Source organism: Syngnathus typhle, linkage group LG19, assembly GCF_033458585.1.
Source record: "Syngnathus typhle isolate RoL2023-S1 ecotype Sweden linkage group LG19, RoL_Styp_1.0, whole genome shotgun sequence".
Lineage (NCBI taxonomy): Eukaryota > Metazoa > Chordata > Actinopteri > Syngnathiformes > Syngnathidae > Syngnathus > Syngnathus typhle.
This window is the reverse complement of record NC_083756.1, coordinates 3,616,861-3,678,125: the sequence shown is the minus strand read 5'-3', so window position 1 is coordinate 3,678,125 and position 61,265 is coordinate 3,616,861. Positions and strand designations below refer to the sequence as shown.

At 48.2% G+C, this 61,265-nt stretch overlaps 2 protein-coding genes across 6 annotated transcripts; one reads left to right on the top strand and one right to left on the bottom strand.

Annotated features, from left to right (window-relative positions):
* Positions 1-1,961: 1,961 nt before the first annotated feature.
* Positions 1,962-36,458, top strand: cdh7a (cadherin 7a). 2 transcript variants are annotated; one of them, XM_061265833.1, is made up of 11 exons: positions 1,962-2,201; positions 16,098-16,392; positions 18,115-18,234; positions 24,390-24,557; positions 27,305-27,492; positions 27,989-28,242; positions 29,183-29,319; positions 29,864-29,985; positions 33,882-33,999; positions 34,218-34,466; positions 35,562-36,458. In XM_061265833.1, exons 1-11 carry the CDS (start codon positions 1,962-1,964, stop codon positions 36,119-36,121), a joined length of 2,451 nt encoding a protein of 816 aa, XP_061121817.1. In that variant the 3' UTR covers positions 36,122-36,458. The 2 variants fall into 2 exon arrangements, with proteins under 2 accessions (XP_061121817.1, XP_061121816.1); XM_061265832.1 differs by having other exon boundaries at positions 33,882-34,104.
* A 7,471-nt stretch (positions 36,459-43,929) lies between these two features.
* Positions 43,930-55,760, bottom strand: cdh19 (cadherin 19, type 2). Of its 4 annotated transcripts, none has more exons than XM_061266183.1 (14): positions 55,601-55,760; positions 51,878-52,012; positions 51,454-51,709; positions 51,100-51,394; positions 50,158-50,277; positions 49,583-49,750; positions 48,835-49,025; positions 48,449-48,702; positions 47,321-47,457; positions 47,141-47,262; positions 46,922-47,039; positions 46,207-46,458; positions 44,490-44,995; positions 43,930-44,410 (listed from the first exon to the last, which is right to left on the bottom strand). In XM_061266183.1, the coding sequence occupies exons 3-13, from the start codon at positions 51,664-51,666 to the stop codon at positions 44,505-44,507; spliced, it is 2,361 nt and encodes a 786-aa protein (XP_061122167.1). In that variant the 5' UTR covers positions 51,667-51,709; positions 51,878-52,012; positions 55,601-55,760; the 3' UTR covers positions 43,930-44,410; positions 44,490-44,504. The 4 variants fall into 4 exon arrangements, 3 of the variants coding, with proteins under 3 accessions (XP_061122167.1, XP_061122168.1, XP_061122169.1); XM_061266184.1 differs by lacking the exon at positions 55,601-55,760 and adding an exon at positions 55,292-55,547; XM_061266185.1 differs by lacking the exon at positions 43,930-44,410 and adding an exon at positions 45,469-45,516 and having other exon boundaries at positions 44,854-44,995.
* Positions 55,761-61,265: the final 5,505 nt, after the last annotated feature.

The window sequence follows — 61,265 nt, the reverse complement described above, 5'->3', positions numbered from 1 at the left end:
TTGTCATTTATGGAAGAGGATAAAGAATATATGCCTTTGAGTGTAAGATCCTGCGCTTAGCCCTTCAGTGGTATTTTATACTGCGCGTTAGCATGAAGCTAGCGCATGTCAAAATCGTGTGTGCAGTCTATGAACGTTCCGTTACTTGCGTTACTTGGTTTGCCTCGGCTGAGCCGGTCGGCGTTAGCCATGGTCCACCTGCAGACTCCCGCCGCCCTGCACACACATCTGCTCCACTTTCGACTTCCCTCATTCAAATGTCATTCTGAGACCGCGCAGCATGGCAGGCAAGCACTCAGCAACTTCCACACCAGCACGCTCACAAGATTGACGATGTTGTGATATCATGCGCTCATGATGCAGCAGATGATAAAATATGATCACACTCGTGATGGCGCATAGTAGGAGGACATTATCATGATGATGTCACGATAGAATATTATCACGCTGTGCACGACTTATTATTTCGATATGAAATGATGTGATGTTCTCATGAGCAGGATATCAGCGAAAACTCAAGAGAGCGTTTTGGTGAGCCAAGCGTAACGTCGCGTGCGAGCTAAGCTCTCTCGACGTCTCCTCTCACATGACCTCCCGCCGTTTACGTGGCATTTGTTGGCCGTAAGGAGGCTGGAGGACGCGCACGTATCGCCTCGCGATTTATCCGCGGCTAACCGGCCGCCTTTGCGACAAGGCCGCTCGGTCCTGCTGAGATTCTTTCGTGTCAAGACACCATGACCTTCTTCACCTCCTCCTCCGCGTTTGAAGCATGCTGGGTAAACTGTCAGGCACGCGGCCCAGGCGTTAAGACAAAGGCCGGCGTGCCACCGAGCATCCGGCTTGAGGTCGCCTCCGATTTATTTTTAATCTGACCCACGTGACTTGTTAGCGTGTCTATGATGACCTTGCTAGGGTGCAGCCAGATAATTGGGAGTCAGCTGACCGGCCTTTGTTGTAGCGCTCGTTAGCATGGAGGCCTTTGACGATCCTTTGTGACGCCGGGTCAAGGGCAGGCCCGTGAGATGTTTCGTCTGCCAATGCGATGGCAGGCCACCGCATTCACTAGACAAGATGCGAGTAGACCTTTTGAAAAGCCAATAAAGTGTCCTTGAGGAGCAATTCTACTTGGCAACGTCCAAGTTTGGCCGACGTGTCAGCCTCGAGACAACGCCAATTGCTAGCAAACATGACACTAAATTGCAAATCATCCTAAGATTTCGTCTTTTGTTGTGGGCGGAGCTTGTTGGCAAGGCTGGATGTCTCGCCAAGTAACACAAAATTGTAACGGTTCCATCAAACGATCCTCTTTGTTGTTGCACCGTTTCGCAAATGCAGTGTGAAATCTCTGGTTACAGCGCCCCCTTGCTGTGACATCCTGCAAATGCATTTTCATGCGCACTCAAACTTTGTAAACGCAATTTACCATTTAAATGAAAAGTTGTTTTTGCACTCCAACTCGGCTTGGTGACCCAATTGCCTGTCTTTTGAGTTTCTATATGATTAGCGAGAGCATGTCATTACTGGTGCGCCAGTAATCACATTACAGGCGCGCCAGTAATCACATTACTTGCCGCGGTCACAGCGGCACTTTTGCTGACGTTTGCCGTTGTCTTTTTTGTCTTCTCTGCGCTCCGATAGGTGCCAATTATCGGACCCTGCCACCGAGAAGCTTCTGGGCCACCGCTGACCCCGTTAGCCGCCTTTAATGTCAACTCCCCGGCGCCCGAGTGGAAGGAATTACCTCGCTTTTAGTCTCCAATCGAGAAAAAAACAGCAGAATGCCGAGCTTGACCGCACCGCGGTGAAACAAGCTCGGTGCTGTGAGGATAAAAACCCAGAGGGGGTTTGACATTTTAGCTTTTCCTCCCCCTTCCTCATTTTATTTATTTATTTTGCTCCTCTTCTGGCCTGAGTGCGGTTTGGAGCAGCGCGGGGGGAGGAAGGCGGCAAGGGTGGCGCAGATGATGGCGCGGTGCTGCTCGGCCGTGCGCAGAGCCCCAGCTCTCCTGGCGCTCCTTGGCCTCCTGCTTTCCATCCAGGGAGCTTGCTCGGGGCCCGACGGGGGCGGCGGCTCAGGAGACCGGGACGAGTCAGGTGCAACCCCTCGGGGGGGCCCGCACAGACACAAACGCAGCTGGGTATGGAACCAGTTCTTCGTGCTGGAGGAGTTCATGGGAACCGAACCGCTCTATGTGGGAAAGGTGAGTGACCCGCTTGGCTTTTGTTTTTTTCGTTGGGTTTGCATTTGCCACCACAATTGGCCCGAATGTAGATGCCTTTGTTTCAGCAGTTTGTAGCACTCAGCTTTGAGTTGCTTGGGGCGGGCTCGCTCTTGAGCGCACGGTAACGCGACTAATGTCGCAGAAACGACATATGTTGAAGCTCTCGTTATAAAAGCTTGTCCTCAGGTAGCGGTGGCGCACGCAAGTGGAAGAAACTGCAAAGTGGAAGCAGCTGCGATGAATTCGGCCACATACTCCACACGCAAAAGCAAACTTCCAGAAGGTCCTTGTGTTGCCGTGGAGACAACCCGAACAACGCGCTAGCTCCTCAAAACAAAAAAAAAACAAAAAAAAAAGCAATATGGGAGCGTAATGAATGTAATGTCATAGCTCATGTGGCCAGGCCATGTTTGTTGTGAATTCTAAAAATAAGGCAGTAACCCACCAAGAAAATAGCAGTACCGGATTTTTACTATAGGTGTGGAATATTTTGAGTTTTATTGATGCTATTAGTTCTGCTGAAGCGATAAACACAAGATAAAAAAACTTGCCTGCCTTTGAAAGTATATTAAACCTCGACTGAAGTGCAAATGCGCAATTTCCTGTGTGTGCCGTTACATTTCTTTTCGGATTCGCTTAGAATTTGCAAAAACAAGATGGTCATCCTCTTTTTGCACCGTCATGGTCCGGATCTGAGCTCGACCCAAAAATAACCTTTCGTACTTTACATAGTTTGTCTTAGTAAGCAAATTCAGATCGTAAATGAGTCGTTTGGTCCACTGAATCAAAACAAGTAGGTCCAAACTAGGGAAAAAGTGCACTTTTTTAATAGTGACGCACCGTCGGATGATTGGCTTGCAGCACTGTTGCCCGTCGTTAGGACAAAACGGCCGTGCGCTGGCGCTCCAGATGGAGTCATCTCCGCGCCCCCCTGGAGTTGTCTGCTCTTTATGATCCAATTACCTTTCGCTCTTTCCGCTCATCTGCGGGCTGATTGGCGGCGCGCCGTCGCTGTTTTCTGGCAAAGCCATTCGGAACCGGATTAGCGGCTCCGATCCCGCGGGGAGCTAGGTGGCCGCTCGGTTGTCCTGTTCTTCTCCTCCGTCCTGCAACATCTAGTGGGAAGCCTTCTGCTTGGACTTGGCGCCGCGGAACCACGACACGCTAGTGACGCAGCACTCGAAGCGCTCGCTGGTAAACGTAACACGATTAGCCCGGTTTCTGCCGGCCGCTCGCTTGAAAGCATGCTTTGCCCGAGATTTAATGGCAGATCAGAAGGCTGCGCGACGTGACATCCTTTGTGTTTTAATTTTTTTTTTTTTTATTGTCAATAGCTTCTAAATTGCAGTAGTTAAATGCATGTTACTGGTTTGGTAAAAGTCCCACCTTGTACGCTGCCGCCGCCGCCACATGCTTACAAGGGCATTTGAAAATGACTTTTCTTTTCATATGACTAATAAAAAAAGAGGCTCATTGAAAAGCGAGGAAATTAAAAGGCTGCTCTGGCTCGTCCACTCTTTGAATGTCAGGAGAAAATAATTGGAGTGCACTAAACTGGAAAATTCGGCCGCGACGATGCAGATTTGTCAAAATTGGAGGCTGACAAAGGATGAAATTTTGTCGACGGCATCCAAAAAGTTGGAAAGGAGTTTTGTGCAGTCATTTTTTTGTTGCTTTACAAGAAATCAATAGTTTCCTCGGCCTGGTGAAGTTACCCGCGGTTGACATTTTCACATTCTTCCATTATGGCCCATGAGTGGTGTCTTTAAAGTTGAATTGTAAAAAGATGAGAGTTTCTGCTTTTTCATACATGACAGTTAGCGCTTGAATGTGACAAAGTGCAGCTCTGAGCCTCAGGCTGCGCTTCTTCATCTTTCTTTTCTGCCATCAACTGATGTATTATGTTAATTTCCCCGCCCATTGATCAAGGGAATGGATTTGAATGCGCATCCCTGGCGGGCGGGAGATTGCCGAACACAAATCGGAATAGCGAACAAACTCCTCTTAGCCGGAACACGCTTCTCAAGGGAACGCGGGCGGCGAGCATCTGTCCGCCGCCTCGGGGACAGACGCTTGTTCGCTCACACGTCTGCGACTGAAAGGTGGACTGAAAGGTCCCCTGCGGACGTCGACGACATGATCCCGAGCGGGAAACGCTCACACGGTGGATGCACGTGTTTCTCCGGCTATGCTTGACTGAAGCGCCTGAAGAGCGCACCTGCTACCTAATGTGGTCGCAAAGTTGCCATGTTGTAGTTGTTGTAGATATCCTCTGCCATTTGCCAAAAGGGGAGGAGGCTATGAAAACATTTTCCTTTACCGCTTCATCAATCATTTTTTTTACGACGGATGATTATATTTACGGGAAAGCCCATAAATAAGTTTACGACGGTGAGTCACGCGCACTTTGTCACCCGGCAGCCGGTGACGCGCGCGATGCTAATGCCGCTTTGTTCGGCGGTCCTCATTATCATCGCCGCGGTCGTCCGCTGTCTAAAAGGTCGGCAAGCGTGCGGCGTAGCGACAAAGGTCACTTGACATAGCGTGCGTTGCTGAGATGAGGGGAGGGAGGAGGAGGGCGATAATTCAGAAGGGTGGGAGGGGCGTGTTAGTCAAGGTGCTGCAGAGAGCCCGGAAGGGCCCAGAAGTCCGTTTCAATTCTGCCCAAATTTGTAGTAACACAAAATGGACCCGGCTCGAAGTTGAACAGGAAGTGACATTTGCCCCAAGCAGGAGGAGTCGCCTGTACGTGACGACACAGGTCATGTGACGTCATTCTGTTGCGGCTAGTTCCAAAGCGCAGGAAGCGTTTGGCGTGTGTGCGAGTCTTTTTAAAGTGATGAAATATGAAAAGAGGAAGAGGGTGTGCATGGAATAGATTGATTCCAACTTTAGCGCCTGCCTTCTTTTATGTGCCTTTTTTTCATCTTCATTTTTTGTGGGTGGGTGAGGAGGGTGGGGGGGAGGCCCGCTAGTGAACTGCTGATGTGTCGGATTTTCGTCATCCCCAACAGGTCTCGCTGCTGAATAATTCAAGAGCGGCCCGCTCGCCGCGGCAGCCCACCGTTATTGGTGTGCTGTGAATTCACGGAAAAAAAAAAAAGTTTGTACTTGTAACTGCCGTGGATGGGAGGGGCGAGGTAAATTTACAGCACTTTTGGCAAGGCTCCATTTTACGACGGCGAGTATTCCTGATTTGGCGGGCAGCGGACGTAGTGATATACGGCCGAGGTGACTTTTTTACGAAGCCGACGAGACCGATGAGCTAATTTCACATGCTTTTGTCTTTACAAGCCGGAGTCATATTCCATTTCATTCCCGCACAATCATCACCTCATCAAGCTTTGCACGTAAAATGGCCGCTTGATTGTGATCAATGCAAAGTGGGCGGCAAAGTCGTCACTGATGATTCGGTGATTGTTGGGGCTGAGCGAGCGCCGCCGAAGTATATTTGGTAGCATAAGTGGCTCCTTAAAGCACGCTAACAGCGGAATTGCAGAAAAAAAAAGACGTGATGGTTTGGAATGTTTGATAGCACCATGATGAGAAAATACAGCAACTCATTTTTCACATTTTTATTTAATTGGGTTCTTTCAAAACGGTTCAAAGCAAATTTGTCTTAAATATGTTCCGCGTATTTGCGTGAGATTAAACCATTAATTGCTGCATTCTTGAAAATGTTTAAGATAGCTCCAAGAATTTCAATTACTTTGTCGTAGTTTTAATGTTAATGGATTTAGTTTTTAACAAATACAAAAGTAAATGTTTTTGCATTACTAATGCATGATTAAAACATATTCATTAATACACAAAATGATTCCCATTTATTCCCATTCAGTGCTGCCTACTGTACTAATTGACCTGTAATTTATATTTTATGTAATTTCAAAAAGAGTTGTGTATATGTATATATATATATATATATATATAGATACTTATATATATATCTATATATATATATATATATATATAGATACTTATATATATATATATATATATATATATATAGATACTTATATATATATATATATATAGATATAGATATAGATATATACTTATATATATATAGATATATACTTATATATATATAGATATATACTTATATATACTTATATATACTACAGAAAGTTAAAGCTGAAGCTTCAAGCTGCTTTACTTTTTTATTTTTTGGTAGCATTTTTGCCTGGAAGATGCTGCGGGACGGTATCACCGAGTTAGATGAATTTCACATTCTAACCTGATTAGCCTGCCTAATCTGTTTTTAGGTCGGTGTGTAAACAAGTCCGAATTGCAGCTGTGCTTGAGTCACCTGGAGGCATGTCGTCCGGTGAAGGAGAGCCTAATATGCTCAAAGTGCGGAGGGGAGGGAGTTGGCTTGAGCCACCTCCTGCTGTAATTAAGTGTGGTCGTAATGAATGATGACCACTAATCCTAAAAGTGGGCGGGGCTCCATCTCCAAGGGGAGTGGGAATGACCTACATGTGCGAGCGCCGACTTTGAACGTGAAGAAGCGCTGCGGCCGTCTCATTTCCATCCCCTCAAACATTGATGGAGTTGCAATGCGGTCCTCCCAGCCAAATGGTCGAGCGGACCATCTCGTCGACCGACTTCCGTGTCTTGATTTTCCCAGATGTAAATGGGATTTGCAAATTCATTTTATACACCAGCGTGGACGTCATGCAAGTCTAATGATCCGCTGAGCTTGCCATTCATCACAAGCCTGCCCAAAGGAAAAAAAAAAATCGCATGATTTATTCGAATACTAATATTAATATTGAAAGCCCCCAGCAGCAATCAACAGGGCTTCGCGATGGCTTTTTCGTCATTCTTTTTTTTTTTGGTCATCCAACTTAAAAAAATAAATCATTTATACTACTATGCTTTCCCAACCGTTAGTAACGGAATCGAAATAAAAAGAATGGGAGTCCCACTTAGTCATTCAATTCTTGCTGTCTTTCTTGTGCTGGCCACCAGGGGCCAGTAGTGGTCTCACCTCTGAAAATCTCATCAGAGCTCAGCTCAGCGAGCAGCCAATATGGCCATTTTGCTTTTCTGGCCCTTCTTAATGACATCATTGCATTATTTTCTTGCGAGAAAATCGTTTTGCATCGACGCACTCGTTCATAATAGTAGCCACGCCCAGTTTTGTATGCAATGCGATCACCTTGGATTGTGTCAGCCAACAATGATGATGATGATTTCATGACGGGCTGGGAGACGTAGCAGCGTTTTATGATCTCTGGCGATAAAAAAAACCAAACATGCTTGTCGGCCCCATAAAGGGCTTTCCTGACGACGGGCGATTGCCAGATAAATGATCTTGCCGCTATTCAGCCTCCATCTCATTCCATTTGGACTCTTTCTGCACTTCCAATGACTTTGACACAGCCAGGATGCAGTCATAAATTTGCAACTCTCACTGGGAGGGGAAAAAAAAAAAAGCCGAGGGATTTCTGCAGAAATATCCTTGGGAGCGGGTCGATCGGCTTTCAATGGAGGAGATGAGTTCAGCGCGCGACGGTCCTGGCGGTTGGTTGACCAGCAAACTGCTCTAAATCAAATCCAGCACTGGAAGCATTGTGTACACATCTAAAGTCTCCAAAGGCATGTTCCTCTTTAATTAATAAGGCGTTTCATTGTTTGAAGTCGATGCTTGTAATCCCCTCGGATTTCACTTGATGCCGCGTTAAAAAAAAAGAAAGCCATCATGCTGCTGGTGTTTTTTTTGTGTGTTTTTTTTCTCTTTTTCTTTGAGCAGACTTGAGTAGTGCAAGGCTTTCAATCAAGCTGGAGAAGTAAAACACGGCTTGAGTGGCAGCTTTAAGGATTTGCGTGGAGAGGAAAAGGAAATAGATCAATTGAGAGATGCTGTTCGAGTCGATACATAGATTCAGTTTGTTTGGTGCCGGCAGAGTTTTGAGTCGAAGCCGCCGGCGTGGTCAAGTGGAAAGCAATTGAAGCAATTAAGGCGTTCGACGTGCGTTGCCGTTTAAGTAGGAAAACAAAAATGCCACATGTGATCAATAGTTACATGAGGACGACATGGAACAGCAAATGGGAGCAGCCCGACTCCAATTGTTTTTTTTTTTGTTTTTTTTTTTTATAAAATCCCGAGATGTAAAAGTGCCCATCGTAAAGTGACCTTGTGGCGACGCTCACCAAGTGGAAGAGGCTTGTGTCGTAAAGTCAGTCATCTGGCGCTTTGGGGGATTCGTCCAACTCCAGGGCCCTTTGTCAATTTTTAGCACCACGCTCCGTTTGGGAGTCCAGGTGGTCTCGCTCGGCGTGCTGCTGTCGTTGGCTCTCGCAGCTCATAAAGCTCAATTAGCGGCGGGGCCGTCAGCTTCCACTCCATGTCTGTAAGATACTAAAGCTGTCATGAAGATGTCACAATTTTTGGCTTCCAGTCGCGCTAAGCGGCCATTGTCCAAGTTCCTCGCCTGGTTCTGCCCGCGTCCACCAAATGTAATCAGAATCTCAGCTGACGAGGCAGCGCCACATTGATGTGTGAGAGGAGAATCTCGGGACGAGAAGGTTATCGCCGAGAAGACCGAGAAATCGCTCCGGCTGATAAAGTGGCCGCGTAGCCGCGACGCTCGCCTTCCTTATAATTAGCTGCTGGCGCTAATGCAGCTGGGTAAATAGTTTCAAGGGTCATTTGCGACTGTTTTATTTCCCGTGGCGGATGGGATCCACTTTACGTGGCAGTCAATCAATGCGAGTACATCAAATCAAGCGGCGTGCTCGCTTGCCAGGAGCTCCGAGGACACGCGCCCAGGCCAAACACGTGCGTGTACCCGATCCAATACGCTGTGGTTGTATTTTGTCAAATGCTGTTCAAAATTAGTCACCATAATGTGAGGAAAAATGTGACATTATGAAAACGATGTCACTTAAATCTAATAATGAAGTTTTTTGAAGAATTTTTTGTGTCCAACAGAATGCAACCAGAGAAACAAAATGTGCGAAATCGCCTCAAACAGGAACCTTCTGTTTTTAAAGCGAGCCATTGCACGGTGACGCCACTTAGCATAGACCAGCCCCGGGCTTGAATATTACATGCTAATTTCTCTTGGAATATATTCCTCATTCTTTTTTAAATATAATGCATATTAGCTTCATTTGCATAATTGTTTTCTTCCAAATCGCTGTAAAAGGCCATAAATGAAGCGTTGTGATGATGTCAGAATCCATTGTTGATTTGCAAAACACAGTGCACTGCTTGGCTGCCACCAGTAGAGGCGCTGTTGAGCTGTGACTCCAAGCCCGTCTGTAGAAGAAGAACAACATGACATCAGGTCACGCTGTTGAGAAAATTGTTTGCCTCATCCTAATCGCCTCATCTCAGCCCTTGGTTGCCACGGTTACAAAACGTGTTGAGCATGAGACAAGATGGCCTCCTCAAGCTGTCTCAGGTCTCCTTTTATGACCGCCCCCTCAAAACACTCTTTTGCCACAAGCAAGCGTGTCAAAATGGATCTGAAAAATGCCAAATAAGTTCTTGTTTGCATTTTTCTGACACAGGGCCCGTCCCGGCCACGGCAATTTGCAGCGACGGGGTGACGACAGACGCGTTATTTCACACCTGGGAGCGCTTTTCAAAAGTGCGAAATTGAAGACGTCTCCTTCCAAAGTCGTTGGGCCGCATCCGATATCTTCCCGGTTAAGCGTGATCCGAACCCGGTGAAAAGTCGCCGGATGTCATCGACGTCTATTTGCTGAAAAACGAGGCGCAAACGGAGTCGTCGGCATCTCCAATCCGAGCCGGCGCCGCTTTTGGATGCGATTGGAGTCGATGGGGCAGATGGATTGCGCTATTAAACGCTAGCGTCTGCCTGACCGGCTCACAGCAGCCACAAACATCAGCGCCCTCATCAGGAAACCACTTCACGCTTCGCCCAGGACTTTGACTAAAGGCCACTTTTGATAAATGTCAGGCTCCAAACATTTTTTTTTCCTTGCGCATCCTCTACACGGTGGCGTTCCCTTGCTCGTCCGCCGCGCGGTTTGGCTCAGGGAGCCGAGCAGTAAACACTGGGTTGCTTTTCCCGGCGGTCATGACAATATTTACACGCAGCGCCACGGAGACCTGCCCTTTCTGTCTGAGTCCCACTCCAAAAAAGAAAAACCTGCAAGGACAGGGAACTGAATTACCCACAGTTAGATTCTATAGCTCAAAAAGAGGCCGTTCTGTCTTTTGATCACTTAGCCGAGCTCCAAATGAAGCAAGTCCAAATGTAGTCGTCTCCCTGACCAGTCAATTGCCTAAAAAGATGCAGGAACAGGTTGACATACGGCGTCGTAAAATATTTCCCGGATACAAAGATTGGATAAAAACAACGTTGGGATTGGTTGTAAATCGTATTGATGCTAACGATAAATCTGCCGACGTGTATCCGACGCGTCCTAACGAGCCTAGCAGCGGGGCGTAAACCTCGCAGAATTCCTTCCGGCTCCCTAAGATGGCGGCCGTCCTCGGCTAACGTGTCGCTAATCATGCGTGGCCGTCACCCGCCGCCCCGTGTCCTTGTCGGCCATCTTAATCTGTGGCTTCAGGCGTTCCGGCAAGGAGATTAGCGATGTCGCTCTCGTTAAACGAGAGGCCGGCCATGTTTATGAATCCAAATGTGTGCAGAGAGCCTGAGAATGGTAAATAAGCAGACGCAATTATGCCAAGGAAATAGCAAAGACGCGTCTTTGCCTCTTTTGAGATGAAGAGGAAGAAAAGGATGAAGAAAGGTACTCAAGTGGCTGTTCCACTTCGACTCTTGAGACTGAGCTTTGTTCTCGACATCATACAGATGCATTAATGCAGTTCCCTGTTCATGTTTTTTTTTTTGGGCGAGCGCTCACCGTAACAGTTACGGACGTGGGCTTTTTTTTTTTTTTTATTGCAAACGTCGTGGCGCTCTGCTTTTAAGTTACACACGACAAAGACGAAGCTCATCAAAGAAGTCGCTTTCAAGCTCACTTGCGTAAGACCCGGCGCACTCGAGCGTGATTGCACCTGGAGGGTTCGGATGACTTGTGGCGCTTCAAGCTTGGCGCACCCCGGACGCCGCTGGGCTTTTATAGCTCGGCGTCGCACCCGCAGCTTTACGGGCTACTTTGCGGTGGGCTAATTAGACCGCCGGGGTCCATTCGAGTGGATTTTGGAGGTGTGCTTGTGCTTTGCGTTTGCTCTTAACAAGTGCAAGATGCTGATGTTGGCGGATGTGCGAAGTTTGAAAATTGATGAACAGGAAAAGATGGCCGACGCTGAATAAAACGTTGTCTTATCTCATCTCACTCGGAGATCGACTTGAAGTCGCGTCCATGGCCGGTTCTTTGCCGTTTTCGTTCTTCTTGCCTACCTGCCCGTCTTTCAAGCCAATTTCGCTTCCACCTCACTATGAGTGAAAGCCTTCAAATAATTCAAAGTGGCTCGGCTCTGATTAGCGTCTGCCAAGAACCCCCCCACCCACTTCCCGACTAAGCTGGAGAGGCTCGGGAGTTTAATTATGGGGATTCTAATTAGTGTTATGAGTGCGGCGCGACCCCCGTGCGATCTCATTGACCCCGAAGCATCTGAACGGGTGTCGCCGCCGTCGCCATTGTCTATCAAGCGGCACGTGTTACCCTGAGGCTGAAGTCTCACGTTGGATGAAAAGTAGCTTTGCACGCAGAGAGCAAGGCCAACTAATTAGGCGGCGATAGAAACACCATGATGGATGACGCTACGGCACAGAAAGGGAAATCTCCCTCATTCTACCTGCGCAGGAGCACTTTTAGGATATTTTATTGGGCTTTTGGCTTTTTTTTTTTTACAAGACAATGCAGAGTAGCTGGAAGATGGATGGAGAGCGGCCGCAAAGCAGCGCACACTTGCCAATTTTGACTTTTCGCCGCGGTTTGTGCAAATTGGACAGCAGAGCCAAAAAAAAAAAAAAAACTGTGAAGGGCTTTGTCACATTCCCCTCGAGATCAAGACAGGAAGGAAAAAGGAAAAAATGGAGCGGCGCCGGAGAAGCTCCCTTCGGCGGCGTAATGGCTCCTCGGCCGCGACGCTCGCTTTTTCATCATATGCCGGCAAAATGGGATTGAGCAAAGTGTTTTTCAGCAGCGGCGGGCTGGCTCACCTTGACGGCTCACCTTCACAATGCAACAAAGTTGTCGCTGGTAAAATCAGCTGCAAATCACCAGCCGTGTCATTAAGCCAGCGTTTCCCTCCGCCAGGCTCGCTTCTTCTTCCCCCTACTTTTTTTGCCCACGCTCACCTTTGGGAAACAATAGCAAGAAATCATTTGGAGTGCGTGTGAAGAAATTACATCTTAAAATCACACTTGGTATCATTAGTAGTAGTTTTTTTTCTATTGTTATTGTTTTCATCGTCATCATCTGCATCGTCATCATCCAGGAAGTGCAACTCCTAATGATGCCGACGGCAATGACGAAGCTACTTGTCAGCGTCTCAAATGACATTTTGTTGCGGTGCTTTTGTGGAGCGTGTTAGCAAGCGACAGTGCGCCTCGTACGTAAATTGTCGTTATTGTGCCCCAGCCGGAGGGGAAGATGTGTCAAATGCACACCTTGACCCCGTTGGAGCCCCTCTGACAAATCATATTATTCGCTAGCCGACGTGATAGTGGGAGACAGTGTGTGTGTGTTTGTGTGTGTGTGTGAATTCACAAGATTGTAACTCTTTTATGAGCTCCAATCGTAGGTGGAAATATCTGGCCAGGCCCTCGAAAGGCCGATATTTATAGTTGTACTTCTTGCTCGCCAAAAGAAAGAACGCAAGGTTTACACTGGCTGTTGCTTAAAATCAACACTTCACTTGTGTGCGAGTGTGTGTGTGTTGGGGGCCATTTGTAAATGTCGCAAATCATAGAGTAGCCTTAGAGCACTATCAAAGCTCCTCGCCTGCGGTTTTTGTCGGCTGTGACTCACAGTGAGTTTTAGCATGCACTTAGCCACCGACGGTAACATTCATTTCAGTTAGCTCCCGTCTACACGCTTGAAGTCCAAGAAGAACGCTGACCGGCTGGCCTGGGCCGGGCCGCATTTATCACCTGTGAAATCAATGACGAGCTGCTAGCATCTTGATAGCCAACAAACAACGTTCCCCTCGTGTGTTTCTGCAGGTGACACCAAGCCAAGCCGAAACGATACAACCGGCTTGTTATTGTTCACTTTTATTTCGATGTGTCCATCAGACGTTTGGCAGCCTCCTCTGCCGCTGCGCATCAGGGGCCGGTAAAAAAAGAAAAAAAAAAGCCCACAATGAAATAGCGGCTTTGCATCTGACTGGCCTTTTTTTTCTGACAAAGGGGCTTTGATTCCCTCCTCCAGAACCATTTGAAAGGGATACCTATTCCTGTCCCCCATTCATGTGCATCCCTGTGATGAGGGCGCACACACACACACACACACGCACGCATGAAATATCGGAATAAATACAAGAGCTTGCCCCGACTGCCACTTTGATTCAGTGTATTGATGTGGGAGCGGGCGAATGGTGGCCAATTGGAGGGACAATCAGTAGCTTTCTTCTCATCATCCAGCCACTTTATTAGGAACCCCCAAGGGGTCTCAACTCCCAGAACAAATGTCCACCATTCAATATCCGGCAACTTTGGCCGCCGCATTACGTCTCATTGTTTCCCCCGAGCGGCGACCTCTTTGAATCGTGGCAGCAGCGGTCGGTGGAAATGCAAACCAGCTCGCCGCATTTTTGTCCGTCTTTGGTTCACATCTGCCTTCTCGTTGGCCAATTTGTAATCAGAGGGGATTCAAGCGGCGGCCCGGTTCCTGGCAGGAATCGAGTCCAATCTGTCAACAGCCCCAAAATATCCATTCCAATTCCATCTTAATGGAAAATGATTGAGAATGGATCAATAGGAGTACACTTCATTCATAGTTACTCAACAACTTAATCAGCATTATAATCATAAATAATGAGACATAATGACACGAGGGATTTAAAAAAATAATAATAATCACACAAAATATAGCAATTGATTTAATTTTACCAATCAACCAGTTTGGGTTTTGATTATAGTGGGGAAAAAAAACGGTGTCCATGCCGCCCCCTTGTCGCATCTCCTGTGGCGACAAGTGGACAAGATGAATGGACGCAAAGCGCCGACGTCCGAGACAGCTGCTCACATGGATTCTTTGAGTGACATCTCTTTTTTGTCCCCCCCTTCTTCTTTTTTTGGTAGCGCCGTCACACATCTCCCTCTCATCTCGGCCTCCTTTTTAATGATTCACCACTCGAAATTAATGAATGATGCCCGGCGGATTGAAACGTCTGCTCGGTTATTGATTTGCAAAGTAGAAAAATGAAAAAAAAGGACCAATTAAATGAAGATGCAGACAGGAAATGATGTTTGGACTGAAATAGAAAGTGCAGAGCAGAATCAAATGGGGGGGAAGGAATGTCAAGTCTTAGCAAGGTGCCCAACCTCCCCTCGTCAAAATGAAATGTGGACTTTGTTAAACACACGAGCATGGAGCCACTCCAAAACGCCAAATGGCAATTCTGGCGCTTCCCAAACACGCCAGCTCTCGTCGCTGATGCATCGCGGTAATGGAAAACCTCTGGCGTCAAATCAAACTTGCAGCGGCGTCGCTTATTTCCCGTCATGTTGACATTCTTCCAATAGATTGACGAGGGCTTCCAACAATAATCCGGCGCTAATGCAAAGAAAATGTTGACACATGCAGCCTGTCGCCGCGCTACACGACAACACACACAAACTTAATTAGACGCCGCTGCTCACAATAATAGCAAAAAAGTCATTTGACTCAAGCCAATTATTCTTTTTCTCCGCCGTGATTGAAAAGCACAACAACCGAAAACATGATTTAGCTGTGATGCCTGATTCGCCAATACGATGATTGTCATTGCCTTTTCCAGGCTGAATGTTACGGTAGCGGCTCGGCGAGTTAAGTCGCATCTCGGGATGATGCGGCCTTGAGCGAGTGCTCAACTCGACTCATTTTACTTGGAAACAAAGCAACAGGCGCGTCACGGCACTTTTACATTGATGGACGCCATCTTTGTGTTGACAACGTATCGTCAGTTTCAAATAAAATCTTGCATGCTGCTTTGATGGCCACATTATTTTGAAGACTTCAATTTGTGTCATGCTAGCATTTTTATTTGCGGGGGCTGGAGGAGCGCTTTTCATGTTTTTGAATGGCCCGCAAATAAAAGCGAGCGGTGGGTCCAGATGACCTGAGCTGGCTTCCATTTTGAACGCTGTGAATGAGGAACTCGTAGCATCTTGAAGGCGCCATGTAAATGCATGCCACTTAATATATTCCGCCGCTCGACAAACCTAAATCAACCCCCCGCCCTCCCATTCTGTCCCATGAAATGGAAGGTGCTCCATCATGGTGTCTGCAGAAACATTTTTCTTAAAAGCCTCAACTCACCACTTGTGGCACTCTGTATTGCTGCTCATTAGAGCTTCAACAACACCGGACGTCACTCTGGGATTTTCAGATGCTTCTTCAGAATTTTTAAATAATAACAGGCCAGCTTTAGTCGACCCTTTTTCATCCGAGTTTTGCTGGGCGATATGAAATTTTTTTTTTTCTTTTCCGGTTTGATCATGGATTTGTCAACACGGCAATTTCATATGAAGCAATCAAAAGGGACTTATCTCACTGGGGAACACAACCTCCGCACTTGGTCTATACAATCGTGAATTTATCAAAGAAGCTTTCAGCGTTTCCGAAAAGAAGCGCTGCTCGTCCAGATGAATCCAAAGCGCCCCCCCCCCCGAACATCACGGCTCATATTGGCCATTTCATAAATATGAATGTGGTCGTCAAATGTACACAAGGCTTTGATATTTCCACTCATGCCCTTTTTGTTTGGGCCAGCTTCACTCGGACGTGGACAAGGGCGACGGCAAGGTGAAGTACGTGCTGTCGGGCGAGGGCGCCACCTCCATCTTCACCATCGATGAGAACACAGGCGACATCCACGCCACCAAGAGGCTGGACCGGGAAGCGCAGGCCTACTACACGCTGCAGGCGCAAGCCGTGGACCGACTCAGCAACCTGCCCGTCGAGCCTCGCTCCGAGTTTGTGGTCAAGGTGCAGGACATCAACGATAACGAGCCCAAGTTTCTCGACGGGCCCTACTTGGCGGGAGTGCCAGAGATGTCCCCGCTAGGTGAGCTTGCTCTCATTTCCATTATTTGCTCTTACATTACATTTTAATCTCTTAAAACAAGCTTGTTTTGGTGCTGGCCGTCCCCTCGATTTCCATCCATCAGCTAAAATGCCAGCGCGGGCCTGAAGGCTGTTGATGTGTGACGCATGTTTGAGAGGCCACCGGAGCAAAGCAAGGCACGCCTCCGGGGTGTTTCCTTTCCACGCTTACCTGCGTGGTCACCCTTTGATTGAGGCAAATCCATTTTGATGGCGGGACAAAGCCGTTATCTGCCGTCCTCCAGCCGAGACGGTGAAATGCCGCCGGCTAGGCCGCGAGCTGCCACCTCATCGGCGTAACCGGCACATTGTTAATGCAGTTCTGCGACAAACTCGGCAGACAGACTGACATGCTAACTTCCTGCTCTGGATGAGATCTGGAAGCCATCCAAAAGAATTGCCGTGATTGGTAGCTACAATGCCGGCCATGGCCAGTAGCTAACAACTAACTAACATGATACTCTCAAGAGATCGATTTTGATGGACTAAAACAACTTGCTCGGATAACTGGCTCATGTCTCATTTGCTCATTTGCTCTGTCTTCCATGGCCTTTTGTCTTAAAAAAAAAAAAACTGTCCAGTGGAGAGCGAGCACATTCCTCGAGTTTGTTTTTTTTTTCTTTTTTTTTACTAATGCTCTGCTTGCAAAAACAGATTTAAAATAAATGAATAAATAAAACTCTTCCCTGGTGCTTGCATACAAATGGAAATTAGCAGAAAACAAAAAGTGAGTCCTTTAAATTACAAATGGACTTTTTTTTCACCAGCCGCCACGGTTCAAATGAGGCCAGACTCGTCTGTCCTTTGACCTTGGCGCTCCCAACGAGCCGTAACGGAAGCTGTCATGACTAAGAGGCGATGATATAATCCGGGCGTCCTTCTCCGGCCGGCACGCTGTAACTCCTGCACGGGGCGCACGGAGCCGCCGTCCGCCCGCCCGCCCGTTAATTGTGCTTCTTTACGAGGCGCCCGGCCGACTCTAATCTTCCATTTCTGTGATCACTTCATTCTGTAAAAGCCCGTAAAACACGGCTCGCCTCGGAAAGTCTCGTTTTTTACGAGCGGCTCTGCTTCCCAAAAGGCGTCGCTTTTCTGTCATATGCTACAATCTAAACGTGCGCGTCGTTAAAATGAAATATGAAGCAGGCGGGCAAGGAGCTTTTTTTGAGGCTTTTCAAGGAGATTCCACCAATACGATGAACTTGATCATGTGACTTACTTTCAATTCAGTCTTGAGGGTTGGAGCCCAAAAATGTTAGCGAGACCCTTGCTTGAACACCCAAGAAAGTAATTTAGAAGATGTAATTGCGTTGTGTGATGCATGAGAACATCCTGGACAAACAAGGCTAGAGTCCTCGATGGGTCGCACTCTCCATCTGGCGTCGACATCTTTGGCTCAAAACAGAAACAAAGGGAGTAGAAAAGAATTACACTTGAGCTTGCAAACAAACGGCAGCAGGTCTTTGAGATTTTGCGTTCTTGACGACATCCGAAAATAACAAGTCATTCCGAAACTAAACAGCGGCGGCGTTGACGACAGCATCGCACCTAATGACGTTATTTACCGCCTGACAAGTTTCCATCCTTCCAATGTGACTCAGCTTTCAAGTGCAACCGCAGCCGTTTCCGCAATTAGCCGTGTCGGTTGCCGTGGCAACTAATGAAGGCCCGTCCGCCCCCGCAGGAACTATGGTGGTGCAAGTGGCGGCCACCGACGCCGACGACCCCACGTACGGGAACAGCGCCAGGGTGGTCTACAGCATCGTGCACGGACAGCCCTACTTCTCCGTGGAGCCCAAGACAGGTGGGTGGCTCAAGCACGCCATTTTTAAAAAATAATACACAAAAGTAATTGAGAATCCGTATACTGCACAATCACTCCATCCGACTGTTGTGAGTGCGTGCGTGACGCGGGCGCGTGTGTTGCTAGCTCCACCGCGCACCTCGCTAGCCAATTAAGGAGCAGAAGCGCCGACACACCTGTGAAGCTTGTTTACCGCATTGCATCGGAAAGGCTCCATCAAGCCCTCGATGCTGCGAGACAGCCGTAACGCTGGGCTCAACTCCTCAAACGAGCGCCAAACTTTTCCCGGGCGCCGACTTGACTCAAGGAGAGGCGAAGCCGCGGCCGGATAATGGCTGGATTGTAAAAACACCTGCGATGGATGAACGGCCAGAAGCAGCAAATGAATGGCTCACACACACACACACACACATCCGTGTTGTGTATCTCCACGGGGATCCGTATATGTTTACTAAAATGTCCTCTCAAAATCCCTGGTAGCGGTTCGGGTGTAGAAAATAAGCCAACGATTCCAAACACAGCGGCTGCTTTCAAACTTGTTCAAAGTCGCTAATTAGCACAGGGAGATTTTTAGCGTAGTCGACTATGGCATCAAATCAAAAATAGACGTGGAAAATTTTCCCGGGCAGCAATGCTGACGTGCTGCACAATTTCAGCTCATGTTGAGTAACTGCGACGGGAGCGGTTGGAGAATGCCGAGGTCGTCGTTTAAGACATGGATTCGCCAACACGCTGTGTGACAATATCCTCGGGTCGGACGTTGTTTTATCCACAGCCACTTGCTCAGTTTGGCGACATCATGTTTCATTCGCCGCCTCTAATTTAATCTGATCTGGCAATGTTGCAGTTTGTGGCTGTCATGAATCATAAAAATAAAATGGAAAAAAAAGAAGCGACATTTCTTTCCCACCTGGCCCGGACGCTTGCTTAGTTGTCACTAAGCGACGCCGCTAATCCACTTGGCGAGGTTGGTGAGGCTGTTGTTTGTTGGCTGGGTGCCCCCCCCTCCCTCGCTCTCTATCTTTGTTACCCCGTGCGGCGCCGGTGTCACTCCCGGGGAGAGGAGATGATTAAAATCCCGACTGCGGCGGATGGCCTCGCATCGCGCTCTGACTCGCCGCCTCCGGTGCTAACCAGCCGCGTTGTTTCCGCGCATTTATCTGACTGTCGCCTCGCTACTGGCGGCAGACAGGTGGCGAGCACCAAGCACCCCCCCCCCCCCCACACACACACACAACGTAAAAAAGGCAGACTTGAGCTCTTCAAGATGAAGAGGGGAAGCTGGGATTTGCGAGGCCCCTCGGGCAGCCCCTTTCCCGCCAAATAGAGCCTTGCGACACAAAAGCGAGGCAGCGGCGTCTCCGGCCAGGTGAGCCAACCTGAGACACGAAGCGGACCGCACGTGTGCTGCCAGAGCAGATTGCCGTTTTGCATATGTCGCCACAGGTTGTCCTAATTCCACGGCGAAATCTCCCAATCACATAATTAAGGGATTCTGAAACAAAACAGCTTGCCAGAACCTAAAACTGGTTCAGTTGCTTTTTCTCTCTTCAAGGGAAACGTTGCAACAATTTGCCACATGTGTTTGTGCACTTTTCATGGCACTCTTCATCAATGGACTCCTGACAGGGCATGTTAGTCACACTCGCGCATGTTTTGTGTTGTTGTTTGTCATCAGAGGGAAATAATTGCACGGCAAGCCGCTGTATTAGCCAACAGCGGGAGACCGAGAGATTTATGAGACGCCTCGGGCCGTAATGTTCTCCATTTGGAGCGGCCGCCGCAGCGGGAGCCCCATGCTAACATCTCCATCATGAGACGATCACAGCGAGCGGGCGTCTCCTATCTGACATTTTCACACGAGGGCGGTCAGTCGGGATTGGACGTGGCCTTTTCTTTTGTTTGAGCGGCCGCCTTTTGATTAGATTCACCGCCGGGAGCAGACAAAGCCGTCTGGCCGCCCGTCACCTGTCACCGACACGTGAGGTGAGGCGAGGTGAGGCCGCTCATGTCGCCTTCAGCTTGCCTTTCACCCGAACCCGATTCCACTCTTATTCTTTGTGACTTTGCGAACGTGCGTCTTGTTAATTACAGCTGAAGTGACTTGCACCGCGGTTGAAGGCACACTCCGCTCTAAGCCGCTGGAGGCGGCTATCAATTAAGAGCCTGGTCCTTAGCATCTCGCCGCGACATCACCTTCAAGCTCAACTACGACTAATCGATGAATATAAATGACAAAAGTTAAGCGCTTCAGGCATGACGACGGATGTATTTGGCCGTCCGCATTATGCGTGGCTTGCAAACGGCTGCGGGATGAAATGGCGCTTCCCAAGGGCACCTTGGAGATTCAATTGGGGATTAAAAAAGAAAAACGCAGAGTTGTTGCAAGAAGGCCATTCGGGGATGCAACACAGCGGGCAGCTTCACAGTAAGCCCTCCTGACCATTAGGCACTTTGTCAAAGTCACCCAACACCAAAGACCATGGCGTGTGCCGCAAACGGGACTAATTAGCAAGGCGCACTCGGAGGCCCGCCCCCTTTGGTGTGCCTGCTGGAGACAGAAGTAAAACTTTCCTTTCCCAGCTTGTAGGCGGCAGTGTAAGATGTGCCGCAATGGAAGGAACCGGCTTGTGAACTTTAGCACCAGAGACTCACTTTTTGAAAGCTGTTGTAGCTACCAGGATGGGAAATGGAAGTAACACAAGTCCGAGTCAGACCTGTGCGGTGTGAACTTTAACACCCAAGGCTTTCTTTTCCTGCCCTGCGGTGGTGTGGAGAGGGGAAAAAAAAAGACCCAAACGAGATCCTCAGTAAGAGAAGAAATCAACTTTGCGGTTATCTCGTGCTCCGTCTGCAATTGTGCGAGAACGCCTTTTATTTGCTCTGACAACAGAGATAAGATTTGCCACAAGCTGGCACGTCTTTTATAGAACCGGCCATAGGCTCTAAGATGGAGTCCGTCCCGGAAGAATTTTGGCGAGAGGCGGGGGGCGGGACGTGGTGCAACGTTGCCTGATCGTGACCTTTTTCCTCATCCGGCCTGCGGTTGCCGTGGTAACCCTCTTGTCACTCCTCATCATGCCTCATGTCTGTATGTCACGTTGTCATTGACATTCGGCGGTCAGCGAGAGTCACCCGTAGGTGGACGGCGGCTTAAGGCCAGGATGTATCCGCTATCTCCCGCGCAGACAAGATTGCTTCCCGCTCTCATTACGTCGAGGAATCGGGGGCCGTTAAATCTTTGCCGCGATGAGAAAAGAATGGAACTTAGCCAAATGGAAAACACGTCCCTGGCGCAGGCTTGAGATTTGCCCGCAGATGACAAAATTGAATGAAACAATTTCAAAAATGTACACGCCACTTGGGATTAGTTGGATTGGTCAGACACACTTCAGGCCAAATTCAGACAAATTTCAAGGTCGGAAAGCTCATTTTTATGAGGCATGCTGATCAGAAGACTAAAAGCTTGCAGGATTTGTCCAATAATGGCGGTAAACATCTTTGAAATATCAAAGAACGCAAAATACCTGTGTCGTGATAAAAAAAATACAGATTAGAAGTTTCAAAACGTGCAATGCCGATTAGGTTCTGCTTGTACACACGAGCAACTTTTGCTAGATGAACACGTAGGCTAATTAGTCGGACATTTTCTTGCCAAATTACCATTTCTTACACACTTCAATGCTTCCGTTATTTCTCTGTAGGCTAGTAGGAATTTTCCATTGGCCTGGTGGTGCCAATTTAACAGTTTCCTGACAAAGTAAATGGTAGAAGAGGCCAATTTTGAGTTTCCAATAGACTTGCATTGCCAACTTTGTTGGAAGTTAACTCCATCAAGTTGAGGTCAACGCATCCCACCCAATATTCCCCTCAGTAACTAAAACACTCATAAAGCAACTTCTGGAAAGTCATAAAAGTCTTGTAACAACTCCAGGCACGACGCCCCCCCCCCCCACCCCCCCATGATAGACAACTTACAGCCCCATCCTTCCTTTTCTGTTTTTTTAAAGTATATATACAGAGATATATATATTTGACAGTGAACAGCAGACAAAGTCAAGGCATTAAGACTTGTATAATGCGCCACGGTGTCACGACAGCCAATCAGCTTCTTGCTGGCTGGAAAGAGAGCCAAGCTTAATCAGCGGTGCTCGGCCAGCGAAGAAGCCCGGGATGTTGGCGCCGGCCCAAAAGCAGTATCTGGGTGCACATTAAAGTGTGTGTGTGTGTGTGTGTGTGTGCGTGTGTGTGTGTGCGTGCGTGTGTATGTGTGCGTGCGCAAGCTTGACAAGTTAATAAAGCAAGCGATTGTCCTCCAGAAAGAACGTTAACAAGCTACACTGAGCAATTTTTCACAAGACTCGCCGGCCACTTCATTAGGTAGACCCGCCTCACCTTCTAACACTTGATACAAGAAATATATTTTAAAAAAGGTAGATTCTCTGGTTTGATTGATGACACTGTCAGAGAGGTTTTAGTTTCGCACTATTTTTATTATTGCAGTGGGCTACGTCGAGGCGTTTCGAGTACGTTTTCCTTAGCATCTTTGGAATGACTGATTTTGAACTTCCTGTTTATTTTCAGGCCGGGGTCCTTGAGACTTTTTTGTGCATGTTTTTTTTTGTATTTTTTAATGATAGACGTGTCCACCAAATCTCCTGCTGAACTGGTGTTTTGTTCTAACTTTAAAAGGAGTACTGCTGGGCTCATGTTCAGGACCCCTCAATTTGTTCAGTGTAGGCGTACCTAACAAAGTGGTTGCTCTCATACAGTCTACTGAAACACATTTCAGTATTCAAGCATAAATCCACATGATTTATGAGAGGATTACAATCGTGTGAGTGAGAAAAAAACAATCAGTGATGAGTTGGAAGTAATCCTGATTTATGTCCCTGGCGGTTCCTTGTGTAAACACGTGTTTTTAACAAGTTAATCCACTTATTGACGTCATTTTTTGAAGTGATGCAATAAACCTTAAAGAGGGAGGAACAACTGAAATAAGCAGTGGAATTTTGACAAAACAGTTTCGCCTGCCGCTATCGTCCTTGTCACGGCGGCCTCATTAGCCGCGACTCCAAACATTAAAAAAAAAATACGCTTGGCATAATATTAGGCTTCTTCCCACACAACCCACAGTGTGTATTTTTTATGGATGTAGTTTTAATTCATGAAGTGGTGACAGCCACTGCAATGCAGCGCCTTAAGTTCCCCGAGTCAGGCAGAAGCTTGACAACAAAAGACTCGCTTAATGTTCACCGTGAACACGTGAGACCACCAGACAGCTGCGGAAGAGGTCCGGGGCGCCCAAATATCATTAGAGCACAGGCTCACAAATTTGGCCCTTTTCTGGACAAACAAAAGCCCTCGAAGCAGCTTCCATTTAGGAACATTTCCAGAATTCCCCCAAATTGGCAAAATGGCCGACTTCCTGTTCAATTTCAGGCATTGAGCTTCGCTTCTGGGGTGTTGGGGCTCCCAAAAAGGCAATTCATTCTTTGAAAAATAAGTTAAGCACCACAGCTTTGAAACGATAAACAATCTTACGCTATAAGTGAATCATTTTCAGTGTTAACAACAACATGAAGACATTTAGAAAATGTTCGCTAGCTTGTTGCTAACTATAGCTTGATGGTGCACTTTCTAGTCATTGTTGTTAATCACATCCACGCAGACTTGTTGTCATATATGTCACGTTTGCCTCGGCTATTTCATTAACGATTGATTTGTTAATTCCATTAGCGACACTGCTAATTGTGTGTCTAAACACAACACGGTTAATTGAGGATTGAACACAACTATGTGTTTAACGAGTAGTGTTTCCCTCCCGCTTTTCATCGCTTGAAGATGACGAGAAATTTGCCTTTTCATCTGCTCCATCAAACCGCCGAGCGGCTGAGAAATGACAAAGTAATCTCTCGCATTCGGCGGGAATCTTTAATAAGCGTCGTTTAATGAACGAACGGCAAGTCATTAACTTCGAAAGCAACAGTGATTGCTTTTGAAGGATTAGCGCACTTTCCCTGAATTTCAAAACGTATCAGGAAACGTTGTGGAGATAAGGTTGTGATTGGAACAAAAACAAAACAAAGCATTCATCAAAATGCTGCAGGAATTTTAGCGAGACGCTAACGAACGTGCTTTGCTTGTGCCTTCAGGTGTCATCCGGACGGCTTTGCCCAACATGGACCGTGAGACCCGCGACCAGTACGTGCTGGTCATCCAGGCCAAGGACATGGTGGGCCAGATGGGCGGCCTCTCGGGTACCACTTCCGTCACCGTCACGCTCACCGACGTCAACGACAACCCGCCTCGCTTCCCTCACAGTAAGCCCCGCCTCCGCCTGGTAACACTGATTGATGGTGCTAAAGTTTTTCCTATGAACATCTTGGAGCCTTCAGCTTTCCGTTTGAGACGGTTATGAATTTGACTCCAAAACACGTCTTTATTTCTCTATGGACAAAAGCAACCAAAAAAGAACCCCTCCAAGCTTTTTTTTACCCCCTCTTTTGAACTTGATTAAAATCATGTGCAATAAATAATGTGATAAAGTGCTCTCGAGATAAGCTGAGTGGAGAGACATTCATTCAGAAGCGCTTACTGACACTTTCAACCACCACTTTACATAATTGCTACTTTTGTTTCAGATACTTTTAACCACATTTGGCCTTACAACAAATATCGTCTGATTTATTGGCGCGCATGATTTCTGCTCTCCTTTGTTGATTGGCATCCAAGCATTTTAAAGTCAGCAAGGCACTTGCTGCACTTGTAGTTAGAAAATTGGAATTCTTTTGGGATGCAGATTGTATAACAATCAGAGTGAATGGTAAATTGAAAACAACCTTCGCTAAGCACATAAGTGGCATACTTGTGGAAAACAATAGCCAGAGACTGGCCGAGGAAGAAGCCATGAAATGTTGGATCGTATCTGTCCAAACTAAGTTGCTTTCTATCTTACTGTGATTAGTTTTATATTGTTCTTTTCTTAATTTGTTAGCGGTTTAGTTGATTTGTTTTGCTCCTTTGTTTTGTTACTACCGTCTTGGCTCTGTTTGTTACCTGGCTTGTTTGCTAGTTGCTTTCTTTATTAGTTGGCTAATTAGTTTTTTGTTATTTTAGGTTTGAAAATTGATTTTGTCGTCTAGCTTTTTGTTCTTTTTTCTTCTGTCGGTAAGTTTGTTTTTTGTATGTTTGTTAGCTCTTTCATTTGTTTGTATGTTAGTTTGTTTATTTGTGTGTTAGCACCTCTACCACCGAAGCTAATCTTGCAGCTTCACTAACTACTTCACTTTGTTCTGGTCTTTGCTAGCAGCAAATTAAAAAGCCTTCCTGCAAGGTGGGCAATCTCCCTGCTTCATTCCTCATCAGAACCGCGCAAAGCTTTGGCATCGGATAACCGGGATCAATCCGATTCCTTTTTTTTTTTTAGTTGTTGTTGTTGTTGTGGATTTATTTCCTGACGTGCTAATGGCTTCCTGGCTCAGCTTTGGGATTCAAAGACGTCTGGGGCTTCTTGTGATATAATCCAAAGCGCCAGCAATCAGTTTGCCACCAATAGCCCCGCCACCCCGCGGTTGGCTCGCCGCTCTCGGACCGCCACGCGCCAGCCAGTCAATTTGCTGCCTCCCGGGGCGAGGGAGTGTGCCGAGGCGTTGAAGTTTGCACAACAATTTATCAATGCCCCCTGAATCCCGGATGCGGCCAGCTGTCGCTCCAAGGGAGATAAACTGTCAGAGAACTTACTTGGTTTTGCTCCCGTAGATTTTGCCGCGTTAGGGTTCGCCTAAAGTTCCGAGTTGGGATTCGCCCCGGAAATGAAGCGAACCAAAATGCCCCGAGAAGAACGTTCTATTTATATTTGGGAAAAATGGTGTTCGGTTAGGGTCTGTGAGTTGCGTTTTTGCCTTTGCGCATGACAGCGATGAACCTGGGTTCATTTTTTCTTATTTTCCTCACAGTCCATTACAACGCATTAGAGACCCGGAGCGGGCCTGAAAGGGGACCTGGATGGGCTACTCAGTGGAGGAAAGGTGGAAAACGAGCAAATTGGATTTTTTTTTCTCGGTCCGCTCGCCTTTTAGAGAGCCGCTATTCCACGGCAAATTAAAAAGCCATTATACAGATTACATGGCCGCAAACAATGTGGGGCAGATTAGCATTTAGACGGGGGAGGGGGGGGGCACTGTCAGGAACACAGAAAAGGTCTCGTAATGAGCTCTGTCACGCCGATTGGGGGGAGATTATGATTATGAATATGATTCCCTTCCTTTATTCTCGCCAGACCGCTTCAGGGGTCGGACAAAAGCTCGGGGAAAGCCAATGAGAGCCGTGCATGCTGTAATCGAATCTTGTGAAGTGGACGCTTGGATCGGAGTGGACCGAAGCTCACAATGGAATTGAACTTCCATTTAAGGAGCAATCATTTGGGATGGCTGCTCAATTGGAAACAAAATGTTGGCCTGTCCAATTTGGAATAGTCTCGCCGTATTTGCAACGGTGATTGCAACATTGATCCCAAATCATCGTGATGATCATTTTGGCCTTATTGGTATAGCCGCACTTGAGAGTGAATTTTGGGCTGCACCGCTTGCACCGCAGTTGAACTCAGACGTTGACGTGAATGACAGATTGCACAATTTTTTTGCCAACGATTAGAGCTTGTTCAAAAGGTTTGTGTGGAAATGAAAGCTGCTGTACTCACGTTTATAATTTCTGCCGTAGCAGGTGAGGGCAAAGCTTTGATTTTTTTTTTTTCCAGGGGTGTCACTCAACGCTCATTCATGTGAAAATGTGCTTTGTGAAAGCCGATTAGCAGTTTGGATCCAAAATCGTGCCTCTGCACAGAGTCTTGTCAACGTCTTGTCACCACGGCAACCGAGATGCCTTTAATATTTACCGCCTGTATAAATAAAGACTGGCCCCAATTATTGTATTTTGTTGGCTGTGCTCCAAAGTCCAAAACCTTTGGAAAGATTTGGTCAGTTTTTCGTTGGCAAACATTTTCCACCACGTCGCCCTTGGTAGCCTCATGAGCTAGCTTCCAATCTTGCATCTGACCTTTTGTTCCCAGAGGTCAACCAATACACGGTGCTGGAGTCGCTTCCCGTGCAGTCGGTGGTGGCTCGGATCAAGGCAGCCGACTCCGACGTGGGTCCCAACGCCGAGATGGACTACAGGATCATGGATGGCGATGGGCCCGGCGTCTTCAACATCACCACGGACGAGAACACGCAGGAGGGAGTCCTCCTCCTGTTAAAGGTACAGCCAAGACAACGCCAGCTAGCAACAATCACTAGCTCACATCATTAATGTCCGATTTGGCACTTTTGCTTTATAGCTCATTCATGTGCAAATGTTTTTTTTTCGAAAAGCTTCTAAGCAGCTGCTCAGTTGTTCCCCCTTCCCCTAAAGTGCTCGTTTCCAAGCGGTCTGAATTGTGTAAACCACATGGCGCCGCCATGACAACCGATGCTTTTGCGACATGAAACCGCCTCCACAAAAAAGCACCATAAATAGTCCAAATCCTACTAAATTGTGACCATCCATGTCAGGGGTGCCAAATGGATCTTTGTCTGTCTTTGATTTGTTGTTGCCAAGCAATTATTCGGACGCGCCGATCAAAGTGTCAAATTGAGGCGCTCGCATGTTGCATTAAACGCCAAAGTGATACGATGACGTCTATGTCGCCGTGACGACGATCCATCAGTAGTAACGGCTCCTTAATAGTACCCCCCCCCCCCTTCCCCTCTGGCAGCCTTTGGACTTTGAAAGCAAGAACAGCTTCTCTCTGCGGGTGGAGGCCACCAACAGGAACATCGACTCCAACTTCCTGAACTTGGGCCCCTTCAGTGACACCACCTCGCTCAAGGTGAGCGTGGAGGACGTGGACGAGGTGCCCGTCTTCGCCTCGCCGCTCAGCACCATGTCCGTCTCCGAGGACGCCCGGGTGGGCACGTCCATCGGGAAAGTGTCGGCCCACGATCCGGACACCTCCGACAGCAGCATCAGGTACGACGGAATGTCACTTTATTCTCTTGTGAGAACTTGAGCATTGTGTTGGGGTGGGCTCAGAAGTCATCACAATGAAAGGCTCAGCAGAAGCGACGCTCTCAATGCACCGCAAAGTCCCCCATGTGGCCGTCACGAGCGTTGCCAGATGGCACCGTTTGTGCTTGGGGGAAGGGGAGCAGAGGTGGAGGGGGTGTGCAGCATCTGCAAAAGTCAAATGCCATCTTGAAGCCAGAAAAGGGCATTCTTTTAGACGGGTCAAGGCTTACCACTGTGGCCTTTTCACTTCTAAACGTTGCGTTGACAATCTGTCGAGTGTCGTACGGGTGACCCCCCGCTCTCCAAGCGCTTTGTATTAATTGAATGAATTTAGTCAATGTTCCATCACAATTGTTACTAGCCCTAATCAGAAAATCAAATTACTGCAGCATTGTATTTCTTTTTTTTTTCTTGGTTGCTATCAGCGTCTGCGAAATGATTTTTTCCAACACACCAGACGAATTGAAGATGATTGCTGAACTAATGGCGCCACCGCAGTCAAATTATTTTGCTGTAATAGTCAATAGGTGGAGGCTAATTGAACTTGCAATGTTCTCATAAAAAATATATATAAAAAATAAAATAAGTAAAAAAATAAAAAAATACAATAATAAATAAAAATATAAAAAATGAATAAAATAACGAACAAAATAATGACACGCATGCATCATTTTTAAATAAAGGCTAATTGAACTTACAATGTTCTCATAAAAAATTATATAAAAAATTAAATCATAAATAGAAAAATAAAAAATACAATGATAAATAAAACTATAAAAATAAATAAAATAAAAAAAATAATGACATCGATGTTATTAACATGTATTGATTTTGCATGCATGCGTTTCAGTTTTTTTAAAAAATTGTGCAAGTTGACTGAGGGGTGTGCGCTGCTTTGCAGGTATTCGATCGACCGCAACACAGACATGGAGCGCTTCTTCAACGTGGACGCGCTGAGTGGCATCATCAGCACGGCCAAGCCGCTGGACCGCGAGGCCAACTCGGTGCACAACATCACCATCCTCGCCATCGAGAGTCGTGAGTCAAGCGCAACCGTCGCCTCGTGTGTTTCATTGTTTTTTGTTTTTTTTTCCTCCGTGGCTTGTCTGGGCTATTTATAAGGCAATCAAGAAGAGTCGGAGTCCTAATTGAGCGCGTTGGGGGTGTGCAAATGTGGCGCCACGGCACTCCATAAAGATTTTGTAGTGCTGTCAGTGAGAATGAAGTCACGCGTGAGGACAGTTGCTCTGACCCAACCCGACTGGGGGAGGTCATGACTCGGGGTTTTTACTTTTCCTCCTCGTGTGATGTAGTGGCGCTCAGACGCAATTAGCAGCTGCGGAGCGGGTGTCCGCCAGCCTCCATGTCAGCGCAACACGCTTGCCGGTGGCCCCGGGGTGCTGCGCGTCCTTTTTTTCTGTGTCCGCTGCGTCAGCCCTCTGAATGTCAGCGCATCATCTCGGGCCGGGCCCGCCAAGCCGAATTAGTGTCCGCTGCGCCCGGCCACAGACGTTTAAGCGTTGGCGCGGGAAGTCGTAAAGCAAGAGTGATATGAGCGCCGCTCCTTTTGTCCGTCTTTCAGAGGACCCCAACCAAATCGGCAAAGGCGCGGCCGTCATCACCGTGCTGGACGTCAACGACAACGCGCCCGTCTTCGCCATCGACTACGAGACGCTGGTGTGTGAAAACGCTCCGGCGGGCACGGTACGTCCCTCCTCAACCTTGCTTGCCTGCGTGAAGCTTTTTCTTTCCATGTGTTCGCATTTGGCCAGGTTGTTGCTAAATGACCTGAGTGGCCGTCGTGCTGATTTCTGCAGCTTTTGGGGAAGGCAATCAGGCAGCGGCTGACGGGGGCACGCCATTGGCCAGCCTCAGTGGCGGGCTGCAATCGAGACAGGGCCTTGTTGAAGATGTTGCACACTACTTTTGTCTGAGATGAGAGTGGCAAAAAAAGTGATTTGATTGGTATGCAGGAAGGAGTTCCGATTTGGCTTGGAGACTTTTTCCTGCTTCTTTTGTGTTAATTTTCAAAATCATTACAAATCAAAGCGGCTAAGTGCAGTTGAAGCTGAAATGAAATTGTTTTACCCGCACGTCATCCTCGAGTCGTTATTAGCGTAAACATTGCGTCTTCATTAGCCACCGGCGTTATCGACAAAGCCCTCGCCGCCGCCGCCGCCGCTGGATGATTATCGTCCTTTCCACTTGTCCGCCGATGATTATTGCTGAACAAAAGCAGCGGCGGCTTTCTATCAGCCATCAATCTCACGCCAGCACTCCGCTCCGATACGCGTTGCCCATTTACCCCCCCCCCCACCCACCACCACCACCTACGAGCGCCACCGTAATTCATTCCTGATGTGAATGTGACCGCGCCGAAGCAATCAAAGCGGGCCCAGACACGGTGCGCCACGTCTCGAGCGGAATGTTGCTAATCAGTCAGTTTATTTCGTCCTTCTGGAGGATCAGAACATATGCAACAGAATGATAAAAACAGATCTAATTATTTTTATTCATTTAGCTCGAGGTTCAGAAGGTCCTTGCTTTGAGGCCCTAAGGTCCTTTTTCTCGATCTTCTCTCCAAAGTCAACCTTTGAGGCAAATGTGTGACGTGACCTTGTTGTGGCGACCGTTTTAATCGGACCCGGTCAGTTTCTAGCAGTTGCGATGCAATAAAAGAGATGAAATGTCGGACTGGCAACATGTCAGAGTGCTGATTTGAAATTAATTGAACTGCTCTTTTAGCATGTGCGCCGGTCCAGTAATGGCCGTGTCCCCTCGCTTAGGCCGCCCACTGGCTGTCACGCCCGCTAGCTGCTCCGAAGATGAAATCAAATGGCGGGCTTGGCGGCCGTGGGAATAACCTGCAGCGGTCGGGCCTACGTAATTAAGGCCGTCCGTCGGCAGCGGCTCCCCGCGGAACGCACTTGACGCTTGTCACGGATCATCGACGGCATCTGCACTCTGCCATCTTTATTAATTGGTGGGGTAGCCAGGGCAGCCCCTGCCCCCGCCGCATTATATCTATGAGCGTACCTGGTCTAGCATTCAGCATCCCTTGCCATCATGGCCGCCCATGGAAAATATGAACATTTAGTTTAAGTCGATTTTTTAGGAGTTATTTTTAGTCCCCGTGTTTCAAGAGATACTTTCAACCCCTGATTCAACCTCGGCAAACGATGGCACATTGTAAAAAAAAAAAAAAAAAACAGGACTAGAAAGAAGTCAAGTCAAGCACGCTTGACATTTTGCGTGAATGATTGACGGATTGTCACGATTGAGATCTCGAGGCTGTTTGTGACTTTGAGAAAGTCGAGCTAAGAGCGTAATGACGACGACGCAACAATAGTTGAGATATCGAGAGACTTGTTTGATGTCTGCTTCAAGAATCAGAAGAGGCGAATGCCGACGTCTGATCTCCAAGTTTTTTTGTGTGTTGTCATTTTCTGATTGCATTTTTTGGGGTACTTAAAACAAAAGAGGAAAGACATTTTGAGAGCAGTTCTTTGTTTTTTTTTCCCCTTATCAGAAGTGCCAGCCAGGCGCGCTGATAAAACAAGCAAACTATTTTAAAACGTCTTTTTTCCCCCCCCATTGTGCCAAGTTATCAAAATGGATCTTGTACACAATCATCGACAGTAAAATCTATCTTTACTTTTGCGCCCAAATAAATTGAAGTGCATTGGGACAAATTTGCTTTAAATTTGCCTCGTCGTTTTTTTTTACCCCTTTTTAATATCTCGTCTCTCCCTGAAGTGCAAAGTGCATCGCCAGCTGCGGTCTCAACTGCACTTTGGCATCACTTCCACATCAACCGCGTGCGAGTGACGATGTCATCGCCTATCCGTCCAAATTATCACTTCAGCCTGCAAGGCGCAAGGTGAGGTGAAAACAAACATGCGGCAAGCTATAAAAAAAAACATCATCGGATCACACGTTGGGATGGCAACGTTCGCGTAATCCGCATCAGGCCGAGCAGGCCGCCGCCATGTCATGGCGGGCGTCACATGCGGGTGATGTTTAGGGCGCGGATGGAAAGCTGCGAAAGCCGCGTGCCCCCACACATCCCCGCTGACAGCTGTCATATCGCCACGGCGACAAGTGCCACCTCGTCGACGGCGCGCTTATTTCCACTCCACGCCTTGATCTCGAAGTTTGCGTTTGCTTCAAAGACGCTCGCTCGGCTGCGTCTGCTAATACGCGTTTGAATATTCCACGCGGACGGGTTTCCTTTCTTTGTCGATGTCAAAGAAGGCACCCGGGCGTGTTCGCTGTCAGATGTGATGTTCGCGTTTCTCTCAGCTACCGCGAAGACAATTTTTGGAGAAAGCATTCAAGTAGCCACGCTGCGAGATAATTGGCTTTTTCCAGAGGGGGCGGGGCTTGTGTGTTAGGTGGCGTGCGTTTCATTTCAAGGGCGCCAACTCGCAACACATTTTATGATGTCGGCCGAAATTAACCAGCATCCGCCACTGCGCGTTCAAATGGTGCAAAAGCTTTACCACGGAAAACATTTGCAAGCAATACGGGGAGGAGAATTATTCAAGTTGGGACTTCTCATTTGCATAATATTCATGATTTATATAGGTCAGTTTTGGAGCCCGTTCATGCATGAATGATGACAAGCTCCCTCGGGATTCGCCCCCTCGAGTCTTTGCGTGACTCTTTGGCCATGAAAAACAACTTCATGCACGGAACGCGCTTATTTGTTGGTCGACTGCTGTTGAATTTGTCCAACTTGCAAAAGCGGTGCTTCGGCCAGCAGCAGTCTGAAGATTTTCAAAAACAAAACACTTCGCTCACAACTCTTCCTTTGCCTTTTTCGAGTCGGCAGGAATGTTTTCATCCGCCGACTCGCGGGCCTCCTCATTCGGGCTAATGAAAGACGTTATGCATTACAAAGTGTTTGATTTAAGTCTAGATTTCCTGGGGGGAGGGCGTCTTTTCTCGCCGCCGCCTTCTTGCCGATAAGCCGCCGATCCGTCCTCGCCTCTCAAAGGACATGAAAAGGTTGAAATTGTGCAAAGGCCGGGCCGCCTCCTCCTCCTTGTTGTTGATCGCGCTATCCAAATTTCCATAACATAGCTTGCGCGATCTGGCCGTTGAATGGCGGCTTATGGCAAGCTGTCACAACATTGGGTACAGGTTCGGTCTCGGCTAATCCCGACGCCGCATCGACGCCTTCGGCGATAAAGAAACGAAACGCGGCCCTGCGACTGACGCCGCCGTACGGTGCGTTCTCATCAACAGGCGGATTTATAGCTCCAGCTCTACCGATCACGTTTTTTTTGTCCTCCCCAATGAAGCCCAAGCGACATTTTGTGATCGTTTTGGCGCCACCTCCACGTGTTGGGATACAAGTGAGAAAAACTAGATTATTTTGTTTTGAATTTTCTTTTTGTAATGTTGTCAGTACAGCGGGTCTGCCTGGCCCGATAAGTTGTCGGGGAGGGCCGGCGGGGCTGCGAAGGAGTCGCCAGCTTTTGAGGGGAATGAGTCAGCGACGCCCACCTTGACGCCATTGTCAAAGCTGTCGTCTGCCGTCCACACTACAAATATTGCATTGGATTTTCAAAGGCTTGTTTTGGTCTTCTTGGCAGGTGATTCAGACGGTGAGCGGCGTGGATAAGGACGAGCCTCAGAACGGTCACCGCTTCTTCTTCTCCTTGGATGCCGCCGTGGCAGGAAATTTCAACTTCACCCTCCGGGACAACAAAGGTAACCATGCACTTTCATTCAAGGAAGCCATGTTTTCTCTTCTTAGATTTCCGAATCAAACCCAGCTAACAAATGACAGCAATCATTTAATATTTGTTTACTTATGTCTTTATTTATATACTACTGGTCTATGGAAATGCTAGCCCTAGACTTTTGTTTTCCTTTTGCCAGCATCAAAACCTCCACATTTGCCGTCTTTTGGTGTGTGTCGCTTCCAGATAACACGGCGTCCGTACTGACCAAACGCGGCGCCTTCCGGAGACGCGAGCAGCCGGCGTACCGTCTGCCCGTGCTGATCGCCGACAGCGGCAGCCCGGCCCTGAGTAGCACCAACACGCTGTCGGTGCGCGTGTGCGAGTGCGACGCCGACGGCGTTCCCCTGGCGTGCGGCGCCGTGGCCTACGCCGCCACCGGTCTCGGTACCGGCGCTCTCTTGGCCATTCTGGGCTGCATCCTCACACTGCTGGGTAAGAAGTCGGCCTCTCCGCCACTCATCGGTCCGCTCCCGTGTTTCCTGAATAATGAATTTGATAAAATGATCATTTTTCACCGTTGAAAATTGTCCCTCCTTGAGGTATACTTTGTATTTTCTTGATGATGGAAATCTTTTTAAAGCGAGGCATCCTGACAACTATGGCGCCATCATTTAGGTGCACAATCCTCTTGAGGGCCAATTAGGATGTGATGGAGCGCTTAGATTTTTTTTTCTCCCGTCCACTCGGGTCTGTCGTCCGTCCATCCGTCCGTCTTCACACGGCAACCACTTGTCATCTTTTTTGCCTTGACGGCGCTCGTCGACAGCATTTGTGCGTTTCGGCAGCGTAATTGTTTACGAAAGGCGGAAGGAGACGACAACTGACAGTTTGGCGTACGTTTACAAAAGACCTTTGAGGTTATTTGAGGATACGAGAAGGAATTTGTCAAAAGGGAACACTTTTCCTGTAATCCACGTTAGAAAAACAGCAATCGGACTTCGCGACTAAAATTACAACTTTTTGATCTTAACATCGGTTGGGATTGCAGGACTCCAAGAAACGCCGATGCTAAATCCCGAGCCGTCAGGTTTGGGACCGATGCCCTTGCGAGTGCCAGAGAAAAGTCATCGGCGGGTCAATTTCTTCCGTTTGCTACGTGATTAGCGACCGAAGGGGGCTGGCGCCAAAAGGAAACGTGGGCCGCAAAATGATATTTTGCTGGCAGCAGCTTGACATTGATGGATGGAGGACGATTCGACATTTGCCACTTTGCTTGGGCGGAGAGTTATTTTCAGCCGCTAATGCGCCGCAAGCTCAAACCCATGCCACTCGGCTCGTCGACGCTTCCTGGTTTCAGAACGGCGGTGGCGCTAAGGTTATGTCACGGGCTCACTAATTTTAGAAGAAAGATGATTGGACCTCGTCGAGATAGATGGATCGTTAGCTTGGTTTACGCCTTGTGCTTCAAAGTCATTTGCATCTCCGCCGCGTCTGAAGCGTTTTGCTAATGGCGCCGCCAACAACTTGATGGCGTCTGAAGAGCGTCGTTTGTCACTCCATACTGACTCCACCATCTGTCTTCCGCAGCGATCGTCCTTCTCATCGTGACAGCGCGCCGGCGGCGGAAGGTTCCGCTCATCTTGGAGGAGGAGCGTGACATCCGGGAGAACATCGTCCGCTACGACGACGAGGGCGGTGGCGAGGAGGACACGGAGGCCTTCGACATGGTGGCCTTGCGAAACCTCAACGTCATCCGAGACCCCGGCGCGCGGCGGGACGTCACCCCGGACACGCCCACCTTCTTCCAGTACACCCCCGCCAGCTCGGCGGCGACCCGCCCGGCCTACAAGTCACTCCCGGACAACGTGGTGTTCCGTGAGTTCATCTGGGAGCGTCTGAAGGACGCCGACGTGGACCCGTGGGCGCCGCCGTACGACTCGCTGCAGACGTACGCCTTCGAGGGCAGCGGCTCAGTGGCCGACTCACTCAGCTCGCTGGAGTCGCTCAGCACCGACTCGGAGCAGAACTATGATTACCTCAGCAACTGGGGACCGCGCTTCAAGAAACTGGCCGACCTCTACGGCAACGCCGACGGCGCCGCCGGCGTTTTCTCGAAGCCTTTGAATGCAGGAAGAGGAGGACACTGACGGATGAGCAATTTACTGGGAGAGATTCAAAGACAAGACGCAGTAAGCCAAGCGAAAGACGCTTGAAAAAGCTTTGGGCCTCGTTTAATTCCTCAGACGGATCTCACTTCAGGTGTGTCGACTCAAGTTGAAGTTTCTTGTTGGGGTTGTGCGCTACGAGACGCTGATTGCGTAACGCCAAGCGGGAGGTACGTTTCCAAAGGGTGTCTGACAGCCATCCAAAAAGATCATCAAAAACCGACCCAAGTTTGGAAACTTTGGAATGCACACACCCAACTGGCCAAGCAGAAACGTTTGCATTTGGAAAGTTTGGTCAAAGCCACCAATTTTGCACTTGAGTGCCGTCCTGAAACACTTTGTGAGTACGTTTGTCTTGTTTTGAAGGGGGCTGGTGGGGGGGGGGGGTGCTCAAACAAGTCGCGCATCATGCTAAGCAAGTGAGTCAATCGAAAAAGTGACGACTTGACGTCTCAGCCCTCGCCACGTTGAAATGTCGCTCTTGTCTCATTTTTGTAATCCTCATTCTCCTGTCAGAGATAAAAGGAGTCCTCCTCGACTTTGTCGGGTCGGGTTGGGCTTTTTTTTTTTTTAGATTCTTATTCCTCTTGATTGTGTGACATTGACACCGCTTAGACGTTAGAAGAAGAAGCGTGCCGGTCTTTCGGCGCTGAGTTGGAACTGTGAAGTTTTTGCTTTTGTAGTCCAGCATGGATGGTCACCTTCATTCATGGAACACGCGCTCACTGTACGAAAACCACCTTGTGTTGTTTACGTTTGGTTTTCCCTCCTCACACTTTCAACCGATGGGTGTTGTTATTTATTTTCAGCAGGCAAGATTGTGATTTTTTTTTTTTACTTTTTTTTCATGAAATAAAATTGCTATACAGTCAAACCGCAGAGTTGTTAAATGTCTTTTTCCAGCTATCGACTTATAATCTCGGGTCGTTCACATACGTCTGCTGTGCGCCAAACTGATTTAAACGTGCGGTTCTTTGCACATCTCCCACTAAACCAACATGTAAGGCCCATTTAAGCTTTTTTTATCCACAGTAGCGATTTCAAATTAACTTGACTCGGTTATTTGAATTTTAATAAAATCGTCCTAGTTAGAACTTGTGCCTCTCTGTGGAGCCAGCAGAAGTGTACGGTAAACCACTCAAAATGTGAGTGCTAATTAGCATGCGGCTAAGTGCTCTTTGCTGTTGACGTATGGCGAGACAAACACTCCAAACACTCCACACAAGAGCGTGCGGCGGCACAAGGCGCCTTGGACGACTGTCAATCCAAATCAGGAGGACACGTCCGACAAGATGCTTGCCGCGGGGGACACTTAGCGCCAATCAGGCGACGCGACTCGCTATCAGCGCTTGGGTAGATTGCCCCGGTGGCCGCCGCCGGCTGCCATTCTTATCACAAGCCCTCATCGGCGGGGCCAAATTGGAAGTCGCCACTAGTGTTGACTCGTGAGTCAGCGATCCGTTCAAAAGAACGAATCTTTTCAGTGAACGTGAGTGAACGGATCACTTCCTGAAGTTATTTGTTCTTTTTACAGTTCATGACTTCAACCAACATAACTTATCCCACACCGTAGGTATCAGTAATGCGCATCGAAGCTGCTGTGAATTGCAATTCCCGTTCACCAACTGTACCTGACGGAGAGTCCGAGTGACGTCACAGATCAAACAGCCTGAAAATGGCGATGTACCTAATAAAGCGTCCGAGTGACGTCACAGATCAACAGCCAATCAGAAAGTGGGTGTGAGGGCAGGTGTGGCACTTTTCACTTTCAGTTAAGCTTTAACCATATTTTTTCCCTAATGAAGTGGCCTGTTATCAGGTACACCTGAAAATGGGGGTGTACCTAATGGAGTGTCCAAGTGACGTCACATATCAAACAGCCAATCAGAAAGTGGGGGTGAGGGCGGGTGTGGCACTTTTCACTTTCAGTTAAGCTTTGACCATGATTTTTCCCTAATAAAGTGCGTCACATTCTTCTTCGTCTTGTTTTACGTCGAGGTGACACCAGCTTCAATGCGCATTACCGACACCTACTGGTTGAAGTCATATGAACTGGAAAAAAAAACGATCGTTCACTCCCGTTCACTGAAAAGATTCGTTCTTTTGAAAGAATCGTTCACTCACGAGCCAACACTAACTGATATAGAAAGTCGACACCCCACAAACGTTTCCGCTTTGTGATGAGGAAAAAAAACATCGTTTGAAAAAAAATGCAAGCGAGACAATGGTTGCAAATGTCTGCTCACCCTCTTCTATATGTTCACAATTCACTTATCAATTCCAGGCGCGTCATGAATTCAATGGAGTCAGCCCTACCATACTAGCAAAGTTGGAAAAGTTCATTCCGACGCGCAAACATACACACACGCCGCAGTGTTAGTCCAGTCAAGATAAATTGAATATCTGAATATTCATTTGTGTGCTCAGCCTGCAGCAAACAAGCACAACTCCAAAGCAAAGTCTTTCTTTTCTTTGGGCTTCGGAGAAAGAGAAGAAAAAAAAGGGGACGGCTCGCTGTGTGGACAAAGGCTAGAGGTCCGGACGGCAGATTAAAACCAAGTATGCCAGCATCAGGCCACACTTTTATTTTCTCTTACAGACAGCCGGCAGCAACGCGACCCCCCCCCCCCCCCCCCACCACCACAAAGAAAACACCCTGGATAGATTTGCAGCCACACGCCGTGCGTGTCTACGCTCTTCATTGAATATTTATCACAGCCGTGCCAGCTCCATAAATATTGGGACAATTTTTTTCCTTCACACATCAGAATTAGAAGTGAAAGCAGCAAGATGTCCGGCGGAGACTTTTGCAAAAGCAAAACAGGCGATGACGCAGTGGCGCTAAAGAGCCGTAATCAATGGTGGCGGCCTAATTAGTGAGGCTTTGTACCACGACGACTTTTCATCCTCATTAAGTGAGTCGGGATTGATGGCGCGCTCGACGCGTGTTCAGCATGTCGACATGCTAAACGCTTACATGCCACAAGAGGCCATGCGCATGGGCGGGCGTGTGGGGGCATTTTTACCGCCGGGACTCTCGCTCTAGAGATTCGCTTCAATACAAAAGCTTGCGTTTGGATGCCTTTCGTAAAATTACGAAATATTTCTTGTTTATTTTTAAATGACCAAACCAACAACTTTTCCCACAAAGTTTTTCTTTCATTTTGAATTTTGTCGCTCGAGCTCAAAATAGTTTTAAAGTAAATTTTTGTAATCCCCAAACTATCTTAAAAAATATGAATCGATCTTTAGTTTTTTTTTCTTGTTAAATTTTACTTTGGTTTGCTGTTTCACATCCAAACCGATATATAGATTTTTTTTTTCCAGTGCAGCATTTGAAATTTTCAAACCTTAGTAAAAGAAAATGCAATTGTTGACTTTTTGGAGTGGCTTGAATTGTGTCAGGATTGTCGAGTGGCATTGCAATGCGAGCACCGAGTAAATCATCTATCAAAGGGCTTATTAAATCCATCAGCCAGGTTTAACGCGCCGGTGCAAATCCATCAGCGGCTGATGGGGCCTTTTACGACACGGCGCCTCATCGGTGTTTGGCGCTACGTTATTTCTTTGAGCTTATTAGCCACAACACGCACGCATCCTCTCATCTCTTTTGCATATTTTTACATTCCGCCACTCATTCCACTGCGAGCGCGCTCCTGGATTTATCTTAAAGAAGTAAAAACAGTAGAAGAGCAAATTACCTGCCTCGCATTTAATTGAGTTTGACCAGGTGTCGAACGGACGTCAGCGTAATCTCGCCGCATCTCCGGCCGGCTTTCTCCTGTCCCGGTGAGACGTTCAACTTTGAAACAGCTCGCCCACTGCATTATTCATGCCGCCGCCACAAGAGCTTCTTCAAATGGCCTGTCGTTTCCTTTTACTTTCCATCACAATGGCCATATGCTGCACATGCCACGAGCGGGAGATACAAGCTGAGACTACGCCAAATGTGCTAAAAGTGTAAAGGGAGGAAAAACATTTCAAGATAATTAATTTATAATCTGGTGGAAAAGTACCTTCGAGAGAACATTTAACACGTGACTGTCCAATTACCCCCCCCCCCCTCCCATTTTCTTCTCATTAAAAAAACAAACAAACAAACAAACAAACATTGATTTTCTAGCCCAAGCAAATATTTTGAGGGAGCCGTCCCGGCTGCCTGGTCGCCCGTCCGTCATCCACCGTGTCCTCGCTCGCCCAACCAAGCAGCCAGGCAACATCTGGCAGATTGCGAACGGGCGCGGCGGTCCCATTATCGCTGCTAAATGGCACCACGTGCCCGACAGTCGCAATGACGGCGAATTTACCTTTGCAAATTACAAGAGGTTAATGTGATGCTTTCAAGGGAAGGAAATGCAGTCTCATTTTCTCCTTGACAATTTCCTATTTTTTTCTCGCACTTGACTTTTTTCTTTCCTCCGCCGCCTTGTGGCAACAAACACAATTGTTGACGAGAAGGAGCTCGGATAACAAACCGCATGCTGCTTCACTGAGACGACGTGGCCTGGTAAACGGGTAGAATTGCATTTACTGGCTGCGTACGATTTCATTGTGATGAAGATGAAAGTATTGTCGCGTGCGTCGCGGCAAAAGGAAATTGCGGCAAGCGCGCAATCTTTCATAAAGACGGCGGCGGCAGATGCTGACAAGCGGGACGCGTCCTGTTTTGTCACGCTAATGATTAACGACGGCATCCAAATGTAGAAATGCAAATGGATATGTCTTTGTGGGGTTGTAAAAGTTCTAAATGTGACCTTACGGAAGGGGAACAAAAATAAAAAACGAAGCGTCAGCTCAAATGTTGCCTGGCATCAGACAGACTTTGGTGCACAGAAGGAAGGCTTCACCTCGCCAAAGCAATAAAAACGTACGACGTCCCGAGATGAGCGTCGTCGACAGATGCGCTGCGGTGTATTTATGAGATGCGCACGTACGCACGCGCGCGCGGGTTGTCACAAACATCGGCGGGGTCGTTAATGGAGGCCGACAGCTTGGCTGCGGCAGAGGAAACGCACGCGGGACAGCGACGCTCGCGTCATCTGATGCACCGCTAACACGGCGGCGCCTCTGCATTCCGAGCAGGCGAGCCATGCAGCCAACTTTGCACTTTCTCAAGATACGAGCTCATTCACCTTTTTCATCCACTTGTTGACAGTGAGCCGCATGCTGCTTCACCGCATTTCTGATGCCAAGTCGCCTCCTTTCCCGCTTCATTTGCGCTCCAGCTCAGCCTCAGCAACAACAATAGAAGTTACCTCCCAAGGGCTGCTTTTAAACGAGTGCCATTTCTTTCTTTTCAACAAAGCTGCTCAGTGTCAACACGGTACGGCGCGCGGCACAACACGTCCCTCGGCCCTGCTTAGCATTCCGACGCGGGTGTTTCCTAAAGGTTAGCAAACCTAATTAGACATTTATGCGGGATCTTCAAAGGTCTCGCGGTTATTAATGATGTGCTACTCGGCCGCTGCCGCTGCATCGACAACGTCGACACGCATCACAGCGTAGCAGGCGCGGCGGGCTCAATATTTGGTGGTGGTGGTGGTGTGGGGGGGATCACCCCCACAGCTAAATGCCCACCAACCCATGCAGAGGTGCAAAACAAAATCAGATGGAACGTGTCTGTCATAAGAGGAAACACCAAAACATCTGAAGAAGCCCTGTCTGAAATTAAACAGGAAGGCGGCCATTTTGAACTGACTACCAAATCAAACCAGCCAAAAACATTAAAAATCAATTTTTGTTAAGCACTAGAAAGGAAATTTAAAGAGGAGTAGGGGTGGGCTCCTTCTTGCCAGTGCTTCTCATTTTGGAAAGTACTTAAGCACTTATGTCTCTCAGGCGTTTTTTTCCTTGATGAACTCAACTTGATTGAATGAAGCCATCTTGCTGCCGTGTTTACAGCCGCTCTCTACGCCATGTAACCGGATTTGACAAGGCAGCAAAGCTCCAAGCCTGTCGAAATCAAATTCAATTTCCATGTATTACTTCCATTCGGACTTGAATCAATTACCAATGACAGCTAATTAGCCGTGCGCGGCGCCCATCGCTCTCCGCCGTGTCAAAGTCGACTAAATTCAGCCCGTGTCACCCGCTGTGGACACAGAAGGAACAAAAAAAAGATTTTTTTTTTTTGCCATGCTGCAGATTAGAGTAAGGAGACTTCACTTATCATCCACGAGTGTGTGTGTGCGTGTGTAGGTGTGTGTGTGTGTGCGTGCACAAAAGAAAATAAGAAGTACTGAAAGTCATTTCTGGGTTCAAAAGAGGAAGGCGTAACTCACTTTTTTTTTTTTTTGAAGGATGACGCGGAGAAGAAAGAGTGAGCGCCAACCAAGCAGGGAACGCGTGGGCCCGCCGGAGCTTTTCAATGAGCTTTTTGAGCGATGTCCGGCGCCAGCGTCAATCCTTCAGCGCCATGTCCTCTTTTTATCAATGACACTCTTCACGCCGGTCCCAAGGCCTCTGCCACCGAGTGGAAACGGCACATTATGGAAGCCGAAGACAGGCTGCTCGACGTGCCGCCTCTGCTCATGCGATCGCGGCTCACTAGTAGGACTTAAAGAATCGATACGCGATAGAAGCTCGCCGTCCACTCCCACTCAAGTCGACATGGAGTCCGAGGGTCATCTCCCAGCGTCCTAATCGCTTCTTGTTTTTCTCATCAAACTTGTCGACAAACTTTACGATACCCAGCAAACCAACGTGTGACCGCCAAGGTAGAAGCTAGTGGGCGAGGATAGAGAGCGAGCGAGTGGATATTTGGAAAGGCTGCCTCGAGTACGTCACTTGGATGCCCTTTGGTACCAGTGATTTCGGAATCACTATTTTAGCCACACAATGTAGTTAAGCGCCGCCGGCTTGGTTTTGTTTGCCGACACGATTTGGAAGATATCCGTAATTTCACTCCTCATCGTTTTCCTTGATTTGACACACGCTGATCAATTATTTAGTAGCTATCAACCAAATTGGACTCCTGACAACTTTTGCAGCGGCTATACACAAGACGGACATTTTCAAATACTTCTATTATGAGTCAGCGTAGAAAGAATAAAATAACATTCAGAGTTTTTCTATTGCTGTCAAATGTCAAAACGGTCCAAGGCAAGCGTAGGTGATGTTGACCTTAAAAGGGGAGTTTTCCAGCTGAAAATGAATCTCTCGGATCTCGACGCCGAGATGAAAGCCGGCGTAATGGAGATAATTACACATAGAAAAGGGCCCGCGAGTTGAAATTAGATGCAGTATTGGCACGGGCCGAGGCTTTCCAAGGACAACGGGAGCCCAATGACTTTTTTTACGCGGCAGCGTGATTGAAGGAGGACTTGGAGAAGCGTCACGGCCCAAATCGATCGCCATTGTGCAGATCTGCCGCCGCTGTCGCCTTGAAAGGCCCCTCTTGAGATGAACCCCTGCGTCTTCAGGGGAGCACTTTGAGGAATCGTTGAATCTAAAAGACCAAGCAGGGGCAAAAAAAATACAACACGCAGCCCCGCAGGCAGCGCGGGCGGACCGGATCAGCTGAGTCGAGCACTTAGCGAGCCAAAAGGAAAAAGATCGACGTCTTTCTTGGCATTTTACTTGGTCAGGAAGAACTCGCTGGCGTCTGACCTTCAGCCCAGTTAAACAGCCAGAAGGGGGCGGGGACGCAATTAGCCCACCGCGTGACACCCACGCTGCTAACACGCATCACGCTTGTTTTTTTTTTTGGTGTGTATGTCTTTATACATCTCAAATTTGTGCCGCTGATTGGCTGCCTCACTGGAAAGCATGACAGAATGCAGCCTGGCGCATTCCGGAATTGTGATCTTTATTTATAAAAATACATTACGATAAGCGTTCACACTTTCCGTATATCAAATATTCCATTGTAGATTGCATCATGGAATGGGAATTTACAGGTCAGTAATAGTGTGCTTTCACACGGGGGAGAATAATACATACTAATATGACACTGATTAAAGCATAAACCAACGGCACAATCAAATGTTACATTCTACATCAATTAATGGAAATACTTTTTGGGGAAAGCTGCCACGGAAAAGTCTGAAAAGAAAGCAGAGAAAAGGAACACTGAGAGCAAAAGTTAGAAAGGTGACAAACACGAAAAGACGGTGTGACAGCAGTGTGCTGCACAAAAGTCTAGAAAAGAAAAAAGCACGCAGCATGAATGAGGAAAGCTTGGGGGTGGGGATCCCACTGAGCATCAATAAATCCCAAACCTCCGAAATGAAGAACAGAGTGAGCCCTCCACCAAGCGTGACAGCAGCGAGCCTGAAGAAGAAGCACAGCGTGACAAAAGTCAACAGTTTTATAGCAACGACAACTGCCACTTGTTTTGTTTTGGTCCTACCTGGTAGTGTAGTCCTCAGAAGATGGTGTCTTCCTGGCCTTCGCCGAACCAGGGCGACAGTCTGGCCCAGGGAGCTCCGGGAACCGGGCTCGGCCTCTCCGACGCGCACGAGTCCACCGAGCTGAGCGAGCCGGCCGAGGATCCCGAGCCCTCGTAGGCGTAGGCCGTCAGGCAGTCCAATGGCGGCGCGTAAGGGTCGCCGTCCGCCTCCTCCACCCGGTCCAGGATGAACTGCCTGAAGACATCGTCCTCGGGCCCCACTAGGCGAGACTCTCGCAGGGACATGCGGATGCTGGCCCGGACTTCCTCCCGAGCTAGCCGCCTTTCGCGCCTCCTGGGGTGGGAGCGTAGCGGGACTACTGGGTCTCGAATCGGCTGGCCCACCTGGGCGTAGTACAGCACCTTCTGCGACACGGTATCGGGCAGTTCCAGCTCGCTGGCCTTCTTGCGTGCCGCCTTTTGCGCACGCCTGCGTCGCCACAGCAACAGCGTGGGGACTGACGAGGCTGCGGACACAACATGGCACCGTTACCACTTGACATGACATGGACACAATTCTCATCTATCCAGAGGTGGTAACATCTGGTGCCAAAAAGATAACAATGGTCTCCAAGGACTTGGCTGCATGTTTTGGGATGGTTATGGATGGATCCACATAATAAAAATGAGCACCTTAGCAGGAGATAAGTCATTGTACTGTTGGGATGCAGCAGAATTTGTTTTTCTTTTTTTTTTTGCAGCCTCTCATCTGTCAGGTGTGTTAGCACAGCGGGCATGGCCATTAATCTTTCATAGGGAGGGCGTGGGGACCACGCCAAGCAGCAGAGGTCATAATGAAGCTCCTCACTATGCTGCAGACGTCAGCGTCTCGGGATGGTGGCGGCCGGTTGCGGCGGCATTGTGAGGGCACGCGCTCACCTTGTAGCCGGCAATTCAATTGTTAGTGGGACACTCCTGCCGTGAGGAGACGTTTGCTTACTTGCCGTGGCGACGGCGGGAGGGCGGGAAACGCTCTAGCTCAGCGGATCTGCCGGGAGACAAAACAAATCCAAAACCTTTTCTCTTTTTGTCCAGTCAGGAAGGAAGGAGGGGTGAGGGGGATTTGTTGTGCTTGATACTTGACATGGGGCTGGGGGTGTTTTTAATTGATTTAATTTTTTAATAAATAATAATAATTAATAATTTAATGTTTTTAAATTTTGATTTAGTTTAACAAAGAATAAGGGGTTAAGAAAATTATAAGTGGGGGCTCTGATTTTAAAGAAAAAGTGAATGAACTGAGATTGGGTATAAAAAAAAAAGAATGGGTGGGTGATTGGGTAAAAAAGCACAAAGTGAATAATCAGCGGATTGGGTAAAAAAAAAAAAAATCTAAATAAAAGAGGGATCAGGTAAAAAATGGGAATAAGGAGGGGGCTCCAGAGGACTCAAGATGCAAAAATTAGTAATCAGATGCTGTGGTCCTCTTCATAGCTGGCGTTGATCACTTCACATCTCATGAAACAAATCCTTTTCAGCCCGGAAAAACAATCCATGGGCAGAGTTCACCTGGAGACAGAAACGAGCGGCGGCGAGGTCGTCGTGAAGACGAGCACTCGAGTCACGGTGAATTTTCCATCACGACTTTGTCAAGTACGGCTTCCATCAAGGCTTATTATATATTGATGTCACACTGTGCTTTTATTTTTTTTGCTCTGCCGGTTTGTCACTTGCTCACCTGCGGCCAAGAGCAGGCAGACGAGAAGCACAAGCAAGGTGCGCGGACTGACCCCCATGGACAGAGCCAGAGCCTCCACGCCTCCGGAGGGGCAGTGGCCGGCGGGCCCGCAGCCGCACACACTGACAGTCAGCGTGCCGGTGCTGGACAGGGCGGGCGAGCCGCTGTCCGTCACCACCACCGGCAGCAGGTAGTTGCTGCGCTCCCTGCGGCTGAAGGTGCTCCTGCGTGCCACGATGCCCGCCGTGTTGTCTGGAGTGGGAGGGGGATGAGAAGGAGAGTATTTTTAGTGGGGGCGGGGGGGTGGTTATATGGAACACATTTCAAAGCTGAGTGAGAAAATGAAATATTCAGCATGTGAAAAAGCACATTTGGAATATCTGTTTCAATACTTGGCGGGGCTTTGGGAAAGGTGCGCAGCGGCAAGCGGACGGCGGATTGAGCAGCGGCCCTTCATTTCAAGCTCCTTCCGTCTCATAAACAACAATACTCACTTTTGTGCTGCAGTTTTATTTTTCCCTACAACTCCACTTGCATTTGAGATCTAAAAACTGTTTAAGAATTGAAAGGTGTTAAGGCATATCATATTCATGTGACTACTTTCCTACTAATTATACCGAACTGTCCATTTTCATTCAGTAGAATTGATGCTGCCCTCAAGCAGATTCACTGATTATATTTTCACTATGATTCTACTTAGTAATAAAAAACACACCTTGGTTATCCCGAATGGTGAAGTTTGGATTGATTTGCTTGCCGGGGACCATGGAGAAATAGAAGTGGTGACCCTCAGAAGGCTCGTCTGGATCAATGGCGCTCAGTAGCTGGATGAGCTGAGACGTCAAATAAAATTCTCACCATCATGTCAATTTGACGGCCTTGTACCGTCCATATTGCAGTTGAGGTGGCCCAGATGTTAGCGACGAGTTTGTACCTCCCCCGCTTGCGTCCCCTCGCAGATATACGGCCGGTAAGGGCCGGCCAGTTGCGGTGCGTTGTCGTTGATGTCCAGCACCTTGATGGATGCCAGAACCCGGGAGGACAAACGCTTGGACGCTGAGAGAGCGGGCGCACGTTAGCATCGAGACCACCATCGAGACCGCAGAGCACTTACAGGTCTCTTTGGCGACGATGGTCAGATTGTGCCAGGCGGATAGCTCTCGGTCCAGAGGCTTGGCGATGGAGATGGTTCCGTTGAGCGGGTCTATTTTGAAAGCTTTTGCCGTGTCGCTGTGCTTTTCGAAAGAATATCTGGTGGGGGCACCACAGGCAGGAGTAAACGATGGCAGCATTCGTATCAACCTGCACGTTGACATCACAGTACAATCGGCGCTACAATCGTCTATGACGCGTTACGGTATGGAATGAAGCCAAGGCCCGGAAATGAATCACATCGAGCTCGCTGGAAACAAGAGCAAACTTCATCATTTTTAGTGCAACTTTGCAAAGTTGGAAAATGTCAGGCAGGACGTGTTCATCACGGCGCCGGCGTCACCAAAGGGACACTAATGGACGGCGGGCGGCGGATGATGTGCGGCACCTGCCATTGGCAAGCTCGCTCGCCTCCAACGGACTCCGGGCGGGAAAACGTGCCTCGCTTGCAAATGACATCAAATCTCAATTCGCTACGCCGCCTCGCAGGGCGCTTTATTACATTCCCACGTCCCGGCCAACGTCGCTTTGTGATAATACCGCAATAGATAGGAAAAGCCTGTGAGGTATGAAGGGAAAAAATCATGATGATTTATTCAGCCGGGCTCATTTCCAACTAAACTAATATGAGATAAATATGACCGGAATGCGGAGATCAAGGGTAAAAAGGGATGCGCCCGCAAAGTAACGCCGTTTGAAATTGAATCATTTTTCACCGCATGGAGGAAAATAATCCGTGTATCATTTGTTCTTTCCATTTTCGACACGCAATCAAATTCAAAAAAGCCAAACAAAGGACACATTTTTCATAATTCTATTCTACGCTCAGGTCCATAATATGAAAAATGGGCCACGGGACGGAGGTTGATTTGTCTTGATTTGCCGTGTTAACGTGAAACGCCGGCAAGTTTGGTAACAAAAAGACAGTTACGTTAGCTAGCTAGCCGCTGCATTCCGTCAACCCACATGATGATGACCAACATTAAAAATGGCATATATGATCATAAATTAAAACATAAGTTGTCAAATTCACCTTTATTGTGCTTAATTGAGTGATTCTGTTGTGTGTCACTAGAGGGAGCCTGCGTACCTGACAGTGTTGTTGGCCGCGTCGGTGTCGCGGGCGCTGACAACGCCGACGACGATCCCCGCCGCCGCGTTCTCAGCCACCTTCCACTCGTAGACCGGCGAAAGAAAGACGGGTGGCTCGTCCACGTCCTCCACCAGGATCTTCAGCGTGGTCCGGTCCGAGAACTCCCCCGGGGGCAGGAAGCGGGGATCCACGTCCTCATTGATGGCCTCCGCCACCATCACGTAGCGGCGCTTGGTCTCGTAGTCCAGCAGCTGCAACGAGACATTAGAAGGTCATCTCCGAAAATATGTTCACAACAAAGTCATGTGATCACAATTTGGGCGGTGACCCCCTCGATTATGTGTCGGTTCTTTCTGACCAAACAGGAAGTGGGTCGTCCTCACCTTGGCCAGCAAGATGACGCCCTCTTGCGTCAGCGGGTCGGTGTGGACGCTGAAGGTCGCGTTCTCTTCCAGGTCCGCCAGCAGGCTGTAGTTCATCTTGGCGTTGACGCCTATGTCGGCGTCGTACGCTTTGACCCTGCCCACCGTGGTTCCCACCGCGGCATCTTCGGGAATGGCAAAGGTGTATAAATCTGAAATGAAATGATGGCATGGAATGTTCACAGATTTTATTATCGATGGTGCCCGTGCTGTCACTGTTGCTTCTAATTTGCAACGCTGTGTCAAAACAGAGGGCACGGTTCAGGCACAAGTGTGGCGATGCAACATTTATAAGCGTCTGCGGCGAAGGCGTACGTGACAACGAGCCACCCTCGCCTCGCCTCACTCCGGCAGAATTGATTTCTTTCCCGGATCATCTGTTGGGCGAGCTTTATCACAGAGAACGTTTGTTTCCTAAAGGTCACGATACGACGTGTGAAGGATTGGAGTCGTCCACGGGGCGACATGCAGATGAGCCAGACGAACCCGCCCCCTCCCCCCTCCATCTTATTGCTTTTCATTCCAAAGTTGGAAGTTGATGGATTGATAGATTGCTCCTGTTTCGGAAAGCAATGTGGCAATAGACGGACGGGTGGCCGGGGTGACTGCGAAAGACTTAAAGAGTCGATTTCAAGGTCTAATCCTCCTTGCCTGTGGCGGCCCGTTTGCCGATTTGTATTTGCCGATCATCTACAAGGTTGAGACTCACGGTGCTGGAAGATGGGCCCGTTGTCGTTGATGTCGCTCAAGCTGACGCTGACGGTGGCGGAGGCCGAGTATCCGCCGCTCATGCCCAGCATGTCCTTCACCTGCACCACCACCAGGTACTGCTCCTTGGCCTCGCGGTCCATGTCGGGCCAGGAGGTCACGATGATCCCTGCGGGGGCGGCGCATTCGCAAATCAACAACAACCAGCATTCATGAATGAGCGGTTAAGAATTTATTAGAAAACGTGCTGAAAAATTTGAGCTCGACTTCGTAGGGCAAACGGCGCTTGGGGCAAAACCACCACTTCAAGAAGTCTCAAGTCTCGCTTTGCATTTAAAGAATTGGCGGATCATTAAAGGTCAACGCTGTGTGCGGGAAGCGCCGCCAGGCATAACAATAATCTAGCCAGGGGTGGGGGTGGGGCAACCATTTGGGAAAAGTATCACGATAGCATCAGTCAATGAAGAGCTACCTTTAGAAAGTGAGTTGAAGGAGGAAAAACAAGCCTTGGGAAACATCCATCCAATCTTTTTTGACTCAAACAAAAACGCTACCAGTGAGCTGGTGTGCGCTAACCTGTCTTTGGCTCCACCGAGAAGTAGGGCTCCCCCTGCAGGATGGAGTAGATGAGCTTGGCGTTATTGCCAAACATGGGGTCGTCAGCATCTGTGGCCGTCACTTGGACCACGGTGGTGCCTGGCGGGGGGGAGGGGGGGAGTCAGATAGCTGGGGACGGCAGTTCCACTCGACCAATACATAAAGGGATTAGGACAAGGACCCGATTTTAATTTTTTTCATAAAGACTATTGTAGTTGCATGTTGCTTCTAGAAGAAACAGTTTGAGGTCAATTTTGCTTTCAGAAAAGCAAAATGTGTTTTCCTTTAAGCCAGGAACATGCCCGGCATCGTGTCGCGGTGCCGCCGGGCCCGGATGAGATGGCACCACGACAACAGGACTGGGTGGTGGGGGGGGTGGGGTCGCCCGCTTAGCCTCGGCCTCACCATAATCTCTCTCTGGCTTCTCTCGGCGCGTTTCGTATTTGAAAGTCGTCCGCCTTCAAGCGTCACACCGCTGCCTCATTCCCAGCCAAATACATTCTGATTTATTAGAGGGGAGATATTATACTGCAAAAGGCAGATTACACATAAATTGAAATGCTAATGTTTGCGCTATGAAAGGGCAGCGGCTGTAATAACATTACTTAAGAAGAAAAAGGCAACCGAGCCGTCGTGCAGAAAGCAATACATTTAACTTCCTGCAGGTGGACGGATGACAGACATTCATATAACCTTCTGCTTTTAATCTGCAGCCGGGATATAAATTTGCCTTGAAAAGTGCATCTGCGGAAATGATCATAAAGAATTTATTTACGGCGGTGAGCTGATGCCGGAGGGCAGAGCAAAGCGCTTGCTTTGCTGCCGTCAAAGTAAAAAGCCTTTATGTTAACTCAACTTGCCATGTTTGCTATTGCTAAGCTAATGTCACGATATCTTGTCAATGGCGTGCGTCCAACGTACCGACGGGGCACATCTCGGGAATGCTGGCCGCGTAGGGCTGGTTGAGGAACTGCGGTGCGTTGTCGTTGATGTCCTGCACCTTGATGATGAACTCGGACTGGGGTTCTTCGGGCTCCCCAGAGAGCCTGTTGATTGCTTGCGCTTGGAGTACGTAGAAGGCCTTCTCCTCGCGGTCCAGCTTCTTCAGCGTGCGGATCTTGCCTGAGTACTCGTCGATGGCAAAAGTGTCGCCGGCGCCTTCCCCGGACAGGATGTATCGGATGGCGAACTCCCCGCGGTCGTAATCTGATTTCAGCTGCACGACGAGAGGTCGGATGAGTTGTGAGCGTGAAGGACGCGGAGGGGCTTCGGTACCTGGCCGATGACGCGAGGTGTGGGGTCCTCCTCCGAGACAAACATCTGCTTCCAGATCCAGCCTCTCTTGTGGCGACGGTGCCTCCCGAAGGAGTCCGGGCCCGAGCGGGGCCCTTGGGGGCCCTGGTCGATGCCATCCATGTGGCTCAACAGGGACAGCAGTGTCAGGGCCGCCAACACGCTCCTCGCTTTGGTGTCTTCTGCAGCTCCCATGCTCGCTCGAAACCTTCCTGTCACTTTTGCACCGTCTCAAAGCCTGAAATAAAGAAACGTTGAACGCAATTGCTGGCCACATTTTAGTTCCGACGAACCCCCGCAAAGTGTAGGAAGCGTTTCAAGTGGTCAGAGACAGCGCCACTGCACTCTCCTTGAAACTGTCTGAGAGAGGCAAGCTGCATGTTTTCATTCCATTTTGTGGGCTTACCAAAGACACACACAACAGGAGGTTGCAAGCGTCCAGTCTCTCGTGCCAGCCGGCCAGTCTGTCGCCATCCCGGCAGCGGCGTTTGCCATCTTGCGTGTGGAAGAAGCAACACAGGCAGCGAGAATGTTCTGTACACTTCACAGAGATTGCAGAATGAGCAGATTAAAGATGCAACGCTCTCAAAGCCCAAACATTCATTACACCACCTACATTTGCAAGCTCTCTGCACTTTGTTGTACAAAAGAGGTTGGGGGGCAGGGGGGCTTTATTGTGGAGAAATTAGCTCCGTTTCATTAAATGCTGTGTGGCAATTAGGAGGACATGATAAATGTTTAGTAAACAAGCATAGCGATAAAAGATATGAATATAGAGACTTGATTAAACAGTGATGGATGACTGTGGTGGGAAAAAAATAAGATGAACACTTAGTAACAATTAAAATAAATAGAAAGAATAATTTTGGGGACATATCACAGGATGTTTTTTTTAATTTGCTTCTTTAGCCAGGGAAGTTGAAACCAACAAACGCGATCGTGCTAACATGCATTTGCTCGCGCTAAGCTAATGTTGCTAAGTACTAACAACAAAGGACGCGTCAAGAACAATAGAGACGGTCTGAGGCCTGAGTTCGAGTTTGAGGCCTGTGCTTCAAAATTGTCCCCACTCGTACTCTTGACCTGGTTGTAATGACAGCAGACGCACGTCTGGCCGGGAAGTTATCGATCTCATTACAAGTCTTCATTAGGGCCAGCAAGCAGTGTCACACTGGGTCCACGGACAGCAGACAAAACGGACAAAAGGCTCGCTTTCAGCAGTGAGACAAGAAGCCTTTTTGTTTTTACACATCGCAGTTTCCATCAGGCGACATCAGGCCACCAAATCTGCGGTTTGACATGTTTTGAGATCTGATGGAGAGAAAAGTGAGATGCTTTTTGATACCGCGATGTTGCGGTTGGGTGATGATTGTACGGTGGCTGCTCTAGGCTGCTAATCACAACTTGGCCAATCTCACTGTTATTTTGACTGTTGTGTTTATTTCCTGTTTCCTGGTCACGTGACGTCCACAATGCGAAGGCACTTTGACGTGACGGCTAGCAACACGGGCAAGACTTTTGGAGTCTCTGCAGATGCTCTGCTCCTAAAATGGGCCATTTTACAAAAGGTGAAAACAAACTTAACCCACGCGAGCTGAACCCACTCGTGAATAGCGGCAGGTGCTGTGATTGATTTACTCCGGGAACCTTTTCTTTTCCATCCATCAATTACACACAGATAAAGACACGCCCGTGCGCCCCACGGTCAATTTTCTTCTGTCAGACGAGACGCCGGCATGGCACCCGGCGGGCGAGGAGCTCGCCCGCGCCTGGCAGCCATTCATTACGGCTAATAGGCCCTTCAAGCATCCGCCCATCGTCACAGGCTGCTATTTGCGGCAGCGTACGTACGTGAGCAAGCGAGCCAGCGAACCGACGGCAGGCTGCCACATGTCAGCGCGACAACGAGCGGCGGTCGCGCAATGTTAAGCACTGCACGCACCGAGACCCTCGCATTATGCTCCCGCCCGCCTGCCTCATCGGGAAATGCCGTTCCGCCACCCGAGTTGGGACATTATGACGCTTGGCTACAAGCGGCCCTGACAGTGGGGGGTTGCCGGGGGTGACATGTCGCCGCAATGCACAATGTCAAAGCTGATATGTGCGCCGCTCCGTGCACAGATTTCACAAAGGAAATGATCAGATTAACCTTGTTGCAACCTGCACTTTCTCCCCGCCACACAAGAAAAGCCCTTGATGATTATAAGGGTACTTTTTAAGAATAAGAAAGACCTCCGTAAAAAAATAAAAATAAAAAAGCCAAAAACAGGCCCCGGGAAGAAAAAGGTAACATCAAGTCAAGTCATTTGGTTTATTTAGATTGTGCAAAATGCTGATTATTGCTTGAGGTAGAAAATAGGCCATTAAACAAAATAAACACTAGAACGGTTGTTCATGAGAAAATGTGACAGAAAGCTAAATTACCGGTGGCTGAACATCTCCGCTTAAAACAATGGTGCTAATTTTCATACAAAACATTTTTATTTATACACATTTGGAGGTACTTGCTTTTTCTTGTCCAATGTTAATAAGTCAACTAATAAGAGGTGTAAAAAGGAAAAAAAAACATCTGTTCAGCCTGACTTCTTTTGGCTCAACCTTCCAAGACAAAATGCCCTAATTGGTCATTTGGGACGTTTTTTTGTTTTTTTTTTAGTTAAAAACAATCAGCGCCGCCACGCCGCTTGTTGTCTTGCAGGCGGGACCCAAATGATCAAAAGCAACAGGGAAATGTCAAAGCATCATGTACTTGTTAGTAAGCAATTTGCCGCTATTTATTTACGCGCGCACGGAGCGGAAACAGTTGGCGGTAAGAATTCCCACTGACGTTAATCAGGCGCTGTGAAACCACATCAACACTGTCTTTTTTTTTTTGCTTGTGAGGGGAAAAATAAATGCGCAGATGTCACAAAAGTTAACTTTAGAGATGTACATAGTGAAAACCTGATCATGCAGTGATGAAACATTTCCAGAACAATCTGTCTGAATGATTTTGCAACAAGTGTACATAACACGCTTCCATTTTGTTAAACACAACTTACATTAGCAATAGCGCTGGAACTAGCATGCTAACACATTATTTTACCAGTGGGGGGCTATCTCATAATTGCGTTTTCTTTTATTATCTGAGTTCTTGATACATCGATCAGCGTTCATACTTTCTCATTTAAAAAGAAAAAAAAACTTTGTAAAGACATGATTTTCTCTGGAAAATGTCAGACTAACCTAGCTTAGCTCATTTGTCTTGTAAACATGTATTTTGCTTTGTTATTTATGACTACCGTTTTTTTCCATGTATAATGCGCCCCCATGTATAATACGCACCCTAAAAATGGCATGTTGATGCTGGAGAAAAGCCTGTACCCATGTATAATACGCACCCAAACATAAAATTATTTCAGAAAAAAGATCATCTTTGGGAACAACCGGATGTTATTCTGCCGGTCAGTATCACTGCGCATGCGCTAGCATACTCAATAGCGAAGAAATGTTTCGGATTTGTGTAGGGTACATTGTGACAGCAAACGAGCAGGTGATCTAGCAAGCGTCTGATATGAGAGCATTGTGTTCATATGGAGCGTGTTTGCGCATTATACATGGAAAAAAACGGTATATTATTTAATCCCACGTCCCATGAAGTGTCCAACATTTGCGAGCGTTTCAAAAGGTCGCGAATATTGTTGTCAAGCTTGGTTCAAACGTTTGCGACCTTGAATGAACCCTCATTCACAACCAACACCAACTACAGAGTTCACACATTGTCGCTACGCCGTGAAACATATCGTAAAGATAGAAATTCCGCGAAAATGTGTTCTCCTACCTGCAAGTCACCAAGTGATTTTGAGGTGAAAGTACACCTTCTCGTCTTTAACAACAACAAGGACTTGTTGAAGAAAGCAGGTGTTGTTTACGCCAAAGAAGCAGATTGTGAGGCAAACAAAAGAGCCGCCTGATGGCGCCCAGATTGCGCTCGCTTATCAAGACTTTTCCGTCTTTGTTGTGTCGAGGCCTCCGTTGCGACCCCGCGCCACATTTCTCAGCAAGCCATTACCTCTCGCCACGCGTTTGGAAATGCTATCTAATTATCTCCCAACAAAAGGTGGGCAAAGTACCCGCGCGCCACACCCACCTGTTTGTTTGTTTGAGACCGCCGGGGGGGACACTAGGCCACGCAATCTGCTTGGAGCGATTGAAACGCCACAATGGCCGCGACAGCCAAACGCTCATCTAGACGGAGAAGAAACCAGCAAGGCCTCCCTCCCTCCCCTCCACACGTCTTCTCCTCGGCCCGCTTTTGTGTCCGAGAACAAACACTGCCGCTATTGTGCCGGACACTCGCGGCCTTCATGCAAATAGTCTGCCCCTCCAAGAACCCCCCGCACGCCCCCAACTCAACCCGGACGTACCAATGGATTTCTATTTCTCTGGCTGTCATTTTACGGAACAATCGAGCGCTTTATTGGAACGGGGATGGATGATAATTCTCTCAGTGTCAGCTTGTGCGAGCGCTACGAGAGGGCGGCAACAGGCGAGGGAGGCTGCGCTTTATGATGCACGCCAAAGAATTCCGAGCAAGGAAATCCATTTTGCGTAGAGACATTTTTCTCCTCAGAATCAGTTGACAACTAAAACAAAATTCAAAAATCTGACACAAAAGGATCTTTTTTAATTCTCCTTTGCCTAATGTCAAGTTTCTTCTTTTAAAACACGTTGCAGTGAGCAACATCATGTATTGTGCAATGAGCGAGGCTCATTTTTCTCTTTCAATTCATGAATGGACAATTGATGACTCACTTTCACAATTAGCTTCCGTTGAATGGCCATCACGCTGACGAAAACAGCACCTTGGACCTGCTGATTATAGTCGGAGGTAAAAGTTGAGTGCATTCCTTTCAACGCGGCTAATTACATCCCTGCACGTAATGGATGCCATCATTATACCTTTAAAAAAAAAAAGGTGGCATAAATGCCGATGGTGCGAACCCGGGAGTTTGTCGGCTGCTTTCGCCTTCCGTCTGCTCTCAAAGGAAGAAATGTCAAGACCCGTGAGGTGACATTTAAACCCGGCCTGCCGTAAGCCTTGTCTAATTGAGCTTCGCCTCATTAGAATGACGCCAGATGAAAGATTCAGTTTGGAATTTATTTACATTCTGCGAAGGCGGCGACACTGCGGGCTGACATTTGAGGGCCGGACACTTAATGAGCGTGCAGCAACGCTCAGCAAATCAGTCGCCGCCGGACAAAAGGTGAAGCCATCAGATTGCCATGATTGCGTTGCGGAACCGATCATGTGGGCCGGAACTGTCATCATACGCAGATGTGACGTGTTCTGCGGCTCAGGGTTTATATCTAAAAAATAAGAATACACAGATTGTGTTCCCGGCATGTTGTTCTCTTGTTGAGTTTTTTCCTGCCCTCATTAAGCGCGAAGACAAAGTTCACCGGCGGATGTTTGGTCGTCATGGTGGCGCTCGGATGTGCCCTTCAAAGCTCGCATCGGCATGTGTGCGGCGTCGTTCCTCGTCGGCGCGACCGCGAGGCGGGATAAAAACACGGTTGGCATTCCGCTCAGCTGGCTGCGGCAGATTTGATGAGGATGTCACATTAAAAATGCATGCGCCTCATATGTTCTTTGGCCTTTGTCTCTTCAGCCACAGGAAACAGGCGGACACCCGTGACAAATAAGATTGCAGCTGACCCCCCCCCCCCCCGCCCCCCCCCCACCGCTGATGGAGTGGGGGAGATACTGCCTCACAAAATGGAGACATTATTTCCACAAAGCTGATTTTTTTACTATTGTGCAAGGTGGAAGTTACCATGGAGAAATGGCGAGAGGAGCCGTAGATACATGAGGTGCGCGCGTGGAGACATTTAAGTCACCGGCGGTTATCACACTGGCGCATTCTCGATTTAATGAGAGTGCTCACTTGCCCCAGCGGCCCATATCTGTGACAACGTTGCGGTCACGGATGGATCGCCGCGTTCTTTTCTGCACACAGATATCTGTGTGAGAAATGTGAGCGCGCTATATTTGAAAGGAACAAGAGGAGCCGCTTTAATTGGCTGAGGAATGGAGTCAGCGGTGTCCACACCCACAACGGCGCAGAGTGCCCCTTTTACTAAAGATATGTCAACCTGTGTGCCGGTCTTGGAAAATACAACTTGACATGTCAAGTGGGCTCACGTGTAGTTGAAAGTCGATCCTAAGCAAAGTATAAGGCAAGTTTCGTGTTTGGAGAGTGAAAGGATGCTTCCAAAGAAGGAAGTAGACCCCACCCTTCCCCACCTCTATCGCCTCTCAGGGGAAATATATAGTTTGGAGTTTGATCGTGTGGAATCCATCACGTTGATGATGAATGCATAATTAATTCCCATCATTCCTGTAATCCCCTTGCAGATCCCAGCCGGAGAAAATTACATGCTGGGCAGCAGCTGTAGCAGCAGGAGCAGCTCACCTGACGTCCGTCCATCCTCCATCCCTGCATTCCAACCTGACGTGGCTCGATCTCCTCACCGGTGAGCCGGATGCAAAACGAGCAAGGTTACAAAGTATTTCCACAAATAAGTTGTGCGTGGGCGGTCGATGAGACGTGCCATGGCGCCATAGCCTGTGGGATGAGACCGCCCCGGAAGAATGCACAATCCCGCCGAACCGCACTCATTGGAGACGCAGATTGCGTCGGGCTGATCAATGCGAAGCGCCGGCGAGCCATCCATCTCGCCGAATGGGAAGAAGGCGATATTAGCATGTATTAGTCGCCGTGTCCCGACAACGTCCTCTAAGTTGGCGGCAAGCGAGGCGCCCCTAGGACAACGAGAACCAGAGGCGCCGTTTGAAGACAGCAAGGACGCAACTGTGATCACGTCGCCGCCAGAGGCTCTTTTGGGAGGATAGATAAATAAATAAAAAGTACTCGTATACACGTTGGGTCGTGACCTCTCAATGCCCCGCGCATGCGCCCGGCGGCTGTGAAAAGGTCCGGCGCTTGCTTAAGCAAATCAAGCGGGACTGCTTGATGTTTCTTGCTAAACGACTTTGTTCTTCTCATTTTTCCCAAAGTGCAAATCCAAATACTTGCTTACCCGACTTGAGTAGATTTTGCAGGCGACTGAGGAAAAAATCGAACCGAAACTTAACTAAGTGAGGCTGAACCGCCAGACAGCGTTTTTTTTCCGTTTGAATTTTTAGATTCGAAACTACTTTTTTTTTTGTTAGTGCTCTACTACATCTATTTCTTTTCCACTAAAAAAATGCAGTTTGTGTCCTTGGCCCACCTTTGTGCTTCTCAGGACCTTTCACGGCGCAGCCACACGCAACGCACGTTTCACGGGTTCGTCTTAAATGTCAAGTTGAGATTCAAAAGCAGAAAATACAAACTCTAATCCCGCCGTTTGGTGTTGGCGGCTGGCGGATGAAACGGTTAACGGACGATTTTAGCAATTATCGAGCAGAAGTAATCAATTCCCATCAGCTCCTGCTGGCATTTACGTTTTGAGGTGGCGAGGATTTGAGGAATGAGAATCGATGGGAGGCCTTCAGGAGCTTGAAAACAAACGCCAAAGACGTCAAAGAGCAGCTTATTGTAGCAACAACGTCTTTGCGTTGCTTTCGCGAGTGTCGGGCCAATCAGCTGCTCGTCGGCCGCGGCGCCCCCCGTCGGGTGATTTGTTATATTTATTCCATCTGGATTGTGCTCTGTGTCTCCTGTGGCTCATTTGTTGCTGATTTTTCTTCCCTGCCAACTTGAGCGTTTTTGTTTTGTTTTCTTTCCGTCTTCCTCGCAAGGTTTTAATCATAACTCGCTTCGCTTGTAGGTGAAAATGTGTTCTATTGTGTCGACATTTTATTCCTTTAGGTGGCAATTACGCCGCCTTTCTACAAAATGTTTCTTCAAATCCCCCAAAAATCCCCGCAGCTGCTTCATTTTGCAAAGGACCAGCCAAAAAAAAAAAAAAAAGAAATCTCTAACTACACGCGGAGGACGGATACAATTTGAATGAATATTTTTCTAAGTCGAGTTTTATTCTTTTTCCTTGGAGGTCAAATGTGCAGGTTGGCAATAATTTGCCAGAAGTACAGCGCTGGCTTCCAACGTTCCTATCAAGAGCAGGCAGGCCCTTTGTGTTGCTTCTTAACCTCAACAAGGCGGTGTGAACGGGAAGCTCGCAAAAGCTATTACAACCTCCGCAGGCTTGACGTGGACGCCGCCGCAGGCTCGCGGGGGCACCTTGACATTAGCCCGCCAATTAGAAGGCAACACAAAAAGTGTGTGTGTGTGTGCGTGTGTGTGTGTCAGTCAGGGGACACTCACGCTGAGGACGACTTTTAATTGAATTTCCACCATGGGAGTCGCTCTAAGCCGCATGCATGAAGTCTTAATGTGCTTTTTTTGCCTGTACTGAGAGTTTTCTTGACATGCTCAATCCACGCAGGCTTCAAATCCAAATCACGCAGTGCTGGCCTGAGATGAAAGTACAGTAAGACGCAAGAGGTAAGGCGAGACACGCGAGGAGCGCCTCGGGTGGCGTCTTGATGGATGGCGCAGACGCTTATCGGCCGGGCCGCGCCTAATTGCAATTGATCCTCCTTTGCTGTAACATTAATCCTGTTGTTGCGCCGCGGCACTTTCAAAAAGCTTCATTCGAGAACGATGACGTCATCGCGTTACGAGCTGTTTGAAATCAACCCGCTCAACTGGTTGATCAAATCTTGTCGACCAAATGGGGGAGCACATTGGCAATCTCGCAGTTTGCTCATCTTAATCGGCTTCATTTTAGCAGCGGCGCGAATCGATACTTGCTAATGTGGTGCTGTGGGGCTTCGATTTAGGGTTTTACGCCAGGGTCAACCTTGCTAGTTAACATTCCAAGCGTCAGGGTTGGATCCCAAATTTCAAGTGAGGGTCTCGAGCCAGGCTCGATTTGTGCTGTCAAGGTTTTCAAGGCAGGGCTTCAAGTCAGGTTTGGGCTTTCAAAGATCAGTTAAAGCCTCGGTGACGGCTTGAAGTCACAGGTTGGGTTTCAAGTCGGCGTCATCCCTAAATACCAATTTAAAGATGACTTGGCCCCCAGTCTCGTGTTTTGCTGCACTAAAGAGTGCGTATGATCAATGTCCTGCCCCCCCGCCGCTACGATGAATGACATTATGCGGCAATTTGTTAGGCGCGGCTGCAACGCAGCGCATTCTAAACACCCTCCTCGCAATTAAAACACTGGCCCTCTGTCGTAATGACCGCGTCAAGTCAACCACAATCAGTGGCCGCGCTCGCCCACAGGGGACAAAGTCAGCGGGAGGCCTCGCCACCGACCGCGTGCTAAATAAACACGTTGGCGCTAATGAGCACCCGCACGCACGGGGAGCCCTTAAACTTGTGGCCCAACGCCGCAAATGACATCAACCAGTATTGATACTCCATACTGTAGTTTATCAAAGAATTTCAAAAAAAAAACTTAAGAAACATACAAACTGTCAAAGTAGAACCAAAAGAAATTGCAGCCAGAATTCATCTTGTAGGCAAAGTTACAGTTTTGCGCCTTTGAGGAATGTTTGCTACGGTCACAAAAACAAAACAACGAAGCTAAATGCAAATAAAATCCAAGTCATTGCCCGCATCGGTCTTTGTTCCCGCTCGCCGGCTAACTCGATGCCTCGCACTTGACTAAACAATAAATGGAAGCAAAAACAACGAGGCTTCTAAATGTTTATGGCGGAGACCAAGAAAAGGAAGCGTTAAATATAATGAGCTCCGTGTTGAAAAGCCATTGACGGGAATAGTTTGTGTTTGCCGCGTGTT

Excerpts from the sequence above, each read along its gene's own strand:
- cdh7a (XM_061265832.1), top strand. The coding sequence starts at position 1,962 with ATGATGGCGCGGTGCTGCTCGGCCGTGCGCAGAGCCCCAGCTCTCCTG. Across the intron at positions 29,986-33,881 it reads AAAACGCTCCGGCGGGCACG|GTGATTCAGACGGTGAGCGG; the intron begins GTACGTCCCTCC and ends TCTTCTTGGCAG. Across the intron at positions 34,105-34,217 it reads TTTAATATTTGTTTACTTAT|ATAACACGGCGTCCGTACTG; the intron begins GTCTTTATTTAT and ends TGTCGCTTCCAG.
- cdh19 (XM_061266183.1), bottom strand. The coding sequence starts at position 51,666 with ATGGGAGCTGCAGAAGACACCAAAGCGAGGAGCGTGTTGGCGGCCCTG. Across the intron at positions 49,026-49,582 it reads CGGGCCCATCTTCCAGCACC|ATTTATACACCTTTGCCATT; the intron begins GTGAGTCTCAAC and ends ATTTCATTTCAG. Across the intron at positions 46,459-46,921 it reads CACCATTCGGGATAACCAAG|ACAACACGGCGGGCATCGTG; the intron begins GTGTGTTTTTTA and ends CTCCCACTCCAG.